Source organism: Cydia fagiglandana, chromosome 12 (genome assembly GCF_963556715.1).
Source record: "Cydia fagiglandana chromosome 12, ilCydFagi1.1, whole genome shotgun sequence".
In the NCBI taxonomy this organism is placed as follows: domain Eukaryota; kingdom Metazoa; phylum Arthropoda; class Insecta; order Lepidoptera; family Tortricidae; genus Cydia; species Cydia fagiglandana.
Window position 1 is genome coordinate 2,089,768 of NC_085943.1, and position 62,346 is coordinate 2,152,113.

Here is a 62,346-nt window from a genome sequence, read left to right on the forward strand (position 1 = left end):
TAAGGAATACAATCTCCGTGTAATTAATAATGAAAAAGTGTCCGTCAAAAACTTTAAGAGGGAAGTATACTACGTAATCGTCCATACATAATTTTTAAGAAAAAAAAACCGACTTCCATGGGGGCCGATGAAAGATTACTGTAGATGGTACACTATGTAGAAAAGGAGGTAAAACCACCCACTTTTCTACTAGCATTTCGCTTCTGTATAATGGCTCCTCTACAGGATGGGCCAACGCCGGCCACTCCAAGGGACGCAGCCATGCGGTAGAATGAGATAGCAATATCACTTGCTCCCTCTAACGCATAAATGCGTCCCTTGGAGTGGCCGGCGTTGGCCCATCGTGAAGAGGAGCCATGAGGGTCGTAGTTCTAGCCTAACCTAACCTACTCCTCAGATAGCAGTTCGGTTCTGTGCGGATCGCAGTTCGAACCTAATCAAACCCACTTTTCAAGTAGCATTTCGTTTCTGTAAGGCTCGCAGTTCTAACCTAACCTAATCCTTGTTCGATTCTGTGAGGATCGCAGTTCAAACCTAACCTAACCCACTTAATGGCGCATGCCGTGCGGTGTACAGGGGTTTAAGCGGGAGGGGCCAGTAAGATTGGCATCATCGTACTTTATACCTACATTAATTTTATGGTAGGTAATCATAGTTGTTTATTTAGTTAAGGTATCATAGTGGTTTTCTGGATCAAGGTCCGGGTCCGAGTCTGGGTCCGAGTCCGGGTCCGAGTCCGGGTCCGGGTCCGAGTCCGGGTCCGAGTCCGGGTCCGTGTCCGGGTCCGAGACCGGGTCCGAGTCCGGGTCCGAGTCCGGTTCCGAGTCCGAGTCCGAATCCGGGTCCGAGTCCAGGTCCGGGTCCAAACCGGATCCGGGTCCGAACCGGATCCGGGTATGAGTCCGAGTCCGGGTCCCAGTCCAAGTCAAAATCGAAATTCGTAATCACCAAACGTGTACCATGCGTCATTGAAGAGTTCTGTTCTGGTCATCATCAGCAGTTCCACTTCATCAAATGCGACAGTTTTTAATGTAAATGCTTGATTTTATGATGAAAATACAAAAAAATCTATACGTATGCCTTTAATATTTGAGGAGTTCCCTCGATTCCTTATGGATCCCATCATCAGAACTCGAGCTTGACAAAAATGTGGCTTAAAAACTTAACTTGCTTAACAAACATAACGAAGAGGACAAATCGCCAACCGTGAACTATGCGTCGTTAAAGAGTTCCGTTCTGATCATCATCAGCAGTTCCACTTCATCAAATGTCTCTTTTTTGGGTGTATATGCTTGATTTGTTGATAAAAACCCAAAAATCACTATATGTATGCCTTTAAGATTTGAGGAGTTCCCTCGATTCCTCATGGATCCCATCATCAGAACTGGGTTTTGACAAAAACGGGACCAATCTGTATGCATATACATTCAATCAAAAAAAAAATTTCAAAATCGATCTAGTAATGACGGAGATATGGAGTAACAAACATAAAAAATAATAAAAAAAAAAAAAAAAAACATACAACCGAATTGATAACCTCCTTCTTTGAGATTTGGAAGTCGGTTAAAAAAGAGAAAACGTTTTTCCACTTGTATATAAATACGAGTATCTTCCATTCTCCATGATTTTTAGTACGGTATTGATACAATGAAAAACTAGGTTTATGGGTTTTCTTTTTTTCGCTACTCTGGAGAGATTTAGAAAAATTATAATAGCTGACAGCGTGCCCAGTTTTTGCAAATATTCTCCCTTAAAGGAGTTTTCTCATAAAGTCATAAAGGATTCTCCTTACCTCTAACCTCTATATTCACGGCTACCATCAGTATATGTAACATTACTTTCTGTGCATCTCACTTGCACTAATATGCGAGAGCGAGATGCATAGATAGTAAATTACGTAGACGTGAGAAAATGTGTCAATTTTGTTAGTTAGTTCTTTAGGTGAATCCTAGAGGCGCTGTATAAAACTCCGATAACTCTTGCTCTGTTTTTTAGTATACTTAGAAAGGGACAGCATCGTTTGGAGTGGAGTGAAGTTAGGTACATAAGACCGTAAAGAAACGTAAAACGTGACTCACGGCACGTTTATTCACTGAAAGTAAGTGAAAAATACTCTGCCAACTGATAGTAGAGCTACAGATATGGCCGGTAGGTGGCGACAGCGCCACGCGCGGCTTATGGCAAACCCCAAAATTGGGGCCGAACGAATGCACTTTTAGCTTCCTGTAGCAAAGCGACGAAACCGCGGAGTGAGACACGCCTGCCTCTGCCGAAAAACTAGCTGGAAACTGGACTGACATGGCTATTTGTACGTTACGTATAAATCATATAGAAATGCAATACATTTGACGTCACCTCCCCCTCAAATATCGGCAGACGAGAAAATAAAGAAAATGACAGCGATGACATCTCCAGTTACTAAATGCTTTTAGTAGGTATTTGTTGTTATAGCGGCAACAGAAATACATAATCTGGGAAAATTTCAACTGTCCAATGATTGACTGTATCTCATGGAGTCTGGAGTCTTAGTAATAGGGTCCCGTTTTTACCCTTTGGGTACGCTAAAAACTTAGCAATAAAGAACGAAGGACTTTGGAACAGGATATCTGGAACAAAAGGAATACATAACGCTACCCATGAGCTGAGATGGTCTAAAAAGCTTTTATATTTATGAAAACGATATCACAAACTCATTTAGCTAAGTTCAATGTTGACTTGGTTGTTTCGACTTAACAGACTTAATTTTCAACTCGCCACGGGTAAGTAGGCAATTTAAATTATATTTGAATTACTTATACTTCAACTTTTAAATCGTTTGGCAGGGAGCATGGTATAATAAGGGTGCTTCCTGTAACAGGAGCAATAAATTAAACTAAAGGCTGTACTCCTCAAACTGACCAACATTTATTCAGCAACTTTTAAAAAATATGAATCCTTTAGACTTCCTCTTTTTCATACAGAATAAATATTGCCTTCAATGTACGCTGACATCAGTGTGTTTGACGTTACTTGTCACGCTTTTAACATAACAAAATGTGCAATACATTGCGTCTTAGAATAAACTTTAAAGTGTAATAAAAATCAAACCATGAGTTATTTTCCAAAGTTTCTGAACAAAAGTTGGTCAGTTTTAGGAGTACAGCCTACAGTTTAATTTATTGCTCCTGTGACATAAAACACACTGTATACTCCGCCTCGTACTCTCTTCCCGTCTTTTCTAGGTCACCTGACTGACACAAGCCTACGTCATCATGCGACAGCGCTATATGATAATATGCGATAGCGCTATATATAGCGGCCATGTTATTGTGACGTAGGCTTGTGTCTGGGAAGAGAAGACCACGTTTTGATTAGACTATGGCAGGGAGTAAATTGCTTCTTGTAAATTCTGTCTTAAAACGAAAACCTAAGCGCCACTTTCCATCCCACTTACCCGGGGTCAACCGGTTAAACCGTCAACCCAGTGTAAAATTATACTGGTTACCATGGTAACCCCAAGTTTCACCGTTTAACCCCGCGTTACTTTAGGTTTGGTGGGATGGCATTATTACAATCCTTTTGAAGTTTTCTGTGCTTTTCGGCGTGAAAAACATTATATACATCTGTATCTTAATTCCGCCTGCCAACATTTGAAGAGGCATTAACCGGCTTTAACCTTTTAACCGCTACACATAAGTCCTTTACATCTACATGTATAGTAACACGTGTATAGGTGTAGCGTGTGTGAATCATCAGAGAGAAGTTTAAGTCATGAGTTGAAAGATACTTACCTACCTATATCTAACTAGATAAAGGAACAGTTCGAGTAAATAATAAACAATGCTAAGTTTGTAACCGTTTTAAAATTATTAAAGTTACCCCATTTTACTTATTATACGGTAAATCATCTTTAGAACAGTCGCATATATTTATGCGTAGGTATATATATCAAACTGGGCACCTGTATATACAGGGCGTCCCACGGCGATGCCACATGGAGGGAAAGTACCTTAAATATCATAGATAGCATATTTTGCTGAAAGAAGACTTCATTTTATTTTTAAAACTTAGTAAAGTTGCATTCATACTTTTTTAATTTTTTTTTAAATAAATGTATGGAAAAAAATTATCGCGTCATTGGAGGTCATACTGATCGAAAGGCTTCAATGTGAGAATTATGACAAAGCTACAAGGTATTTTTTTTTCTCGTGTAGCGGGTTCGATTCCCGGTTTAACCATGAAATTATTTAAAATGCAATTCAACTTGTTTTTTTAAATAGAAATAATGTCTTCTTTCAGTAAGATGTTCATTTACAATAATTAAGGTACTTTTCCTCCAATGACGCGATAATTTTTTTCCATACATTTATTTTCAAAAAAAATTAAATAGTATGAATGCAACGTTACTAAGTTTTAAAAATAAAATGAAGTCTTCTTTCAGTAAAATATACTATCTATGATATTTAAGGTACTTTCCCTCCATGTGGCATCGCCGTGGGACGCCCTGTATATATACAGGTGCCCAGTTTGATACTGACAATACGCTAGCGTGTGCGTAACTTACTGTCTATGCGTATCACTCATAATGGCATATTAGTGTCAAAGTCGTGGTCAAGCTAGACTAGCTAGAGGTACGTCTACGTACCTACCTACTACTACTAGCCAAGCAACGCCCTTACAAATCCCCCATGGATTTAAACACTTTGCGTAATGAGACATTTGCCAATAAAACGTACCTAATCTCTCTGTAATAGCTCCGCGGTAAAATGGAGATAAAGAATTACGGTAGTATCAATAAACGCTCAAACAGAGGCTTCATTCGGAAACGAAAAGTAAATGGTTTGTCAAAAAAAAAACATATTTTAAAGTAATTTTCTTTCTACAGCCAACGATGAGTATTAGTTACTAATACCACAGAATAAATAATAGGGTATCGTCTTGGGTCGTCCCATTCGTTTACCGTCAAGTTCTTAAATTATTCCTATTCTGCTTTCGTCACTCATTCTACATTCGTTCCAATCGTCGGTGGCTTTCAATGTAGAATGAGTGACGAACGCAGAATAGGACTAATTTAAGAACTTGACGAAAAACGAATGGGACGACCCAAGACGATACCAATAATAGTACTAGGTACAGAAGACTCACTCTCTAACAAAACGCGTCTGTTACGATCAGGACAGATATGGCCGCTAGGTGGCGACAGCGCCACGCGCGGCTTATGGCAAACCCCAAAATTGGGGTGGAACGGATTACTTTTAGCTACCTGTAGCAAAGCGACGAAATCGCGGAGTGAGCCAAGCCTGCTAATACTCATCGAGACAATTTTAACATTACCCAAACATACATATATAATTAGGTTCCGTTGTTTTATGATATGACCACCTCCTGTCTCCATCATCAGCGCGGGGTTTGCTTTGTGTGTATGTATGTTTTTTATGATGGGTAAATACGCATATAAAATAGAACGATTTATAAGATCTAATTTTTTTTTAAGTAATATTGTTGTTTTTTCTTGGTCTAACTCTACCAACTTCGTATAAAATTTAGAATTTCAGATCCCTCGTCTACGTCACTATCTATTAAAAAAACCGGCCAAGTGCGAGTCGGACTCGCGTTTCTAGGGTTCCGTACATAAGTCCGACTCACGGTTGACTGCACATTTCTAATAGGTTTTCCTGTCATATAGATGACCTATAGAGGTAAAAAACTATTTTGTCTATTTATTTCAAAATTTTAGACTCAGTAGTTTCGGAGATAAAGGGAGGGGAATGGTCATTTTTCGGCTATTTTCTTAAATAACTTCGAACCTATGTATTTTAAAATTATAAAAAAAATATGTCTATCTTTGGGTCACTAATTTACATAATGTGTACCAAATTTCAACTTAATTGGTCCAGTATTTTTCGTGAAAATAGGCTGTGACAGACGGACAGACAGACAGTCAAGCGAATGATCCTATAAGGGTTCCGTTTTTTCCTTTTGAGGTACGGAACCCTAAAAATGCTAAACGTATGCTATGGCATATGAGTTAAAAGTAAAGGAAAATTAGTCGAAAGTCACACGCTCTTTCGCACACCCGATATGTGTAGCATGTATTGAAACAATTTGTTACTGGAAGACCCGATATGTACCTACCTAATACGTACGTACAATACTATTATAATGTAGGTATATGATAAATGAATAAATAGTCTACCAGCGAGCGCCCTTTTTAATCATTAAAAATGTAGGATATTTAACAAAATTAAAATAATTGTTTCCAATTTCTCTCTTTCTCTCGGCGCTTTGCCCGCATCCAATACGATTTCGATATAATTTTACTACCTACATGTAATGCACATTTGCAAAGCCTTTATAAGTAATAACTGTACAGGGGAGAAATTCCATTTGTCATTACGACTTATTTACGACAAATAGGTAATCAATTAAAAGCGGTGTAAATTTTCGGCGGCCATTTTGTAAATCATTATATACAGGGTGTGTCTGACCATGGTGCTTTAAATCCAGGGTTCAATTCTACTCGCTAAACTGAGCTACTTTTATTATGGCACCAACCCCAAAATTCCGGAAAAATTTTCACTTTTTCATACATTTTGGCTGATCAGATGTCGACGTTTTCAATGGAAAAGCCAAAAAAATTTCCCCGATTTTAGGGTTGGTCCCATAGTAAAAGTAGCTCAGTTTACCGAGTAAAATCAAGCGCTGGATTTAACACATTCAATACCACTAAGTGCTACGGGTTACGCTCGTAGCGCGTAGCCACGGTTTCGTCGTATGTAGCGCGTAGTCGCTACGAACAGTGTACCCGACAGTCGGGTTCTTGGTGTTGAATGTGTTAAAGCCAGACACAGAGACCATGGTCAGACACAGACTGTATATGCCGTAACAACTTTAACTTAACGTTGCTATTAATTGAGGTGCCAAGGCTAAATTATATTATTATTTATTATTAATAATCAATCTGACAAGTAGGTACAATGCTATAATAAATAAAAAATCGTATGCGATATTCAACACGTTTGTAGAGCCCAGTAAACTGAAGGCCTACCGTGAACCACGTACCACGTTCGACGTTTTGCCTCACTGTCACACTTACGTATTTACAAGTGCGATAGAGAAGCAACACGTCGAACGTGGTTCGCGGTAGGGCCTCTAGGCTTGAGGGTCTGGGTTGCTGGCTAGGCATCGGCCGGCGCGTACGCCAGCCCGAGGTTCCGCAGCTCGCAGTCCTCGCGGATGAAGTCTTGCAGCAGCAACTTCTTCAGAGCCATGCGGCGGACCTGAGAGTTCGTTTGTTATACAACTTATAATATATAGCCGTAACACACTATCGCACCGCGACCTTGGTGCGCCGCACCCATAAGTGAGAGCGAGAAAGAGATATCTCTATCTTTCTCCCTCTCATTTATGCGTGCGACGCACCGTGACTTTCGTGCGATGCGTTAGTGTGTTACGGCTTTTACCGACTGAAGAAAAAAGGACGGGTGGAGAGTGTTTTTATCCAGATAATTCTCCTAAAAATTCATGCGTTGCGAATGGATTCATGAATGCATTTTGACAGTAAAGTGTATTTCTCTGCGAACTTGACTCCACACTCACGTTCGCGGCTTCGCGCCGCGATTCACGCACGAGTGTGAAGCGGGCTTATGAGCTTCATTTCAAGGCGTAGATCTCTGTGCGTCAGCAACTCGTTACGCTGTATTAATACTTAGTAGGACAGAGGCCTAAAACTTGGCCTGTATTTACGTCAAGAGTTTGAAACTTGGCCTGTACTTACGGCAAGGGCCTGAAACTTGGCCTGGCGCAGCTCATCTCGTATGAACATCATTTCGGGGCGGAAGTCTCTGTGTGCCAGCGGGTCCATGTCGATCTGTAGCCGTGGGTCGATGTTACTAAGTTGGTAGTCGCTGAAAAAGAAAATAGTGTATTTTACAAGGGGGCAAAGTTGTTGTTTGAACCCTTCTGCTAATATTAATTGGTACCCAAGCAAAGCGAAACATTCCAAAATTGAACCAGGAACCATGAGCGTAGTGGATTCTAAAATTTGAATCTTGAGCGTTTCGAGGCATATACCTAAGGCACGAGGGTTAAAACAAACTTTGCTACCTTCCTTCCGCGTAAAACATAAAAAGGACTGATGGAAATGGCTTTCCATATTACAAATAACGTGTATAAAGTGTTTAAGAATTATCGCTTTGTTCAGTGATAAATTAATGGACAATTAATGGACAAATTTGAAATAGCAACAAATTTTTTATTTCGCTTTACTAACAATCGAGCCCCGACGTCGGCCTCCAGAGCTCCCGTCTCCTCCAACACATCAGGGGTTTCGTCCTGTTCTTCTACTGCTGACATTATAGCTGATATATAGATTTATGTAAGCTATAAACTCTTCAATTAAAATAATAAATCAACTTCAGACTTGGCTGTTTGAATGAAAATAAAATTGAAAGTTCCCGAAAACCCAAAAAAAATGGTAAGTATGTCATTCAAGTTTTTTTTTTTTTTAATTTATGTGAAACCAGTTAAAGTTTTAATAAATAGTTTTTTTTGTTGGTTCAGTAAAAAAGTCTCTATTTCCACATTATAAATAGTTGTACTTAGTGCTAATTCGAGGTACATTATTATACCGTGGAATTAGCTAGTAATTGTGAACACAGACATCTTACACACCAACCGAGCACACCAAGCCAGAAAAAAATATAAAATCAGAAAATATTCCGGAATTTCCGGAGCAAAACATTTACATACACAGCGCCATCTATGATTTTCTTGACAAGTGATTTATGATTCATCCATGATTCATGTCATCGACGTTCAGAATCTTCAAATCGCTCCATAGAAAATAAATAAAAGCCATAATCAGGAATTCTCACTGATTTACGTTACTTGGTGATAATAATAGAATAATATAAACATATATGGAAGAAAATACATATGCATGTGTAATAATAAGAAAGCACGATATACACAAATTTTACATAACAACAGTTACGTAATATAGTTTCGGAACGCTCCGATCTTGCATTGGGCGTTTTTCAGTGTAATCTCGACCTTGTATCAAATTTGCCCAATAACGTTGTAGGGAACGCCTGAAACAAAGCTCCTATTGGCTAATATTGGGGTCAACACGAATATGTTTGAGAGACGGAAAAGTTCCCAGGGGTGAGTGAACCGCCTCATTGTCTTGTCATTTTATTGCATTCGACTCTAATAATAATACATTAATTAGTCGTCTTCGCGCTTGTGGTACTGGGCGAGCATTAAGTGATCATAGGTCGAGCAGCCATGCCGATGTGAGTAATACCAGAGGTGTGGCAGCTGACCGACGTTCCGCGTCGTATTCTCCTTCAAGTGACAGTAGTGAAAAAGTGAAAAATACACTTCCTACACCGTTTCAAGATGACCGAGTACAAATTGGTGGTGGTCGGCGCTGGTGGCGTCGGCAAATCCGCATTGACTATACAGCTTATACAGAATCATTTCGTGGACGAGTACGATCCTACGATAGAGGATTCGTATAGAAAACAGGTGGTGATAGATGGTGAAACGTGTTTGTTGGATATCTTGGATACGGCAGGGCAGGAGGAGTACTCAGCGATGCGGGATCAGTACATGCGTACAGGAGAGGGGTTCCTGCTAGTGTTTGCAGTTAATAGTGCGAAAAGTTTCGAGGATATAGGCTCTTATCGTGAGCAGATAAAGAGAGTCAAGGACGCTGAGGAGGTGCCCATGGTTCTGGTGGGGAACAAGTGTGACCTGCAGGCTTGGGCGGTGGACATGACGCAAGCTAGGGAGGTGAGTGATTTGTTTGTTGCTAAGTAAAAATCTTTGTTATCTTTGTACAATGTAAACAAAGACTTGTTGATGAACTTAAATTGTAATAGTCGGTAGTTGTCAAATAAATTGAAGAGGACAATTGACCATACCCCGGTATAATGGGGGCAAAAATTTACCAATGCTAGTGATTAATTAAACATGGAGTCTGTAATTAATATTGATACGGAGCAATTTCTAAATCAAAATAACTAATGTGACTCCTCTTCAAACTAAATGCTATTAATTAAAGCATGCTCATTCATTACCTATTTGCAAACCGTGTATAATTTATTCTTATTGAAATTTTAAATAAGTATCTAACATCTGACCAGGGTTGTGAAACTCCTTCCTTCGGGCAAAATTGGCTCTGTTCGGCTCAGCATTGCTCCAATTAGGGTTGACAGAACTTGATGTCCCTTTGCGTGTATGACCACAGATAAGATAATGACTTAAATTTTGACAACCCTAAATTGTTGAAAAGGATAGTGTCATATATTAGAAAGGGACAGCATGATTCGACCCTAAACCGCTGTCAAACTTCAGTTTTGTAGGAAGTTTCCTTTATGTACGGTACAACAGTAGTCTAATAAAACATGGTCTTCTCTTCCCAGAGTGACACAAGCCTACGTCACAATAACATTGCCACTTTATATTATATGGCACTATTGCATATTATTATATAGCGCTGTCGCATGATGACATAGGCTTACTGTCAGTCACATGGTCAGAAGAGAGTACCAGGCGGAGTATATTATTACACCATGGTACGGTAGTACTCTTATTTATTCTGTGATCTGACATTGATTTGAGTTGCTGTAAAAAAAGTATGAAATTACACTAAGTATTAATTCAGTTCATATTCTTCATATTATTGGAATAATCATTTATTTTAGAATTTATGGTGGTATGATAACCAAAGTTTATTGATGTCAAGTATGTCAACTTATAGAGCAACATTTATTTGCCTTATCACTATTTAACATCAAACCAAAACTACCCCTAATCAGACTGAGCTATGAGTATGACAATAATATTGACACAGTTGCCATGATATGGGGCATTATCTATGAAAAGGGACCTTATTGTCGATGCCGCTTACGCTGCACAGCGTCGCGCGACCTTTTATTTATATCCGAGCATCGTTAATAATGGCGTAAGCGTCATCGACAATAAGGTCCCTTTTCATAGATTACGTCACATGTGTGTTCATGCCTAAAAACATAAACAAGTTGTCAAAGTGTTTAAAACTTTTGAGCCTTTCTTTTCATCTGTTTGTATTTTTATTTGTATTTATTCATAGTTAGGAAAGATGAAGAGTAAAGTGTAATCCCACCAAAAACATTCTGTAAAAAACTAGCCAAGTCTCGATGGAGCTGCTTGTTTATCTCTAAAAAGTAATGAAATCTAGACAAAGTCGTGCCAAGTCTAAGGTTCCTTACTGCGATTTCTTTATTATTATAGTTAATGTTGTGTGACTTGGCCGTTGAAGGGTACACAAGGGTACAAAACCAGGTGCTCCATGACACCATTGCACCAATCTGTCGCCAGAACCGCTACCCATTGACGATGGAAAATTGCCACTTGGAAAACGTTGATTCAATAACCAGTCAATTGTAGGCTTGATAAAGCTGCGTATTTCAATAATACTTATGTATGGGCGAGCCTGAAACAAACACTTCTTTTTGGTGCAATGGCAGATTGGTGCAATGGTGTCATGGAGCACCTGGTTTTGTACCCTTGTGTACCCTTCAACGGCCAAGTCACACAACATTAACTATAATAATAAAGAAATCGCAGTAAGGAACCTTAGACTTGGCACGACTTTGTCTAGATTTCATTACTTTTTAGAGATAAACAAGCAGCTCCATCGAGACTTGGCTAGTTTTTTACAGAATGTTTTTGGTGGGATTTCACTTCTTTTTGTAGAAACGTGGGCATATTGATTTATTTTATTAGATTTTCTTATTTAACACATTTTTTTTCTTTTTAGGAGTAGTTTTTTTATTATTACAAATCTTTCTTTTCTTTTTTTCCGGTTCTGATTCTTGTACAGTAGCAACAGTTTTTCGTATTGCCCATTCATTAAATCTAATAATTAAATAATAATCAGTAATCCGTCACTAATCATCATATAATGACTTGGCAATCGCACATAATGCTTTACTCGTACCGTACTCGTAAATATGTGTAATGCTCAAACTGCAATTAGCGCTAGCGTTATGTTCAATTAGAATTATTTTTAATAGGTGACGATGATCCTTTTGTCATTATGCAGCCGTGCGATGGCCAAGTCATTATACGTATTACAAATTAAAGATATCTTATTGATACGGTTTTAACACCCCCTGGCACTGATTAAAATAACCGACTTGGTTTCACATTACATCTCAAAACTTTTTTGTAGTAAAAGCGTTGCGAGACTTGCACCTTTTTACATGTAATGTTTTTGATGGGATCTCATCTCTTTTTGTAGGCAGGGTACTTCTTTTCGGGTACTCATACCCATACTATGTATACACATATCATAACTAAACATATCTTCATTCATACTCACATCGTACATCGTAGTGTACCTTTACCTACTATTTGTAGGAACTGCAACAGTAACTTTGTAATATCATATATTTATATGGGATTACAAACTTACTTATGCAGTTCTTAGATCTTTAAAACGTGACTGATATTGCAATATTTTTAGGTTTTCCCTTTATGTGGCCATTAAACCCTAACGATGTAGCAAATTTCAGCTCTCTGAGTTTATGGGAAGTACTAGTTCTATTCTGATGATCATGAGTGAGTTTCATAAATGCGAAACTTTGCTTTCGCTTAACTTCGGAACTAAATGACCTACAGACTTGAAATTTTGGATTTTAAGTATGTGATTATAGCTTATTGGATGACCAAAATTTCTGCGTTCTGGTCTTATCCAGAGGTTCTCAAATAGGGGCCTGAAAATGCGGCGAAATGGTTCCAGTAAAGGATGGTACGGCAGTGTTTGCTTCGCGCTCGACTTGGCGGGGGCACTGCCGTGCCCCCCGATGGTGATGTTCAAAAATCGTGAATTATAACTCAGTACTGTATAAAGCAGAAAAATCACAGAAAAACACCCGTCAGTCCCGTCACACATGGTGGTCAAACTTATACTTATAACACCCCTCTTTGCATCAGGAGTTAAAGATCACACCAGATCTCTTTCAAAACTTTTTCCAAAGAAATATTTACACTTTGCGAAGTAATATTTCCCTGATATAACATTAGTAATGCATTTTATAAATAAAGTGGTGACACATCGCGTGGGCGGTAAACAGGGAAGTGGTAGTATTGCGAGGGACTTTGACCAACTTTGGTGATAAATGGACCAGTTTCTTCAATTTTGTGTCAAGGTTATTCATTTATTATAAATAAAATAACTGTGGCCCTAGTGAAAAAGGGTACAAGTCTCGCGCAGCTTAGGTGTAAAAGGGCATAAGTGTTACTTGGAACTTACGTCCTTTTACAACTGCGTTGTCCGATACTTGTACCCTTATTCACTAGGGTCACAGTATTAAATATTTTATTTATTTATTATGTAATTAATATGTATTTAATTACATAATATTAAGATTAAAAGTTGAAAGTCACAAAAAAAATCACTACTTAAACCTAATCAAGCTACAACTACATAAAACTAAAACAAACAGCACGGTACAGGCCTAGCCTAGTGCGGGGACCCCCTGAAAATTCGGTACTATTTAATAACAAATTATTATATTAACTAGGTTATTCATTTAAATTATTTGATAAATATGAATAATAAATATTACGGGAGAATCTTACACAAATCAACCTAAATAATCCCACAGTAAGCTAAATAAGCCTTGTGTTGTGGGTAAGGAAAAGACCCTTTCCAGAAGGATTTTCGTAGTCGACGTCAAAGATATGTTTACACTTTTGCACCTTACTCCCTTGTAATAAGGCGAATAATGTAAACATATCTTTCACGTCGACTGTACATTGAACTGCCTGTTGCTGTACCGCCCATCATGCCGGCTGACAATGTCACTGTACGAGTGTGACAGCAATACATATAATGCGCGTGGAATAGAGATAGCAACAGGCAGGTCAATGTACGATTATCCTTGTGGAAAGCGTCTTTTCTTTACTAGACGACGATATATGCGTCCATAACTCGTCAGGAGCATATATCTATATTAAATATACAGATAAATACCCGTACCAGGATTTGATATCACGATATGCCTAATTTTATTAAAATCGGTTTAGTAGTTTAGTTTCGTCGTCTAGGGTCTCCCCACACCTATAGACGCGGAATCGGCAATTAGGCAATAGCCGCCACCGATAAAAAAAGTTTTATGTTTACGAACAAACGCCGTCGCGTCGTAAAGGTAGACGTCCACAGGGCGGCATAGCACGCATCGGACGCATCGGATTTTAGTATTCTTTGCATAGAAAGTCACACAAGTGCGTCCACTGATCCGTTGCGTGCAAACCGTGCGATGCGGCCCTGTGGACAAACGTCCGACGTCTTAAGGTACACCTTAAGGTTCCGTCACACAGGTTTTCCGGTCGGGCGTTTTATATGTAAAAGCGGCGCGCCCCGCTCACGTCCTGCCCGGAAAACCCGCCTGTGTGACGAAGCCTGCCAAGCCAATCGACCTCTTTTTCGCTCTTGTTGCGTTAGATATAAAGCTTTTTTCTTTCGGCTATTGCACATTCCGCGTCGAAAGGTGTGGGGAGACTCTTACACAGCAAGTATTTCCACTTTTCCTTTATCCCTAAGCGTTGTCTTTGATATCACTGACTTACCCCTCAAACATTCCAGGTCGCGCGGAGTTACGGCGTCCCCTTCGTCGAGACGTCAGCCAAGACCCGCATGGGCGTGGACGACGCTTTCTACACGCTCGTCCGAGAGATCCGCAAGGACAAGGAGGCGCGGGGAAAGAAGAGCCGGGGCAAGATCGGCGGCAGGCGCACCATCAAGTGCGCGCTCATATAACTTGGTACTGTTCTTAAAGGCCTGTGCACACCGGCTGCGTGTGCGTGACGTGCACGTGCGCGTGCGCCGTTGTAGTATACAGATCCTTATTAGAGACGGCACACCGCTTGCGTGACGTGTGCGTGTGCGGCTCCAACATTTTAGCGCACGCACACGCGGACGTTACACACACGCAAGCCGGTGTGGCTCGGCCTTAACTGTCCAACGGTGTTACATTATTCGTAAAAACTTAGCGAACCTTTTGTTAAATTTTGTCTCTTTCCAGCCAGCACAAAATGACGAGGGACGAACGATTAAAGTTAGACCAAGAAAAGAGTGCAACGATTTTGATAGCACACGCAGTGCAAGTGTTATTTCCGTACACGGCGGGAAGAAGTTGATAACTCGCGGGAAAAAAATTAAGAAATTTCAACCTTATGTAGTATTATTTTAAGTTCAAATTTCTTCACTAGAATATCTCGAGTTATCAACTTCTTCCCGCCGTGAACGGATTTAATACGTCATAATTTCATAAAATGTTGACGTTTAAAATAACACTTGCACTGCGTGTGCTATTAAAATCGTTGCAGACTTCTTGGTCTAACTATCAACGGCTTGTTAGAGTTGAATAACATCGTATGCATAGTTGAAATACCTACTAATATAATAAATACGATAGTTATTGTCTGTCTGTCTCTTCACTCTAAAACGAAGTCACAGAATAAATAATGGTACTAGGTACAGAAGACTCGCTCTCTAACAAAACGCGTGTTACGATCAGGCCGCTATGTGGCGACAGCGCCACGCGCGGCTTATGGCAAACCCCAAAATTGGGGTCGAACGGATGTACTTTTAGCTACCTGTAGCAAAGCGACGAAATCGCGGAGTGAGACACGCCTGACGAAGTTGGTATGGCGATCGTTCGAGTCCCGGGAAAGGACATTATGGTACAGATGAGATGTAGTGCATAATTGTTCCATCATATTTTCTCGAAAACGTTCATATTTGTCATGCTACTTCAGTCAACCTCAGTATTTTTTTGTACCGACTGACTGAAATAGCAAGAGAGGTTCGTACGTTTTTATTTTTATTTGAAAAAGGTAAACATTTGACTACAATCTCACCTGATGAAAAATACCAATATTTTATAATATTTATAATAAATATTTTTTTAATGAAATACGGTGGAAAATAATTATGAACTATATCTGTATAATTTTTATAACGGAAATCTAATTCATCGTTGGTTCGCCTTGCCCATGGACTATACGTTAAGTACTTTTATAGTAAATTGTCCCATACGCCCTTAGCGCTATGGGATGTCGGCTTCGGTATGGTGGTTCTTTAAGCCTGTCATTTCGTGTGTTTTAATCTTTATCTGGGCCACAGAATAAATAATAGTACTACGTACAGAAGGTTCACTTTCCAACAAAACGCGTCTACAACAGATATGACAAGGTGTCGCGAGCAGGGGTCCGTTCCGTAGCAGTGCGCGGCAACTACTACTGCTAGACACCAAAATTGGTGTTGGCTGCATGTACTTGTAGCGACGTGACGAATTCGTGGAAGATCTGTTGTGTAATCGACCCCTCAAGATGTACCTTGTGGCTACTGAAGAGCCCTCTGCTCCAAAAGTTTAATTATCTGTCTGGCGAGGGCGTGACATTCACACATTATCTTCCTCTTTGCCACACATTCGACAATCGGTGTCGTCTTGTACAGTCGCCATCAGATATATCGGAGCGGCCAAGGTGTTCACAATATCTGAACACGCACTCTAACGCCTTTACAATAGAGACGTGTGACAGATATTTGTGAGAACCTTGGCCGCTCCGATATATCTGATGGCGACTGTACCTATTCACACAACAGACAAGGCTTACAGAACTAGAGCTTTTTTATGTAAATCGGTATCCAATAAAAGACTTAACATAATTAAACATTAAAAAAAACCCCTGCGCTGCATTATATGCCGTAAAAATAAATTTTATGCCAAATATTCCTTACATCATTATGGAAAAGAGCTGACATTCTTCTGTAACGCTTGCACCTAAAAAAACGGCATCGAAATCGGTGCATCCGTTGGCTACGATGTTAATTACACACAGACATTTGGCGTCAAACATTTATAACACCTCTCTTTTTGCGTCGGGGGTTAAAAAATGTATACAGTTAACTAATTTTACACTAAAATGCTTTTTTTTACTTAAGAAAGAACGAGAAGTAACAACCAAGTGTAATGATTGTCTTTACAAGCATTAGATCTTTGAAAACTTTTATTGAACGCCATTTTACTATAAAAAGTATATGGACCCACAGGCAGCAGCGCCGAAGCCTTTTGCCATAATCTTTTCAACCGAGCCGAAGGCGCGGTGTGTTAGGCGTCATACTAACGAGCGCTTTTTCAACGCGCGTTAAAAAGGCGCTTGACGCTAATTTCGATTTGACGCTCAAAGTCGAAAATCCAACAACGCTTGATAAAAAGCGCCACCGCCATCGTGTGAATAAATACACATGTATTTTTAACGCGCGTTATAAAAGCGCTTGTGCGAATGAGGCCTTAGGGCGTCTTGGGATACTCTATGTCTTGTCTATGAGACCATTTTGGCAACTGTCTATGTCGATCTATTTTTCATAGTACCTCAAGACGCCCGTCTAGAGTTAAGCTTGCAAGTTGCAACACTCAAGACTATTTACTCTAAACTTGAATTATATCTTAGGTAGATAGTGTCTATCTAATAAATGGCTAAGCCGATATTGATCATTTTATTTGCAAGTTGAATTGCTTGTTTGAATGCCACATATTATCATTAAGATAATGTTGAATTTAATAAAAGGTTAACCCTTTCATCGCCACGCCTATCGTGTGAGGCGCGTCATCATCATCATGAACCATGTCACAATGCACGAAGATTCATATTGGGCTGTAGCTACGCGCTACGCGCGTCAGTTGACGTCCTTGGCCATCAAGGGGTTAACATTTCAATTGTGTATATATTTTTGCACATTAGGCGTTTGGCGCTTTCATACTTGCTTACCCACACAGTGTGTGGCCAGTGTATCGTCGTTACGAATTTTATACATTTTTTCTAATCTACTTATACGATTTATAAAGGTTTATTTCATTACTAAAGTTAAACTATAATAATTTTAATGTTTAATTTGACCGATGGGATGAAAAAAATATTAGATATGGATGGTCACGAAAATCTTGTCAGTAGAAAACGGCGCGTAATTCAAATTTTCTGAGACGATATCCCTTCGCGCCTACATTTTTCAAATTTGCCGCTTTTTTCTACTGACAAGATCTGCTTGATCAACTATACGAGTATAATCTTCGAGCAACACCGGCTTCCGACACGTCGGAAGGGAGGAGCCGAAGCGATATTAAGGTATCGCGTATAAATCATTCAGATCATTCTGCTATTTTTTGCGGGGGGAAACGTGCACACAGTCGCACTTCTCACTCTCTACATACAAAATCCAATCTGTAATGACGACACAAATACATATAGAAATTGACACACGTCAATCGACTGTGAATCGAATTGTGAGTGTGTGAATGTGAATCGAATTGTGTACGGATGAGCGGGATGAGTCATAACACGCTGTGCGTTAGTTGTGTGCATGTCCAGTTGTAGTGAGGATGTTAAGTGCAAACACCTTTTTTTTCTTGATTAAAGCATGAAACTTGGCACAGTTGTTCCTTATATCAAATAAAGCCGATTTCGATCGGTAGCCCGAAGGAGCCCCCCCTCTGGGGCCCGAGAGGGGGGGTCAAAGTACCGCTCCGCCCGGCTTCATTCTTAAAATTCTAACAGGCCCCGTTAAGCTAATAGGTCATATTTGGTATCAATTTCGGATAAATCAATAATGTAGAATTCATTTCTGATATAAAAAAATTGCATTTTGTAGAAAAAAAATTAAAAAAAATTAAAAAATCTAATTTTTCAAGTGTAATATTTATTTTTTATTTAGTATCAAAATTAAACTGCCTGGTTTTTCTACATATAAAAAATATGACAATAAAGCCTATTTAATGCAGATTTTAAAAACGTAACTTTTCCTTACCTTTATTAAAAGAAAATTGCATAAAAAAAATCTTATATCGTCTCGCGCGGTGAATATCTTTTTACCGACATCGGCATCGTTATGGACAACATCCGAAGTACACACTCTGGAGACCGATTAAATGTATTGTTTGTTGTTGTAGATCCTTTATAGATCCTATTATAAAGATAGAAAAGTGTACAAATACTATTTTTTATGTGTCGTTCAGTAAAAAAAGGGACCTAGGAATAAATTATCATAGAGCCTCGCGTTTGTATAGAAGCATACTCGTATTTAATTAGTGTAAACCACTCCACGGACTCCATGGTCGCTATTCTCAATGAATAAGAAGTAAACTGTAAGTATTATTAAATATTTTTATTACATTATGATCATCATCATCATCTCAGCCATAAGACGTCCACTGCTGAACATAGGCCTCCCCCTTGGACCTCCATACGTGCCGGTTGGAAGCGACCCGCATCCAGCGTCTTCCGGCGACCTTAACAAGATCGTCTGTCCATCTTGTGGGTGGACGTCCTACGCTGCGCTTGCTAGTCCGTGGTCTCCACTCGAGCACTTTTCGACCCCATCGGCCATCTTCTCTGCGTGCAATGTGGCCTGCCCATTGCCACTTCAGCTTGCTAATCCGGTGGGCTATGTCGGTGACTTTAGTTCGTCTACGGATCTCCTCATTTCTGATTCGATCACGTAGAGAAACTCCGAGCATAGCCCTCTCCATAGCTCGTTGAGCGACTTTGAGTTTTGAGATGAGGCCGATAGTGAAAGACCACGTTTCGGAGCCGTAAGTCATCACTGGTAACACACATTGATTAAAGACTTTCGTCTTGAGGCACTGAGGTATGTCGGACGAAAAGACATTACGTAGTTTCCCGAACGCTGCCCAACCGAGTTGGATACGGCGGTTGACCTCTTTCTCGAAGTTGGACCTACCTAATTGGACTACTTGTCCTAGGTAGATGTACGAGTCAACAACTTCGAGTACCGATTTCCCAACAGAGACTGGGATGGGCACAACATTGGCATTTGACATAAGTTTCGTCTTGTCCATGTTCATTTTCAAGCCCATCCGTTGTGAAACTCGGTTGAGGTCATCGAGCATCATGCTGAGTTCCTCCATCGACTTTGCCATGACTACGATATCGTCGGCAAACCGAAGGTGAGTGATGTATTCGCCGTTGATGTTGATGCCAAGTCCTTCCCATTCCAGTAGCTTGAAGGCGTCTTCCATTACGGCAGTAAACAGTTTCGGAGAGATAACGGCGTTGGGCAAAGCCAGCTGACAAAGTTGAAACGGGAAGATGGCAGCATAGCGTCGAGCAAAGCGGAGGTTTTAGGTGAGATCGAGAGGTTCTATGGACAGTTATACACTTCGATCGCAAAGCCCGTTGACAGAGAAGCAGCCTTATCAGGATAGAATTATATGTTTGGGGCTTGGGGGTCAGACGTTAGTTCCTCTTTAAAGTTGCTCAGTCCGTCTTCTTGGGAATGGAAGCAAGGAGCAGATGACTGCTTCCAAACTGTTCTGACAACCCTGCTGTGGCCAGAATATGGTTGAAACTGACATATATACGTGAATTATGAAATGTATCCATTCATGTGTCGGGGGAAGGAATTGCATTAATACACAAGACGCAACATTAAAGTGTGGTATAATGTAATAAGTAAGCAGATTAAATAATACTTATAGTTTACTTCTTATTAATAGGGAATATTACGCAAAACTCTGCGTAGGTAGCGCCACTACCACTATCTGTCAATCACTAACAATCTGGGGGTCTGCCGCGAAACAAGAAAATCGAAGTTTCGTTGTCTAATCCCTCTATCACTCTTGCATATTCGATAAAGAGGCAGATAACTTAATTTCGATTTTCGCTTTTACCGATAGGCCCTGGTTAACAAACCGCCTTGATGCATCAATGTCATATTTTATTGTCTGTGAAAACTTATCAAAAAACAGTTTAAGGTACAGTATGTATAAGTTAGTTTATGAATTTACTAGAGTCGGTAGTGCTGCACTTTGGCGGCAGAACATTGCAGTAATATCCCCTATTGAGAACAGCGACCATGGAGTCCATGGAGTGGTTGGCACTAACTAAATACCTACGAGTATGCTTCTATACAAACGCGAGGCTCTGTGATAATTTTTTCCAAGGTCCCTTTTTTCACTGAACGACACATAAGAAAATATTTGTACGCTTTTCTATATTTATGTATCTACAACAATAAACAATACTTTTAATCGGTCTCCAGAGTGTGTACTTCGGATGTTGTCTATATCGATTCCGATGTCGGTAAAAAGATATTCACCGGCGCGAGACGATATAAGTTTTTTTTTATGCAATTTCCTCTTAATGAAGATATGTAAAAGTTATGTTTTTAAAATCTGCATTAAATAGGCTTTATCATCATATTTTTTCAATGTAGAAAAACCAGGCAGTTTAATTCTGACAATAAATAAGAAACAAAAATTAAACTTAAAAAATTAGATATTTTGAGTTTTTTTTATTTTTTTCTACAAATTGCTAATTTTTTATACCAGAAATGAATTCTACGTTATTGATTTATCCGAAATTGATACCAAATATGACCTATTAGCTAAACGGGGCCTGTTAGAATTTTAAGAATGAAGCCGGGCGAGCGGTACTTTGACCCCCCCCTCTCCGGCCCCAGAGGGGGGGCTCCTTCGGGCTACCGATCGAAATCGGCTTGGTTTGATATAAGGAACAACTGTGCCAAGTTTCATGCTTTAATCAAGAAAAAAAAGGTTCGACCTTTTTTTGTCACTTAGAACCCTAGCTATTGGGCACGTGCTTCGGCAGAGGGGAAATAGTGCAAATGCAGACTACCTTCCCGGTGTTACTCGAAGAATATAACTTATCTTGGGAAAAATATTCTAGTTAAATTAGCACTAAATTCTGTCAAACGAAAATGAACTTCTTAGTTTTTGTTATAAGGTTTAAAATACAATTTTGTATTACATTCATAGATTAACATTTATTCTGTTAAAGTAATATGTGACGTTCCACGGCAAAAGGTACCTTATGGCGGCTGCCGCTTACGTCGCATAGCTCCTCAATCATATTGGAGCGGCGTTAATAATAGCGTAAGCGCCAACCGCCATAAGGTACCTTTACCCGTGGGACGTCACATATACTCCTTAATTACATTGAAAAACAGTTTAATATTGTGATCCAATGATTCTAAACATCCTTTAGTGATCTTCAAGTTATAAAAATAATCCCTTTATTTTTAAAAGGGTATTTGGTAATTTAGGATTACCTAGCTCTACACTATCTCTACTGAATTTACATATACAATTATGTAGATAAATACAATTATACTTAAATGTTTGCATACATTGTTGTAAATCAATTGTGAGAAGGGACTCCCGTGGATTTATGGATTATTTGTGTCGCTTTGTATTTAAAAAAACCTTGTTTTATTTAGTGTTCTGAACAGTTCTGATGAGCGAGTTCTTGTACTTATACAAAGGATTGTACGCTCAGAATTGTTCAGAATTGTATATAAAGGGTCGAATTCAAAATGGCCGCTTTTACAAAATGGCGGCAAACTTTAGCTGTCTATATCATTGTTGAATGTTTTCTATGGTAGCTTCTTTCTATCTGTAGAAGCGATGTTTTATCCTTGAATTCCATTCGTCAAGTTAATTTTCGATAGACAAGTTTTCTGTAAGAAATGCTTTCTATTTTCTGCAGTTGATTGTACCTTTAGAATAGTTTAATAAACATGTCCGATAAGTCTTCTAGAATAGTTTATGTAACAATAACAATAGATTTTGAAATCTAAAAAAAACTAACTAGGTCCTATGCAAAAATACTGAGTTGTGAGGATATACGAACATAATGATTTCCAGAAAAATTGTATTTGTTGGTCGGCCAAACTGTATGACTATCATTTTCATACACGCAATTTTATAATAACTTGAATACAATGAATTTTAAACGAACTTTCGCATACAAAAATAGTGTTCTATAGTTTTAAGTTCAACAGTAGTTTCAAAAAACTATAGTTTTAAGAAATCACTGTTTTTTTACGCCGATGCCGATGGAAATAAATAACGTTGGACTGTGACTACATAGCGTAATGACTTTGATGACATGAAGGTTTTTATTTCTTATCGGCGTTACCATTAGTTTTTACGTAAAGCGATTTATTTACGAATATTATGCTGCCATTAATTATTTTTCCCTTTTTTATCAATTTTCGTATGTAGTGTCACAGACAAATTGAACTAATAGAGGTGTAATGTGAACCATAATTCTTGGTATAAAGATAGATGCACTAGATGGCGCTATTGTTTGATTGATTGGTCACTAGAGTTAGACCAAGATAACTCTGCAACGATTTTTACAGCGCATACTGTGCAAGGGTTATTTTTACGTCATAATTTCATAGAGGTTTGACGTTTAAAATAACACTAGGCTATCAAAATCACAGAAGACTTGGTCTAACTCTAGATTGTAGGTCAACTTTTGTCTATTAGTTCAAATGTCTCGTGTTACCTATAGTCGTTGAGTTGGCAACCCTAGATACAATTGAATGAAACTACACAGTAAACATAAGCTTTTTAATGCCCTCGGATGCCTGTGATATTTTAGGGGTTCACCTATTTTCAGAGGGAGTATCTATCGATAAGAACTAGCAATAAAAAAATGTATGACAAAAAATGCTGTTATACACAAGTCGCTAGGGTTGCACATCCAATGTTTAGACAAATCTAAATTTATTTCAACTGGCCTCTTAGCTTCTATGTACAGTGATAAGTCTTGTAAATAAATTAATCAAAGCATTATGACATTGTATCAAATGAATTTCGATGCTAGTGCACAATTATGTTGGAAATAGTATTTATAATTAACTCTGTAACAATATAGCACAACACTGTGCTAATTTGAAATAAATAAAATCAAATCTACTACATGTGTTTTTACTTTTTTTAAAGTTTTTAGTTATTCAGCCTTTGTCATAGTCAATAGTGTAAGTAAAGGTGGATTAGAGTTTCTTCGAGCGAAACCGGTTATTCAATTCAACCGAAACCGAAGGTTTGGGATACTCTAGTTTCGGCCAAAACCCAAACCTTTGCCTGAAGTATGATTTTTATACCGAAATTGAACTTCGGCCAGACACTACAGTTTCGGCGCTGCCGAAAGGTTCGATAGTTATTTGGCCGAAACCGAAACTTCGGTCAGACACTTGATGGATATTAGATATAAATGCGAAAGTAACCCTGTCACTCTGTTAGGTTACGGAAGGATGTAAGGAACGTTAAAATTTTGTACGCACTGGAAATACCCACCTTGCTGCTTTAATCACAAGAACAAATTTTGTTCAAAATTAAAACCGGACAAGTGCGAGTCGGACTCGCCCACTGAGGGTTCCGTACTTTTTAGTATTTGTTGTTATAGCGGCAACAGATCATCTGTGAAAATTTCAACTGTAGCTATCACGGTTCGTGAGATTCAGCCTGGTGACAGATGGACAGCGGAGTCTTAGTAATAGGGTCCCGTTTTACCCTTTGGGTACGGAACCCTAAAAATGGAAGTAATACATAGTATGAACCCTAATGCAATTACAAAACGCACCATAAAACTGAAGTGCGTTCAATTAGCTGATATTTTATTTGAAGTAGACTATTTTTAACACATTAGTTTCAAGCTCACCATTAGGTGGTTACAAAATTCATGAAAAATTATAAATATTGTTGATGATGATTATGTTTTGAAAATAATATTACTATGCAAAGATTATGAGCTCAGAAATAAAGTATTTACTTCGAACACGTTCAGATACTTTCGGTTATTATTCTGCATGGGTGATGTTGTCATGTTGTCAGAAAACTGTCAAAACAAAATTTCATGGATTGTGCGTTAATTCTTCAATTTCTACATTAATTTAATAAACAATGGATGCTAAAGACGTGTGTGTGGAAATAGAAAACGATGAGTTCTACAGTAAGTTCCTTGTCGACACTGTAAAGCCGCTGGTTGGCGAAAACATATCGGTCTCCGATCAAGTCGCAAGGCTAACACAGGGCATAGAAAAACTCGGTAAAAGCTTAGAAAAGCAAGTTCTAGCTAAACACAACGATTTGCTAACGCAGGCGAGCCATATATCCGATCTAGAGACGACGTTGGCATCGGTGCAGTCGCAAGTGCAGGGGTTGTTACGCAGCGCCGAAAAACTGAAAGATAGGGTCCATACACCGCACCGAGCGCTTGAAGAGCAAACGCTCATGCTTGAGCGGGTCCAAACAACGTGTAATTTACTCAGACATACAGCAAAAATCCTGTTTTTATGGAACAAACTGGCCAGTATTAAAGATAACCCGCCCAAAGAGGCTATAATCTTGTTTGAACTGAACGAGCTAATCGGCGACTATGATTTTGAAGGCATTGTGATCCTCGAGGAAGTACTAAAAGAAGTGGAGCACAGAAAAAAGGAGTTGCTAAACAATTCTACTGCTCTTTTACAGTCAAGTTTGCTAAATGGAGAGAAGGAGAAATTGTTGCAATGCTTCAAAGTATTCCATAATTTACAATGTACAAACGAGCAGATCAGAAATACTGTTGATAGTATCCTTAGTGACCTTAAGAAGGAGATTAGAGCTGGCCTAAATGTGCAAATGGTTTCTATTGAAGTGAAAAAGTCCAGTTCAGGCTGGGTTGCTCCGGGGAAAGCAAATATAATGAATGCACAAGACTTCAAAATTAAACTTTGGGACAATATCGAAAAGCTGTTCAAAGTAGACATCTATAACAGCTGCACAAAAGTAATTATGCTGCAGAATGTTGTTAATGAACTACATGCAATTGGTAACTTTAGGAACATTGCCAAGACATTTTGGTCTGATTTGTGTATTGTGTTCAGTAGTGAGCTGGAAAAGAGTCCTCTCAATGTCAACCAGTCTGTAGAGATTGACTTCCCAAGGCTATTGAAGTGTTTTAATGATTTGCTATCTAAGCTTAAATGCAAAGACTTGGAGATTAACAGGTCTTCATTGGTAAAATGGGAGAACTCATTCTTGTCCAAGTCTCTTGGGAAGCTATTGGAGCCGGTAAGAAGCATGTGGCACCTGAACCCAGTGCCGAACATGGATCAGCTTGATGGTGCAGTCAGAACCATTGCCGAAGCTCTCAGCATTTCTCTTGGAGATAAACAACTAAGTATAAGCCTAGCGAACAGTGTGGCAAAATGCATTAAACAAATGAATGTCGAGGCAGAACAGCGAATAAATCTTGACAGTGATGTAGCACAGATTGTTGAACCACCAACTAGCGCTCAGCAGAAAAACGCAGAACTCTGCAACGCTTTATATTACTTCTCATCACAGATAAAACGGGTATTAGTCAACATGAACTCAATGCTGCCTCAAGAGAGTGCCCAAATCGTCCAAAACAGTCTTAAAGACATCACTAGCATGCCAGTTCTACAATTATTTACAGAATCAATTAAGAACTCCCTTTTCATAATCCTAATGACAATGCACGACGAGCCAGACCTGACGCGCTCCGATGACCCTACTGGGAAATCTTTATCATGCTCACCATATATGAAAGAGTTGCAACAATTTGTATCTAGATGCAAAGACATTTACCTGTCAATGTTCCATGAGAAAGCAGCACTGAACGCCTGCTGCGTGACCATCGCAAGGATGACAGTGGAACGATTTATCCAGCATGTCTGCAATGTAAAGTCTCTAAGCAAGTTCGGAAGATTGAAGCTGCAAATAGATTGCAAGCATTTAGAGACTGCATTATCACCTTTAGTGGATATGTCAGAGTTAGATAACTACAGACAGCTGAAAGCGCTAAGCCTGCTGCTTGAGAAAACTCCTCAAGATATAGCGAAGAGTCAGACTGAAGGAGCATCACTACCACATTCCTTAGTTATGATGTATCTCTTTTCATTCGCTGGTCCGCAGTTATTAGCTCCGCATGCTTGTGCGGGCTGGAACATACAGAAACTCATGCAATGGCTGGATTCTCACCGGAAAGAGAAAGAGAGGTTAGACTTTGTTGCTGGCGCGCTGCAGCGGTACCAGAACCATGTGCGACAGAACCAGATCGCGACTTATGATGAGGTTTATCCGATCCTGCTGCAGTTGCTGGAAGATGGGAGGGAGTCTGTTAAGAAACAAGAGAAATGAGCTACAAGCTGAGATTAGTTTTAAGAGTACTACTTTTAAAGAAAATGATGTGAGAGTGCACAAGTGAAAATGACTTCTTTCAGAAATTTAATAATAAATAGGTGACCTAAAAAATGCTGATAGGTAGCATTGATACACCAAAAGGTCTTCATTTTCAGGTTTGTGATGCCATACCTGAAAATGAAGACCTTTTGGTGTAAGAATGCTACCTATCACCATTTTTTAGGTCACCTATTTATTATTAAATTTCTGAAAGAAGTCATGTTACAAATACATACTATACTATTATTTTATGAAGTATGACAGACATGTACAGTCAGCTTCTAATTGTTAGTGACGTCTAAAGTGGCCAATTATATCTAGACATCCTTATTTCTATAGTAACAAAGATGTGTTACGATATAATGTTCACTTTGGCCGTCACTATCTTTTTGATGCTGCACGCATGTGCAATAGGTAATTAATAATACTGATATATTAAATATTATTCCATTAAAGCGCTTTCCATTTGATTTCTAAATCCTCCCGTCTCCCATAGCCATTTTTAGGGTTCTGTACCCAAAGGGTAAAACGGGACCCTATTACTAAGACTTCGCTGTCCGTCCGTCCGTCCGTCCGTCCGTCTGTCACCAGGCTGTATCTCACGAACCGTGCCGCTATCTATTGCCGCTATAACAACAAATACTAAAAACAGAATAAAATAAAGATTTAAATGGGGCTCCCATACAACAAACGTGATTTTTGACCAAAGTTAAGCAACGTCGGGAGTGGTCAGTACTTGGATGGGTGACCGTTTTTTTTTTTGCTTTTTTTTGTTTTTTTTTTTGCATTATGGTACGGAACCCTTCGTGCGCGAGTCCGACTCGCACTTGCCCGGTTTTAGGGTTCCGTACCCAAAGGGTAAAACGGGACCCTATTACTAAGACTTCGCTGTCCGTCCGTCTGTCTGTCACCAGGCTGTATCTCACGAACCGTGATAGCTAAACAGTTGAAATTTTCACAGATGATGTATTTCTGTTGCCGCTATAACAACAAATACTAAAAACAGAATAAAATAAAGATTTAAATGGGGCTCCCATACAACAAACGTGATTTTGACCAAAGTTAAGCAACGTCGGGAGTGGTCAGTACTTGGATGGGTGACCGTTTTTTTTTGCATTATGGTACGGAACCCTTCGTGCGCGAGTCCGACTCGCACTTGCCCGGTTTTTCATGGTTTAGTCTTCGTGCGTGCGTGGGATAAAGGACCTTCCGCTTGAACTTGACCACCTACCGACCTACCTCACAACCTGTGGCCTATTTTATAAAGCTACAATTTACAAGCGGAAGTCTCTTTATAATATAACCCTTAGGCCCACTTGCACCATTCCACTAACCCGAGGTAAACCGGTTAAACCTGGCGTTACCAGTACAATTTGACACTAGGTTAACGGTTTAACCGCTTAATCCCAGGTTGGTGAAATGGTGGTGCAAGTGGGCCTAAATGTTTTAGAACGAGATTTCCGCTTGTAAATTGTAACTTGTAGCTTTATAAAATAGGCCACTGATAATGGCCATTTAGAGTAAAGGCCCTTTATAACATGGACACCCTACAGGCCTACACCAAAAGGGTTGTAAGTGCGTTGCCGGCCTTTAAAATGGGAGTACACTCTTTTATTGAAGGTCGTATCGGTCCGGAAATACCGCAATTTGTTTGTTTTCTTCAGGTGCGGCCACACATATCGGGATTCGGCGAATATTCCTGATGGCGTCTCGTTATCCAAGGGATATGTTAACTGGCCCGGATGGGACAAAAAGAAAAACTTTTTTTTTTATTAACCTTTTCGACGCCGTGTCAAACACAAAAGCTGTCTCTCGGACGCCACGTCACCGAAGTGTCTAAACTGAAATTGAACTTTATGCACATGCACGTAGGTCTATGTTACTCTGTGGTCTGTGACCGATTAATCCGTCTTTGGCGTTGGACCTGCAGTGCGGATATATCAGTCATTGGCGTCCAAAAGGTTAAAACAGTAAAGTAAGTAGTGTTTGGCCCTATGGTTGACTGGTAGACAATGCCATTTGGCATTAAGTCCGCCATTTGTACATTGTTGTATATATTTTGTGCAATAAAGTTGAAATAAATAAATAAAGTACAAACAGCAGCAGTATATTTAATCATTATACCAATCGAGGAACAGCAAAGTAAAGGACAGTACTAGTAAGAAGAACAGTATGTAGACCCGCAGACCCGCGTTGCGCTGGATGGCGGCCCTTATCTGGGCGTTGGCGTCCTTGACGTTCTCTGTGGCGCCGACAACGGTGTTGGAGATGCGGTCTATGTCTTGTTCTTGTTGTAATACCTGGAAGAAAAATATAGCTATATTTACGCCTACTATATCTTTGTTATTCTTATTTGAAGATACTACCATAGTCTAATAAAACATGGTCTTCTCTTCCCAGAGTGACACAAGCCTACGTCACAATAACATGGCCGCTATATATAGCGCTATCGCATATTATCATATTGCGCTGTCGCACGATGACGTAGGCTTGTGTCAGTCAGGTGACCTAGAAAAGACGGGAAGAGAGTACCATGCGGAGTATATTATTATACCATGGATACTACAATATTTATTGAAAGCGAATAGGTATTCAGATATACGGATTGCGGATTGCTACACCGAGTAAGGCGCTGTACGTATCGCGCTTGCATTACACCGCCACGGCTGCTGAAGTGGTGGAGTATGTACACCAGAAGACCGGCTACACGCTGAGGGTGTTCCAGCTTCGATCGCGCCACTACGTGCACTTCAACTCTTTTGTGGTGCGCGTTCCGCGACCGATGCAGGGGACCATCGAGTGCGCCGACTTCTGGCCGAAAGGTGTCGTGTTTCGGAGGTTCCGGGGCAAACTGCCGAATCCGACACAAGAGCAGCCGCTGCAACGGAGCCACGCCGTTTTGTCGACTAAATAGTGTTTAGTTTTAAGTTTATAAAATACATTATGTATGTTAGTCTGTAAGGTATTTGTAATATGGGCCTTGTTGCCTGAATTAAATTTCTAAATAAAAAAATAAAAATATACTTCACTATGTACCTATAAGGGTAGGGAAACATTTAAGAAAATAAATAAGGTACGTACCGTCAGGCACGAATTACGCCCGGCAAACCAGAGAATACGACGCGCGAGTAGGGTTACCAGACCTCAGGAATTTTCCTGACATGTCAGGAATTTTGGCCGTTTGTCAGAAATGCGGCCGGAATACGAAAATGTCAGGAATTTTAGTGAAATAGCAGACTTTTTATTATGTACTCAAAAAGGGACATTATTCAAATTTACTTAATGTGTTACACGTAATAAATATTCTTTCATTCATAAATCCAAAACAAATCATATTTATTAAACAATGCTTCAAGCATACATAGATATCGCTTATGGCTATACAGGTCGTTATCCATCATTGTATCAGTCATAGGCCTCCTCTAAACCTTTCCATTTTATCCTGTCTTTTGCAGCTCGTCTCCATGTAGGGCCAGCTATCTTTATTATGTCGTCTTCCCAACGTTTAAATTGTCCTCCTTCTTTTCTTGTCCCGTCCCTCGGGTACCATTCCGTTATTATTTTTGTCCACTTTTCTGTTCTTTCCCTTAACATATGCCCTGTCCATCTCCACTTTAATCGTTTGTAAACATATTGGATGTTTTTGAATTTAGTTTTATTCTTTATAATTTGTAGACTAATCTTATCTCTGCGTTTTACTCCTAGAACACTTCTCTCCATTCCGTTTTGACACACTTTTATTTTGTTTAGTTGTTGTTCGGTCAGTGCCCATGTTTGACATCCATACGATAAGCATGGGAGGATACACGTATCACATACCTTCCTTTTCTCTTTGATGGGCATGTCTTTGTCCTTCATAATTTCGCTCAAAGACCAGAATCGTTTCCAGCTATTTGTAATCCTTCTGTTTATTTCTTTTTGCATTGTATCTTCTGGGGCTATTAGTTGACCTAGATATATGTATTCATTCACATACTGTATTTGTCCATTATTTACTTTAATATCTACTCTAGTTGAGTTTGTCATCACCTTTGTTTTGGAGGTGTTCATTGAGAGACCTACCTTGGCACTTTCATCAGATAGCTGTTGTAACATTTCTTCTAAGTTACTTGGATCTTCAGAAAACAGGACGATATCGTCTGCGAAACGTAGGTGGTTAAGTTTTTCGCCGTATATGTTGATTCCATTTCGATCCCATTCCAAGTTTCTAAAGACCATCTCTAATACCGCGGAGAATAATTTCGGTGAGATTGCGTCGCCCTGTCTGACTCCTCTTTCGAGTGGAAATTCTTCCCCTGTTCTTTCCAGCTTAACTTGGGCCGTACTATTCGAGTAAATGTTTTTGAGTATTCTAATGTATTTGGGCTCTACTCCCTGTATTGTTAGCGCTTTCCAGATGCTATCATGATATATGGTATCGAATGCTTTATTAAAATCCACGAATCCTAAGTAATAGACTTTATTATATTCCCTGTATTTTTGGATCACTTGTCTTAGGACGTGGATGTGGTCTATCGTGGAAAATTTGCTTCGAAAGCCCGCCTGTTCTTTGGGTTGATTTTCTTCGAGTTTGACCGTGATACGTGATAGTATTATCTTTGAAAATATCTTATAAATGTTTGCCATTAGACTTATTGGTCTATAGTTACTCATGTCTCCCTTGTCTCCTTTTTTATGTATTAGTATTATAGTTGATTTCATCCAATCTTTGGGTATGCTTTCGGTTGTTAGGATGTCGTTGAATATTTCTGTTAGTCTTGGTCCAATCACTGGTAACGTGTGTTTTAGTAACTCGTTTGTTATTTGGTCTGAGCCTGGTGCTTTATCTTGTTTTTGTGTGTTGATTGCTCTTATTGTTTCTTCCTGTAGTATATTTGGTACTGGTTCGGTGTCTGCGAATATTTCCATTTGGGATTCTTCCGGTAGTGTTGTTTGTTTTTGGTATAGTATTCTGTAATAGTCTGTGGCAATTTCTAGTATATCTTCTCTTTTGCTTGTACACTTTCCTTGTCTGCTTTTGATGTTTGGCATCCACGTTTTCTTTTTATCAAGTCGTTTTAATGCTTTCCTTAGTCCTCCAGTTTTTTCAATGGATGTTTTGATAAGGTTCAGTCGTTTATTTTTTCTATCTTGTCTTATATGCACGAGTATCTGTTTGCTTATTTCTGATATCTTTTCGCGAGTTTGCTTGTTTTTACCTTCTTTTAAGAGTTCTTTCCTCTTTATAATTAATTGTTTAGAGGAGGCCTATGTCGAAAGACAAGCTGTAAAAAGGAAGAAGCGAAAACCGGTTGCCGATTCACTTAGTTGAGGAATTAGATATAAAATATATAGTGTAGTATAAAAGAAACATAGTGCAACTTAATACTTATATTATTATTATGTTACACAGCAATAAAGGCTTATTTTATTTTATTTATTTATTGTATCAGTCATATTATATATATACCAGACCGTCTAGAACAGGCTTAATAAATCTTCACTTGTGAATAAGAAACTAAAGTGAACCCTAAAAATAAAAATTATACTGAAACAGACATTCAGAAGTAATTTTTAACCGCCACAAAATTGGGCTCATTTCGCCGCGGTCTAATAAACAAGACAAAACTTCGTGTAACTTAATAATTTTATGGCGGTTAAAAGGTTAATTAAAATCTTATAAATTACCTTTTCAGTGAATATTTCCTGCAGCTCAGCAATGTGTAGCACCTTGCTCTCAATCTGCCGCACCTCCTCCGTCATGCTGTTCAGCTCGTTCAAGAGCTGGACATTCTCCTCCTCCAGTAGCTGAAGCTCCTCCGGGTCCAGCTGACCTTCGTCTTGCATTACAGCCACCTGCGGAACAATGTTTGTCACTCCAAAATTACGATAACAGTCGGCAAGTATGAGTTGGAGTGGAAAAGCAAAGTACTAAAGTTAATTCAATTTTGGCAATAAAGCAAAGATAAAGAGACACCAATAAGGGGTTGTGCACGAATCACGCAAGGTGTTTTCGGCTACTTTTTGACCTCCCCTCCCCCTTGGTGATATTTGGTGACGTTTTTGGCTACCCCCTCTCCCCACACAACCTCACGTGTATTTTTTGAAATTTTTTCCTTCGACCTATTTTTAAGATAAATAGTATTGTATATAGAAAATCTTGTTTATTTTTTCTATTTTCGTCAAATAGACTCGCTAATTTGAAGTGCAGAGTGAAGATTTATGTTTAACGAAACCGAGAAAAAGTATCTACTCATGTGGTAGGTTTTTTTTTCTTAGTTTCATTCACTGTAGAAAAATACATGTGAGGTTTTCTGATACCCCCCTTCCCCAACATGATCGTGATTTTTTCGTGACTCCCCCTCCCCCTATCGAACCTCGCGTGATTTGTGCACAAGCCAGCCCTAATAATTTGTTGATCTTAATAGTTTTTTTAAACAATTATTATCAGTAATCCTCCTCCCCTCGTAAGTAACCATTTTACTATTACTATGACTACTATACTACCAAAGAAAACAAGCGGAATTAGTTAACACTTTGACTACCGAGAACCCGCCTGGTAGGACACGTAATGTTTGCTCAGATGCCGGACAACCCGCCCAGCGGGTTGTTTTGTACGCAGTTATAGACGACTGGTTTCTGGGGTAGTGCGCCGTTTTTTGCCCGGTTGCGAAAGTGTTAATTAGCACAATTTTGATTTTATTTACTTCTATAAAAAAAAAATAACATACCTCACTATCAGTCAAATCCACTGGCCTTTTCAAGCTATCTGTCTCTTCAGGCTCAATCTCTACATCCTCTTTAACAAGTTTTTCTGTTTTAAATAAATTATGATTACTTGGCTTCACTTGGGGCTGTTCGAGCCTTGAAAGCTTTCTCATATCAATTGCCCTTTTTACCCTCAGAGCTTTAAGCTCGCTGTGGATCTTACATACAGCCTTCAAGTACGAATCTATAAGGTCGATGACCGCGTCCATATACTCTCTAGTCTGTCCCGACACCGCTAGCTTGCGGTTATCATTCCTAAACTCTTTTAACAAGTGGGAACATGTGTTAATAATTCTTTGAGCTCCTGTGTCTATTTGATCCCTCTCCGCCTCCGTCATCTCGTCCCCAGTCACATTATTGAAAAAACTTAAATACCTTTCCCTGTGTTCAAACAAAAAGTCTCGTAATCTAGTGATTTGTGAGCAAATATCTTTCGCCGTTTGCATGAAACCATGTTTCGATTTAGGCCGCAGTATACGCTGTTTGTCTTCACTTACAGGGCTTTGGATGCCGAAAGCTTTATTACGAGCTTTTAAAGTTTTGATGCAGGCTTTGAAAAGTGGAGTTATATCCATGTTTAGGCTAAATTTTAATACAATAAGTACAATAATAACATTGCACAAAAATCACACGTCGATACGAATATTTGATGACATTATTGACATTTGAATTTGACAGCTTGTCTATGGGTGCTAGAGGTGCAAACGTATGATATTTTACCGGTTTCTTTATAATATACGATGCACACTTCCAGACGCATTTATCCGCTGCATAGATAGACGGACTAAAATGTGTCGTGACATATGGCTACTTCCGTTTAAAAATTACCATAGACATAATATTGATAATATATATATAGACGGTGTCTCAGCGAGCTGTCACTGTTGCCACTTTTGTTTAGTGTACGATTAACAATGAGGCCCACGTTGCTGTAGCCATGTCGATAAAGTCATATCGATAAACTATCGACATTTCTTGCAATTTTAATTTTACTTCAAAAGCCTCCTCCAGACTATGCGCGTGAATCGCGGGCGAAGCCGCGAACGCAAGTGTGGCGTCGATTTCGCAGATTGTTCACGTCTTCGCGCCTTGTTCTCCGTTTTTTGTCGGTATTTCGGCCCGCGTCAAAGGAGACGCGAAGCGCGAACTTGCAAGACTCCACATTACACACTATTATGGCTCTTCTGTGGCCAGATAAATATTAATTATATTATGATTATATTACATTAAGCAGCTATATTTTACGGTTTCACAAGAAATCAAAATAGAAAAACAGCTAAATCACGTATGATGCCATAGATAACTAACAGTTAAACTCGATCAGCTGATGCTTTTCCGCCATCTTGCCGCAAACCAAACTGCGAAATCGCCGTGAAGTGTGCGAGTGTGGAGTCATACATCAACTTCGCGATATGTTCGTTCCGCGACGTCGCGCCGCGATTCACGCACATAGTCTGGAGGCGGCTAAAGGCTTAACGATACCTAAAATGACCAAAAACAATTTTATTCTTTATTGTGGTTATCAGATCACAATTTTATAGTCACGCCCCAGCAGGGAACCAAGGGAAAGTTCAGATATTTAATTAAAATACATAAATACCTCCTAAAATAGGTGTTCCGCAATAATTGAATTATATTATAATATATTCATTATCCATTAGCATTTCAATTATGTTTATGTTAAACGAAGATATTGAAGCTTCAATTAATCGCTATTTCGTTCCGCTATGTAGCGTTTATCGATATATAACATGATTAAAATCGACTTTTCACATCCCTAAAAGAGCACACATATACGCTTTTACGCACACATACACAGCCTGGGCGCATCAAGAAAGGCAACACTTGATTTGAAGTCCACCTTGTCAACAGTATGGTTGTCCTTTTTTGACAAACGGCATTTTAAAAGAGCGAGGAGAGAGAAATGAAACTAGTTGCTGCGTCGTGAAAGAGAACAGAAAAGGTTGGACCCTTGAAAATTACATACCACCTGGCAACACGCAATTAAAACTGTCAAAATAAATACCTCGAAAAGTAATTTTTGTACATTTCGGATTTCGGTACAAAACCAAAACAAATGTGTTTATTTGTTTAAATACATCTATTTTATAAAATTACTCTTTATAAAAACAGTAAAGTGCCACCATGGCTACAGCTGGTAGCTCTATCCGTGTTAAACATTCAATTCCCATCGATATTCTCGATGACTTATGCAGGTTAGTATTAATCGTATTGCACACAAACAAGCAATTATTTGCCATCTCGAATTCTTTCAATATTTATTTCCTTTGTAAAATGTTATAAGTACTCATATTTACAGCCAATAATAGTAACATATTTTTCTTGTAATAAAGGGTAGTCTCACAACAACAGCCTATGAATACAACATTCTATAATTCTACTTCTTTATCAGAATTATCAATGTTTTTATTGAATATCAAGCCAATTTACAGTTTTCCGACTTTGAGACTTTAATGTTTCGCGTAAACAACACATTTTTAACCTTGATGCAACTGTAACCAACCCTTAATATTACAATGTTGACTGTAACCAACCCTTAATATTACAATGTTAAGTGTAACCAACCTTTAATATTACAATGTTAACTGTAACCAACCCTTAATATTACAATGTTAACTGTAACCAATCCTTAATATTACAATGTTACCTGCAGTCGTTTCATCATCAACTTGCCGGAATCGGAGCGGGGAGACCTGGTGCGCATCTGCTTCCAGATGGAGCTGGCACACTGGTTCTACCTCGACTATTACTGCACTGATGAAGCGCATAATCTGCACCCGTGCGGTATAAGGGACTTTGCTCAGCATATATTCCAGGTATGATTTGATGTACTATACGAGGAATACCTTATGTCAGCGGTCGGCAACCTTTTAGCAGCTAAGGGCCAAATAGTAGTTACCGAAGTTGATGCGAGTCGCACTTTGTTAATATTTATGACTTTATCAGACATGTCATTTTTCAATATTACATACAAAATAGCCAGGGAGGCTCGCGGGCCGCAAGTGAGAGGTATGCGGGCCGCAGCCGCTTGTTGCCGACCGCTGCCTTATGTAATGAGACCTATGCAGGACCTATGATGTTGCAGCATTCAGATTTGGTAACTAGTAAAAACCTATTACTTAATAGTATCAGCAATATTAACAAATTAATTGACGTCTCTGTAGTTTAGTTTTAATTAGTTTAAGATGTGTCTGTGTTTTTATTTTAGTATCTTATTGACATGTACTTTTACATCATATTAAACGAATTGAATTGAAAAAAATATCAACATTTGCCTAATCTTTTTTTTTTGTTATGAAAATGGTTTTATTTATTTATTTACTTGTTAGCCTGTTGTGTTCCACTGCTGGGCAAAGGCCTCCCTCTCTTTCTTCCCAGTGTCTCGTCCCATGGCAATATTAGACCAATACTTCTCCTTCTAGGTCTGCCGTGACGTCGCACTTAATGATAATTATACTAAAACTTATTCATGTTCCTTCCAGCATGTCCCAACACTCAGAGAACACCTTACCAACCTTGACTCGGTACTAGAGAACTGGCGCGAGTACAAGCAAACAGTACCAACATACGGCGCCATATTACTAGACCAGGAGCTGACCCATGTGCTGCTGGTGCAGTCCTACTGGACCAAGGCCTCGTGGGGCTTCCCTAAAGGCAAGGTTAACGAGGGTGAGGAGCCGTGGAAGTGCGCCGCTAGAGAGGTATTAAATACTCAATACAAAACTCAATACTCAATATATAGAAAGGTATTTACTCAATAGGTATGTTTCTCTCTCTGCACCAATTGTAGATATCTCTGTTTGGCCCTATGGTTGACTGGTAGAGAATGCCATTTGGCATTAAGTCCGCCATTTGTACATTGTTGTATATATTTTGTGCAATAAAGTTTAAATAAATAAATTTATTTGGTTTACTGTGGACTAACATAAACTACTTTTATATTAAATATTATGTAGGTTGACTTTTCATCCATTTTTTTTAAATTACACTTTTTGAGGTCTGGCACGAGGAACCAAACCCTCATAGTTTTAATTTTAAAAGCGAATCTTATAATTTTCCCATGACTTCTGTTCTCTATGGGGCTATTCATAAATACGTCATTTCAAATTAGGGGGGGATCTGGACATCGGATGATGGTAGCATGACTTAGGAGGAAGTGGGTTCATTCGAAGCATGATTTTTGGATGATTTTAGGGGGGGGGGCGGGTTCAATAATCGATGACGTAATTTATGGACAGCCCCTATGCCTAAAAAAATAAAGATACCTTCTCTATCATCAATTGGGGATATTTATTGTTGTTCGATAAAAATAAAATGACAGGTCTTTTTTAAAAATAAGCTTTCGATTATGCCTTATTTGTTAGTGAGGTATCTAATCTACCTCCAAAATTTTACACATCTTAAAATTGTTTGCAAAAATCATATCAACACATCCACAATTATGGTAACATTCCATTTCTAACTACAGCTGCATTACTGTCAATTTTACTATGGAAATTGACAATGACAGCAACGCGTTCAGTACCGGTAGTGCAGCTGCGGTTAGAAATGGAATGTTACCATTAATTTAACTTACAGGTTCTCGAAGAAACTGGCTTCGACATCAGCAAGCATATAAGCAAGAACGACTATATAGAAGCGATCATCCACGATCAGATCGTCCGTCTGTACATCATCGGTTACATACCGCGGGACACCAAGTTCCAGCCGCGGACCAGGAATGAGATTAAAGCGTGCGAGTGGTTCCCGCTTGCAGATCTACCATCCAATAAGAAAGATATGACGCCCAAGGTACAAACTCAAACTCAAAATATACTTTATTCATGTAGGCCTAGCAACACGCTCTTATGAATCGTAATTAATCTTAATCTAATTATCAGAGCAATTTATTGATGTTAATATTATCCATAATAACATTGGATTATTATACAGATCAAATTTAACATTAAGAATCTCACAAAAGGATCGTCAAACGTCAAACATTAAAAAAATTGTATAAAAAATACTAGTCTAGAATTTCTAGAATAAAATCTAAATGTCAAAAAAAAGCATAACAAAAGAAGTAAGTAGATAGTATTACATCGGAATATCCATTACCTCGTCAATAATCAAATATACTTAATAAATAAATAATCATTTCAAATAACAATTAATCCAACGTTGTATTATCATTCATGTAGTCTTGTGTGGTGTAATAAGCTTTAGAAATAGCATATCCATTAATATGTTTTAACCCAATATAATTTTAATTTTAATGTAATTTAGTTATAAGTTTTTGTGATACCTATGGATTTTTACAATACAATACAATACAAATACTCTTTATTGCACACCTTACTAAAAACCGGGCAAGCGCGAGTCGGACTCGCGCCCGAAGGGTTCCGTACCATAATGCAAAAAAAGGCCAAAAATAAAACGGTCACCCATCCAAGTACTGACCCCGCCCGACGTTGCTTAACTTCGATCAAAAATCAGGTTAGTTGTATGGGAGCCCCACTTAAATCTTTATTTTATTCTGTTTTTAGTATTTGTTGTTATAGCGGCAACAGAAATACATAATCTGTGAAAATTTCAACTGTCTAGCTATCACGGTTCGTGAGATACAGCCTGCTGACAGACGGACGGACGGACAGCAGAGTCTTAGTAATAGGGTCCCGTTTTACCCTTTGGGTACGGAACACTAAAAAGACAATACAGAAAGAGAACAGTACGAGAACAACAAATAACAACAGAGCAGGAACAGATTTTTACTGTCCGTAATAATCGTTTTTTTATTGTGCTTAGAATCTTAGAAAGATTTATTTTAGAAAAAACAAAAACTCATAATTTTTTTGTTTGCTGCGTTAATTCATGGAATCATTTTAGTTTTATATAACTTAGAAAATTTTAGAATTCATTAATTCTTATACAAACAAGAAATATGTAATGATTTAGAATAGAGTACTAAACAAAAAAATATGAGACAAACACATGTACAGTAACTTTTAAAATATAAAGCGAGGTGAAGGAAAATTAAATATAATATGCCAAGTATAATATGATATAAGAACAAAATGTCAACTTCAATTTATGCATGGTATCCTTATATTCACCAGAACTATTTTTTTATTTTCAGGTGAAAATGGGCGTAAGTCCGAACGCGTTCTTCATGGTGCTACCGTTCGTGAAGCGCATGCGGCGTTGGGTCGCCGAGCGGAACCCCAAGGGTCGTCGCACACGGCACAAGTCACTAGGAGATCTAGACCTCAACAAGAATAAGGGGAAGATATCTCAGGTGCGTGGACTATTCTTTCTTTATTTATCTACATCAGCGGTTCTCAACCTTTTTTGGTGACGGAACCCTTTTGGAAAGCGAAATTTTTGACGGAACCCCAAACTAAAAATTTTCGTTCGTCACTGTGGACCAGATATACCTATAGAAGTGCTGGTTTTTTTCTTATTATTACAAGTATTTTCGCGGAACCCCAACAGAGGCTTTGCGGAACCCTAGGGGTCCGAGGAACACACTTTGAGAATGGCTGATCTACATATTAAGATGCAGTAGGTTCAGCCTGGTGGCTGAACTCTGGTGAGTTGTAGAATAAAAACCGGACAAGTGCGTGCCCGACTCGCCCACCGAGGGTTCCGTACTTTTTTGGTATTTGAGTCGCTTAACTTCAAACTCGGGTAAATCCATATGTCAGATTATGCGATTTTAGTATTATGAAAAGGTAACAGGGTAGATATTTGCTGAGAGGGTCGAATGGATTTACCCGAGTTTGATGTTAAGCGACACATTTGTTGTTGTAGCGGCAACAGAAATACATCATCTGTGAAAATTTCAACTGTCTATCACGGTTTATGATACAACCTGGTGACAGACAGACGGACAGTGGAGTCTTAGTAATACGGTCCCGTTTTTACCCTTTGGGTACGGAATCATAAAAATCGTAGCGCTTTTTTAGATCACAATACGGATTCCAAACTTGTAATTATCAGTCTTGGGGCCTTTCTCTAGTAGCTCGATAGACAATAAATCACGAAAACTCATACGCAAAAAATTTTGAAATTACTTCTAAAAATGCGCAATTTTATTTTACTCTGTTTGATTGATCCTCATTCCCTTGATCCTCGCGTATGATCATAGTGACCTTATGCTAGAGCTATTTCTTTAGATGCCCTATATTTTTTAGATACCCTACTTATAAAGGCGCGAAATTCAAATTTTCTACGGGACGATAACCCTTCGCTCCTACATTTTTTTAATTTGCCGCTCTTTTCTACTGACGGAAATGGCTTGACAGACTATAAATACAAAGCCTTTGTCTAAAACTACTTATCAACCCAAGAAATTTCCGCAAAATCATAACTTATAATCCTTTTCAGGGTCTACAAAACGAGATAACAGACTACCAACAGCAAAACCCGGCTAACCCCACTCCGAAATACAACGGCAACCCCAAACACCAACCCCACCCGAGCACCTCCAAAAACGGCAACGGCAGCGCTAGGAAAGAGCGAAGGAACCCCAAAAGGCAGCTCTTTACACCCCAGAACACGCAAAGTACCAATTTCTCACCTGTTCAAAAAGAGCAGACACCGACTCAAGAGCCGGAGGAACTATTTGTGGCGCCCTCTTGGGCCAATTTTAAGTTTGATATGCAAGCGATTTTGAATTGTCTTAACTGAGATTTTATATGTTAAAACACTGAAGACTAATTAGTTATTAAAGTTATGTGACTGTGTAATGTTTCGTTTCTTCTATTTCCTTATAACAAGCAAAATATTTTCGGTCATTGGCGTCCAAAAGGTTAAAATATCAGCTTACCAAAACCACCATCCAAGTGCTTTAAAAAAAGGGTACTAGGACAGAAAAGTGGCACTTGGATCCCTTCTAGCAGGCAAGAAAAGTGCCACTTTGATCCCTCCGAGCAGGGAAGAAAAAGCCCTTTTTGAAAAAGGTGATGTCAAAAATATAATAATTACTATAACATAGAATGGTTCCCAAAATTGAGTGAGCTCCGACTCAACTAACCCAATTTTGGGACCCAAATCATGGCCTTCTTAAAAGGCAGCATAAAAGAAATCTGAGCGTAACCTTATTTCTTAGTACCTAATTTCAGGGCCCACTTCGCTCGCGACCCATAGTTTGGGAAATGCTGAAATGTTTACTGGCAATCGTGGTGTTATCACTGACGTCAGGTCACATCAATTTAACCTTTGACTCGCCTATCGCTGCGATTAAATGGTACGACACATAGGCATGGCTCTTCAAACAAATTACTTTTTACCCACAGAAAACTGCTACCATGAATCTTCCATAACATGGTATGATTAACTATGATAAGAATCCTATAGTTGCAAAACAATGCGTTTCGACTAGTGACTGTAATATGAGCTTGACTTTCGTAAGAATTATGCGAGATTGAAGATCAGCTAACACTGGTCATTATAATAAAGATGTCCGCCGCGCTGAGCTGCGGTATATGCAATTGGGATGTTTCCTGTGGTTAAAATAAGTTATTTCACACCATGCACGAAATTATGAGATCTCGCTAAAACCAGATTAGCATTTCATAAATGCAAAGAGAGAAGCAAACAGAATACATGTTCAAAACACTTCAGTTTTCACGCAACATATAATAACTTATAGAAGCATCCCTCAACTATCAAACACCCTGCCCTGTACCTACACGTAGGTACTTATGTACTTAATCCGATCCAGTACCTATTACGCATTCGCGATAAACTGGTCAAAGGGTAAGGAAAGATAAGCATAAGCCACCATAAAAACTATGGTGGATCAAAGTGACTATCATTCGGTCACCGCTGGTCCGACGGTCGTCTTCAAAGAGGTATTTATACCTACATCCCCTTTTTGCACACATTTTTTATGGGACCTGTGTTTCGAGAAGTTGCGAGTCCGAATCTTAACCAAGTCGCTGATATTTTTCATTTATCCTTAACTAACTCTTTTTAAATTGAATTAGCTAATAATAATACATACCTACTTAAATTATTTAAGAGTGCTACAATTAAATAAGTAGAAAAAAGAAGAGCACACGATCAGTTTTGGTTTGACTGTTCGTCCGTATGTACGTGATAACTGATAAAGGTGATGAAGTCATAGTTATATCGAAAGTGTTTTTTGTTTATAAAAAAAAATATCCATTTCATATCCGGATTTTAGCACCGATTATTTTCAAAACTTACTTAATCAAACAACTTGATTTATTTTAAAAACCTATCGAATGTGTGCTTAACGTGCAGTGCTATAGGAGAAATTATTTTTGTAATTTACTAAGGGATACGTCAATTGCAAAATCATTGTAAGAAAAGGGAGAGGACCTCTGACGCTCGCGCGGGTTCGTACCTGGTGCAAAGGCTGGCCATCGCTATCCAACGTGGTAACGCGGCAAGTATAATGGGCACCTTTGCACCCGGTACAGCCCGCGGAGGCCTTTTAGATTAAAATATTTTAATATTTAGATATATTTAAGTTACTTTTGTATGATTATTTATGTACCATTAACCTTTTGTATAATAAATTTTAATTTTGTAAGAAAATAATAGTGACATGCCTATAATAAGAGGACGAAGTCGTGGTGAAATAAGGCACTAATCAATTACCGTCTTAGAACCAATTAACTTGGACCTAGGTTAAAGGATGACTCACGCTAAAGCGGACCGGGCCCGGGCCGAGGCGTTCGACATGTCATTTTTTATGACGGTTGATCGGTGATCACGTGGTGCTTTCCATAGAAAACGAAGCGCCGGAAGCTCCGGTGCGGCCCCGGCCCGGTCTAGCGTGAGTCATCCTTAAGACCGTTAGGAGCTTTCGTATACCTAATCATATTATAATCACGGATCACGGACTATTATATTTTCAACTGCATTACTGAGTGGAGACCATTTCAGCCTCACATCTTTATCTTTAATATGTCTCTTTGTGTTTTGTATACTTCTTGTTTCACATTTTATGTTATTATTTTCTTTTATGCATTTTGTAATGGAATGATGTGTTGCCTGAATAAATATTTTTCTATTCTATTCTATTCTAAATTTACACCCCTCAATTGCAGCAAAATGGTGAAGCTTACTCCCGAGCAAATCCAGTTCTGGAATGACAATGGCTACATCAAGCTGTCCGGGATCTTCACGGATGAGGAGCTGGAAACCCTTTCCAAGGAGTACGACCGGCTGTTCTTCTTGAAGAACAACCCTGGCATGGAGGCGGCGCCGCTCGGAGCTGCTATGGCGAAGGCAAATAGCGGCGATAATTATTCCGTAAGTAAAGCTGAGATATGATTATTACTACTTTACTACTGCTGCTGTAGCGTGCAAGCAGAAAGGGTATGTGTGTCGTGAGAGCAGATATGAGCGTGAACGGGCTCACACGAGACGACGCTCAGGATCGCGCAAAGTGGAGGAAAGCAAGTAGGAAAGCAGACCCTGGCACAGGCCGGGATAACGCTAGGTAGAAGAAGACTACTGCTGCTGTGGCGCAGCGACCCGAAGTGGATCTTGGTCCCCGCCCAAGTAGCACAGATTAGCTGTATAGCAGCCGCATAATGAAATACGAATACGCTTGAAGCTGGATAAAAAAGCTGCATATGAGCTGTATAAGCGTCTTTTCAGCTTTTATTACTCTTAAATGGGCACAAATTAAGCAGCCTTAAGTTCACATAGCTACTTAAGAGCGTTGTAGCAGCAATTTAACGGAATTATAAGGGGTAACAGGAGTTATAAGAGGTGTATATTGACTGGGTAAGAGACCACCAGTTACCCTTTATTCAGCTAATATGTCACATGTGCGCCCTAATACCGGGAAAGATTGACGTTGGGCTGAATAAAAGATAATGAATAACATACTTTTACACCTCTGCCTTAAAAAAACAGCTATTATTTAGTATAGTGACATTGACGACGAACGCAGAGGTGAACATATTTATACTGAAGCGAAAACGTCAAGCGCAACGACACCATAAGTCATTTTGTTAAAGTGTTTAGTTATACATGATCTTTTATATATTAATGCGAGAAAGATGTTTGGGAATGCAAGTTTATTGACATTATATATATACATTATCTAAGAAAATTTCAGTGCGCCACGAAAATAATCAGTATTTATTTAAATTAATCATATAAATAAGCTATGTATAAAAACTATCTCAGTGGTTTGGACAGAATTATGAGATAAAAAGTTAATAATAAGTTATAGAAAGTACTAAACTAATGATTTAGGTTAAGAACTCATGCACAAAAAAATATTATTACCCTTAAAAGTTGAAAAAGTAATACCAATTTTGTAGGTTATCTACGATAAAATGGCGGTCAATGTTAAAAAGCAACGTGAACCATTAAAATTCTAATATGCAGCATACGACTGATAAAGATACTTAAGTGAACCACTATAAAGCCCAAGTCGTTATTTCAATACACTAGTGAACCTCTAAACAGTTATAAGGCATCTTGTGAACGTTTAAACAGCCGCTATGCAGACAGTCTCAATGGTAGTATATAGGCTGCTTAACGGTAAACATGTTCAGCGCTAAGCCGTATTATGCGCCACATGTGTTCGATTATACGTCTATTGGTTTCATAATAGTTCACTCGTTCTCCCTTATAATAAGTCAGCGAAATAAAAGCTGCTTTAGCGGTAAACATGTTCAGTGGTAAGCTGTATTATGCGCCCCATATGTTCCATTATACGTCTATTAGCTTCATAATAGTTCATTTGTGCTTCCTTAAAAAGTCACAATAATAAAAGCTGCTTAGCGGTAAACATGTTCAGCTATAAGCTGTATTATGCGCCACATGTGTTCCATTTATACGTCTATTGGCTTCATATTAGTTCACTCGTGCTTCCTTACAAGTCAGCGTAATAAAAGCTGCTTAGCGGTAAACATGTTCAGCGATAAGCTGTATTATGCGCCCCACGTGTTCCATTATACGTCTATTGGCTTTATAATAGTTCATTCGTGCTTCCTTAAAAAGTCAGAATAATAACAGCTGCTTAGCGGTAAACATATTCAGCTATAAGCTGTATTATGCGCCACGTGTGTTCCACTATACGTCTATTGGCTTCATAATAGTTCACTCGTGCTCCCTTAAAAGTCAGCGTAATAAAAGCTGCTTAGCGGTAAACATGTTCAGCGACAAGCTGTATTATGTGCCACATATGTTCCATTATACGTCTATTAGCTTCATAATAGTTCACTTGTGCTCCCTTAATAAGTCAACGTAATAAAAGTCCACAATTACCTCCTTATACAGCACATAGCGTAATTTTATCCACTAAACAGACCTTATAACGGTTAAAGCATTTGATAACCCTTAAAGCTGTATAGGGTCGTAGCAAATACACCTTTATATCACTCTTTGCGTATTAATGGTAGTTTTCAGAGCGGTAATGCAGCTTTTAATCAGCCCTAAGCTATATAAATATCACTGAGATCTATTATACAGCTGTAGGACCACGATAGTGCTGTTATAAGTGTCTTAATACGCGCAGAGCGTTAGATAGAACTAAAAGTGATTAGTTATAGAGCTATCTGTGATCCCATAGACCGCCATGCTTCTCTGTCCAAAGCTATTTCTGTCCAGTCGACGGCGCCGTGTTCGTGCAGTCTAGAGAGCGTACACTGGCGTACCAAAGGGCTGCAGACCGTCTGGACGCTCTAGGTACCGCTGGAGAGACGAAGTGCTGAAAGACAAATATAATAAAGGAGACAAAAGGACATATAAGGCAGGGTTTCGCTGTAGGGTCAAGCTAGGTGGCGAATAAAAGTAGACTAGTGTATACCAAAGTCATCAGGATGACTCCATCCCAGGATGATCCCAGGGGATTAGGAACTAAATTATGGTCCTCGAACCATAACAGCCTGATCCGCGGAAAGTAGATAAGATAAGATGTTTATTTGTATATTAGTCATGTACATGGGATGTTATTACAGTTATACAGGAAACTTCCATGACACCCTGTAAGTTATGTGTGTAAGTAAGTAAGCCATACAATCCAGCCAGCGAAGAGGAAGTATGATAGAAGAAGGCAACAAGTTTGAAGACTGTTGATCCAAGAGATTGCGTGGGGCGAATGGCGTCTTGGGGGACTTAGCAAAACATAATAATCGTCGGGTGCTATCCCGCCATTGTAGGATGTACTATTATGTTATGATACTACGTCACGGATAAATGGGTACTGTACGGATATGATGGTCGTTCTTGTCTACGTGACAGCGTGATAAAACGGTGTCCGTCACTTTCTATCCCACGGTGTTAAAAAGTGACAGTTATTTTATGACGTGGATAAAGATGGATAAAGTCATCCATAATACGCCGGCTGGATTACTGGCCAACGCAGACGAATCTGAATTCAGAGCCCGTTTGTCTAATGTTCTGATGTAATAGTCAGATCTGATGCCTGCAAGCCAACCAATCATACAATGTACAATACCATAAAAATTACGATGAAATACACATCCAAATCCGAAAAAACATACAAACTAATAGCAAAATGTCCCTTGCAGGTCCACTCCATCCACAACCTGCAGTATCACAGCTCGATCTTCGCCAATGCGCTCCACAACGAGAATCTTCTGGACGCCTTGGAAAGCGTAATGGGCACCGAAGACATCCTGCTTCATCACACCAAGGCTCACTACAAGCCACCCAGAGTTGGAGCACCTTACCTTATGCACCAGGTCCACTTTCTTCAGTCTCTTAGGGCCACTTGCACCATTCACTAACCCGGGGTTAACAGGTTAAACCTGGAGTGTCACCATGGTTACCAGTACAATTTGACACTAGCTTAACGGTTTAACTGGTTAACCCCGGGTTAGTGGGATGGTGCAAGTGGGCCTTAAGGGCTAATTTATACGATGCGAGAACTCACATGAGAGTTTTATACCATTGCGGGTTTTGATCGGTCGGTTGATTTGGACGTAACCAACAGTCCGCAATGTAACTGAAATCGCATGCGAGTTCGCGCGCCGTCTAAAGGCCGAGCCACACCGGCTTGCGTGTGCGTGACGTGCGCGTGTGCGTGCGCTAAAATGTTGGAGCCGCACATGCATACGTCACGCACATGCAGCCGGTGTGCACAGGCCTTTAGTCAGCTCTTATTCTAGTGACCCGCCCCGGTGTAGTGTGCATCATATCAGAAGATTCCAGGTTTGCATCCTGGCAGGGTCGCCATGTGAGGTGAAACGTAAAGACAAACACTATTTCAGGAGTATAGGTGTAAGTGAGAGTGTGCATCATATGTGGTCCACACTACACCGGCTTCGCACGGGTTACACAATAACATTACCAATTATAAATAATAAATAAATAATTAAATATTATAGGACATTTTTACACAAGCCCCACGGTAAGCTCAAGAAGGCTTGTGTTGTGGGTACTCAAACAATGATATATACATATAATATATAAATACTTACATATGTACATATATAGAAAACAACCACGACTCGGGAACAAATATCTGTATCATCATACAAATAAATGCCCTTATCAGGATTCGGGACCATCGGCTTCATAGGCAGGGTCACTGTCCTTTAAGCCAGACTGGTCGTCAAATTATAGACAAACCTCAAAAATCACCAGACCATATATTAGAAAATCTTGTAAAATGTAAAGTAAATATCTTTCCATCGCATAACATCCGTGATAATAATATTGTAAACAGTGTGGAATAATTACATAAATTGTAAGGTCACGATAACAAGATCAGAGGGCCTACCGCGAATCACGTTTGATGAGTTGCCTCCCTGTCACACTTACGTACGAATTTACAAGTGCGATAAAGAGGCAACACGTTGAACGTGGTTCGCGCCTCGCGATAGGCCCTCAGACCCTCAAGCACTGTTTAATGGGCTCTAGAAACGTGACTAATATTTTTTTCATGCGATCTACTTAGAAAAATCGATTTTAAACAATATAATTAGCCGTAGTTCTGTAGAAAGCAACCAACTTATATTTGTCAAAGTGACTTACACCCTAATGTCCCATTACGCGCGTTAAAAAAGCGCTTGAATCTGTCCGCACTCTAAATTCGATTTAACGACCAAGGCTTAAAGTCGAAAATCCAACAACGCTTGATAAAAAGCGTCACCGCTGTCGTGTGAATACATACATGGTTATCCATTTGTGTCATTCAGACGCTTTTTTAACGCGCGTTGAAAAAGCTGCCGTGCGAATGGGGGCAAATTCAGTAGCTATGGTCGCTTTCTTTCTGCATTGATAAAAAAATTGAGTTGGTCGTTTTCTGCATAACTACGGTATAATTAATAATAGCGACCCGCCATTTCACATACTTAGGAAAGTCCCCTTAACCTCTAGCCGCCCAGAGACCTATAAAAAGTCTCCTGTTCCATTCTAATTAGAACTTTGTGTTGACAAAATAACATTTCATTTTGCTTGGCAAGGTTTGACGTATGGGCGGGTAGAGGTTAACCCCTTAAGGCCAAGTCGCAACGTTTAAATTTTGACTCTCCTCCCTACAGGACTACCACTACTTCCCGTTTAAGAAGCACTCCATGGTAGCCGCCTTCATCCACATAGACAAGGCCGACCCCGAGAACGGAGGTCTCTGCATCTACCCTGGCTCGCACAAGCTCGGACCTCTAGAAGATGTAGGCGTCCTTGAGAAGGGAGACCGCAACCATTACGTAGATAATGTAAGTTTATTTCGTAAACTGACCACTGATTGATTGATTGGTATGGTGTGTAGTTTTCAAATAGAGCTTGACGGCTAATCCTACTATTCCGTCTATTGTTAAGTAAAACTGCTCGTGCCACGTGCCACAACCACCTGCATAAAAAATACGTACTTCGGTTACTGAGTGCCGGCGAGTCGAACGCTACAGAACCAGTCTAAAATGTGTCATCGAGATGCGTAACAAAGGCGCGTTATCGGAGAGCGCACCTGCACTGGTTTTTTGAGCGTTGGACTAGCCCGCGCTCAGGTGCCAAATAGAATAATGAAGACCCTTTTTTGCAGGTAAGCAGCACGTGCGGTTTTACTTAACAATAGACAATAGGATTAGCCGTCGAGCTCTATTTGAAAGCTACACACTATAACTGGCCAGTAATTGGTCCTAAGTTTCATCGGAACGTCGGAGGTAAATTTTAAAACTACATACCTATGTACAGTCGACGTCAAAGACATGTATACATTATTCGCCTTATTACAAAGGAGTAAGGTGCAAAAGTGTAAACATATCTTTGACGTCGACTGTACGTATAACTGAATTGAATGGGTACTGTTTTCTGCGTTTTCTGGAGGTTCCAGTTTTCTGTATGCGGCCAGTATCCCGCAGAAAACTGGACGTTAGTGGGAAGGAGCTCTTAGTTCGGCCATTCTGATCAAACCCTCGTCCCCGATTACCATCTGTAGCCCAAATTCTAACACACAGGTCAATAGATAAGTTTTGCAATAGACAAATATGAAACAAAGAGGTAAAACATATACTTTTTAAAACGATATTTCCATAGACAATGATTGGCTGGATACCATTTAATTTCCTTTTTAATTTACTAATAAAAAAAATATTTTAACTTTAAAAACGTCGGCGTGGCCTAAAGACGATCTAGAGTCAGACCGAGAAAAGTCTGCAGCGTATTTGATAGCCCACGCAGTGTAAGTGTCATTCTAGGTCAAAATTCTATGAAATTTTGACGTATAATTAACACTTGCACTGCGTGGGCTATCAAAATCGTTACTTTTCTTAGTCTAACTCTACGAACATTTTATACAACTCTCATTTCAAACAAAGTTTAGATTCAATTCATCTCCACAGAAAAAATACCCCATGGAGAAGGCAACGCCCGTGATCGCCGAGCGCGGTGACGTGGTAATCTTCTCGTACCTGACCGTGCACGGCAGCTACCGGAACGTGTCGGAGCGCCCGCGGCGCATGTACCTCATCCAGCTCATGTCGGCCCACGATGAGCCCGTGGCCAGCGTGCACAAGAGCTTGGGACAAGGCTGGGTGCTCCGAGGCAAGAACGACTACAAGAAAGCTGATTTGGCTGAACGATTCCTCCACTGATTGTTGTTTGTTATTGTTAGGTATGTTAGTTAAGACTGTAGGATTAAACTGAGTTTAAAATCAAATGTGTTTTTATTTTCGCCTGGTTTTGTCACACGTACTGTAAAAAATACCCCATGGAGAAGGCAACGCCCGTGATCGCCGAGCGCGGTGACGTGGTCATCTTCTCGTACCTGACCGTGCACGGCAGCTACCGGAACGTGTCGGAGCGCCCGCGCCGCATGTACCTCATCCAGCTCATGTCGGCCCACGATGAGCCCGTGGCCAGCGTGCACAAGAGCTTGGGACAAGGCTGGGTGCTCCGAGGCAAGAACGACTACAAGAAAGCTGATTTGGCTGAACGATTCCTCCACTGATTGTTGTTTGTTATTGTTAGGTATGTTAGTTAAGACTGTAGGATTAAACTGAGTTTAAAATCAAATGTGTTTTTATTTTCGCCTGGTTTTGTCACACGTACTGTAAAAAATACCCCATGGAGAAGGCAACGCCCGTGATCGCCGAGCGCGGTGACGTAGTAATCTTCTCGTACCTGACCGTGCACGGCAGCTACCGGAACGTTTCGGAGCGCCCGCGCCGCATGTACCTTATCCAGCTGATGTCGGCCCACGATGAGCCCGTGGCCAGCGTGCACAAGAGCTTGGGACAAGGCTGGGTGCTCCGAGGCAAGAACGACTACAAGAAAGCTGATTTGGCTGAACGGTTCCTCCACTGATTGCTGATAGCAATGTTTATGTTATTGTTAGTGTTAGGTACGTTAGTTAAGACTGTAAGATTAAACTGAGTTTAAAATCAAATGTGTTTTTATTTTCGCCTGGTTTTGCTACACGTAGTGCATAATAATAATTTTCCATCGTATTTTTACGGAAACTTACGAACGTGTTATCTGCGCTGCGCTCCGCCGGTTTGCGCAGGCCTGTATAGTGCCATCTATATGACATCTTACACAATCTTTGGTTAGAAATTAAAATTAAATAAGTCAGTTGTCCGATAAAACTGTAAAACCACAATGCGTAGGTTATATGGGCCCATATGTATTTAATTTGGGTGAGACTTGCCATTGTGTGTTTTAATAAGTATAGGTACATATTTATTAATTAGTAACTGGGTGGAGTACAATTATTTAATATTAAATTAAAGAGTATTAATATTAACCACTCAGACTACAAGAGCTTTTCCACAAACCCCCACACAAAGAGATCCGACTTAGGTATGTTTAAGCCCTAATTTCAGTAAAGGTAAATACATATCAAAAAATCTAAATATGTGAAATTTCTTTATGAAATTATTTAGTGCGCCTGCAGAACATGAACTACATATTGTTACTTTTAACATAAGGCTATTTAAAATGTAAGGAGCATTGCAAATAAAGCCAAGCCTCTTGTTATTTCGGTTTTTATACGGTAGTACAGCAGTCACCTGCAATTATATGATTTATATGTTACTCTTCGAAGGCTGCAAAAATATGTGACACGGTCTTATGGCTCTAGGAATAAGATCGTGTAAGATATTTTTGCGGCCTTCGTTGTAGTTAGCATTACTCATTACCATTAGCAAATGGTAGGTTAGAAAATAACTGCTTAGAGCTCTTTCCCACTGACGTTTAGTTTTTTGCGGGTACGGTTTTCTGCAAGATCCCGTTTTAGTAGTATACACGTGCTAAATTGCTAACATAGTAACATTCACACGAGCATTATGTTTTCGGGATCCTGCAGGCATACTACAGAATACGGGATCCTGCAGAAAACCGTACCCGCAAATAACTACGTTAGTGGGAAAGAGCTCTTAGGTACCTAAGTACATTCTGTGAGGGACCGATCTGAAAAAATCGATATTGCTAAGAAACATGTAAAGTTTTTCAAAAACACTGGCTAGCAATGTCATTAAATAACTCGAAAAGCACCTCCGAATAATGTTGTGAAACTTGTGAATCAAATGGATGGCTATCTTATCTAACTGACACCTCCCAAATTCGAGAATATGTACCTAACATGTTTTGATTTGAAGTTTATCGAAGTTACATCATCGGCGTTTATTTTTGTATAAGTATACCTACATTTTATTATTGAATGCCATGATAAAATAAAATAGTTTATAAAAATAATAACACCTACTTCCAACTACATTCATAGATATCGTAGGTACCTACATGATATCTCTTTAGGTATGTACCTACCTACGTACCTGAACGATGTAAAATAACCTGTACGGTGTACCTATACTACGTAATAAAATTTATTACCTGAGTAGTTGATACAGAAAAAAAATGAAAATAGTAGGTACTTACTTCAATATAAAATTAAATAAACGTTTAAAACGATTACCATCTATCTAGACACGCGGCAGCGTGTCAAGCCAAGTTCAAGCAAAGGAACTGGCTAGCCAGCGCCAAGTGTAATATTACACGAACCACTTGGTGCCACTTTTGACCCTTCTATAACTCAAAACATCTTTAACGTAAACACATAAAACTACGTGTGTTTAATTATATCCATAAGGACATCTAGAAGCCCAAATTTCATGAAGCTAGCTCAAACGGTTATAAAGATATGAAGGTCAAAAAGTCGTAAATTTTAAGACTGACTGACATACCTATAGTACCTAAACCTAACCTACTTCCAGATGACCAGAAGGATGAAATTTGGAATCCAGCTCAGTTATTGTGTGAAAGCGTAGGAAAAAATCTAAAAATTAAAAAAAGTTATAAAATAGGGGGGGTCCCCATACAAAAAAAACATTTTTTATTGTGACTGACATATAAGTACCTAAACCTAACCTACTTCCAGATGACCTAGAAGGATGAAATTTGGAATCCAGCTCAGTTATTGTGTGAAAGCGTAGGAAAAAATCTAAAAATTAAAAAAAGTTATAAAATAGGGGGGGTCCCCATACAAAAAAAACATTTTTTATTGTGACTGACATATAAGTACCTAAACCTAACCTACTTCCAGATGACCTAGAAGGATGAAATTTGGAATCCAGCTCGGTTATTGTGTGTAAGCGTAGGAAAAAATCTAAAAACAAAAAAAAAGTTAATAAATAGGGGGGGTTCCCATACAAATTTCTTTTTTATTGTGACTGACATATAGTACCTAAACCTAACCTACTTCCAGATGACCTAGAAGGATGAAATTTGGAATCCAGCTCGGTAATTGTGTGTAAGCGTAGGAAAAAATCTAAAAATAAAAAAGTTAAAAAATAGGGGGGGTCCCCATACAAAAAACCTGTAATACGCGCTAAACAACCGGCCAACGGTGTGTCGTTGGCGGCGCGCGGCACCACATAATTAATACAAAGAACAGAAGTAAAAAACATGCAGCGGAAACACAAGAAAAAACATTAAATCTCAATACCTGCCTAGTTTTCTTTACAAAAAGTATTGATATCCCATCAAAAACATAAATGTAAAAAAGGAGAGCCAAGTTCAATACAAAAATTATGCTTGGCTGTGGGGTTCGCCGCAAAAAGAATGGAGATTTAAATGAGTGCCAAGTTCTATGCAAAATCCAAATATGTATTTATAGGAACAAAATAACATTATAAACAAGTATTAAACTCTATTTCTTTGCTTTATTGGATACCTATAACAATTGCTGTTATTTAAAAAAAATGTGAGATCTTAAAGTAGGTTAGATTTGGCTTTGCCAGTTTTTATCAGAATTACAAAATATATATGTTGAATAACTTTATAAAATGACTGATGTAATGAAAACTGGGCAAGTCAAATCTAACCTGCTTTAAGATCTCGCATTTTTTTTAAATAACAGCAATTGTTATAGGTATCCAATAAAGCAAAGAAATAGAGTTTAATACTTGTTTATAATGTTATTTTGTTCCTATAAATACATATTTGGATTTTGCATAGAACTTGGCACTCATTTAAATCTCCATTCTTTTTGCGGCGAACCCCACAGCCAAGCATAATTTTTGTATTGAACTTGGCTCTCCTTTTTTACATTTATGTTTTTGATGGGATATTATATAATACCTAAAGGTAACTATTAAGTATTTGACAAAAAGACAAGTATTTAGTATCATGTATACGCATAGGTGGGCATGGTGTAAACATTATATATAGATGGTCAAGCAAATCTTGTCAGTAGAAAAAGGCGCGAAATTCAAATTTTCTATGAGACACTATCCCTTCGCGCCTACATTTTTCAAATTTGCCGCCTTTTTGACTGACAAGATCTGCTTGACCAAGTATAACTATTATATAAGAATCCTCAAATAACTGTTTCACTGATAGCGACCGGCACGGCAACCTTCACCCGCGCCGTGGCCAGTGCCGCGTCGTCAGCTGAGCGCGAACGACGCCATTGCTCTTTTTTTTTAATTTCGTTTTTTTTTAATTCGCGATGTCGCAGCACGGGCCCGCGTTCGACGTGAACGCGATGACGCTTACGCGGTGGGTGCTTGCTCAGCAGAGGACAGCGCCTGCGGCTACCGGGGATCTCACGCAGCTGCTCAACTCTATACAGACGGCGGTCAAGGCCATTCAGTCGGCCGTCAGGAAAGCCGGTATTGCTAAATTGTTAGTATCTTACAAGTTATACTCGTAGTACCAATATTTACCTAAGTAGGTACTTGAATTATTTAGAGCAAATTCGACTTGTTTTGATGACAAATCGTGACTAAGCAAATTTATAGGAAGAGTCAATGTCACTGGCTGAGGCAAATAATGACAAAATTTCCTAAGGTGGATTCGGGTAATACCGAATGTCGGATAATTCCGAAAATCAGATGAAAATCACCCTAAATTCCATCATAATAAAAGTCTCTTTTCGGAATTGTCCGACAGTTTTCGACATTCGGAATTACCCGAGTAAACCTTAATTTATTTTTGGCCAAGACATTTATATTTCAATATTTTCGTATTGTTGACAGACCACAAGCTAGCGTCCGCTTTGTTATCATTTTCAATAGTTATATAATTACCCTAATAATGAAGTAAGTAGGTACAAACAAGTGGAATGAACTGATAACTTAGAAGATAATAGTATATATACCTACCTATAAGTATAACTGTGTTTAAGAAAACTGCTCTGTACCTACCTACTTTATTTAATACTAAGCCTACTAAGGGATATGATTTTGTAACTTCCCGCAATAAGTAAACCCGCACGTAAAGTAGTTGTTTTTTTTCTTTAATAACATTATGAACTGAATATTATCCACTTTTACATTTTCTAAGGTTATCGCAAGGTAAGTATACGACAGCTCACAGAGCCGCTATAGTTTTTAGGGTTCCGTACCCAAAGGGTTCTGTTCAACGCCTATGGAGAGCACATTATGAGACGTACCTGCGAGAACTGGGAGGGAGGCATCGCAGTTGGTGGTGTAAAAATCACCAACTTGCGCTACGCCGATGACACTACTCTGCTAGCAGCAAATGAGTCGGAAATGGTTGCACTTCTAAACCGAATGGAGCGGATTAGCGAGGAGATGGGACTTTCCGTAAACAGGTCCAAAACCAAGGTCATGGTGGTGGATAGAACTGGGAAATTGGCACTCACTGGTGCGTTGGGCCTCCAGACAGTGGACAATTTTATCTACCTAGGCTCCAACATCAGCAACAATGGTTCGTGCGAGAAGGAAGTGCGCAGGAGAATTGGCATGGCCAAGAGCGCCATGTCTCAGCTTGGAAATATCTGGAAAGATCGCAGCATTTCCGTAAAAACTAAAACCAAATTGGTACGGACTCTAGTCTTCTCAATCTTTACGTATGGCGCTGAGACGTGGACGTTGAAAGCTGCTGACCGCAAACGCACTGACGCTTTCGAGATGTGGTGCTGGAGAAAGATGCTTCGTATCCCCTGGACAGCATTTCGGACTAACGTCTCCATACTGCGAGAACTCAAGATCTCGTCGCGGCTGTCATCTGAATGTCTACGCAGAGTCCTTGAGTACTTCGGACATATAGCAAGGAAAGACGGTGACAGCCTCGAAAAGCTTTTTGTGACAGGCAAAGTGGATGGGAAAAGGCCTGGGCGTGGACGCAGTCCAATACGTTGGTCCGACCAGATCCGCACCGCTCTTGACTCCACAGTCCACAGGGCTCTCCATACCGCCAAGGACAGAACCAGATGGAGAGGAATTGTGAAAGAGAAGGTGATTCTGAAGGGAGGTCACGACCCTCATTACTGAGGATAACGACGCAAGGAGGACCCAAAGGGTAAAACGGGACCCTATTACTAAGACTCTGCTGTTGCTCTGCTGTCCGTCCGTCCGTCTGTCACCAGGGTCCAAGCTGTATCCCACGAACCGTGATATTGAAATTTGCACAGATGATGTAGGTACTTATTTCTGTTGCCGCTATAACAACAAATACTAAAAACAGAATAAAATAAAGATTTAAGTGGGGCTCCCATACAACAAACGTGATTTTTGACCGAAGTTAAGCAACGTCGGGCGGGGTCAGTACTTGGATGGGTGACCGTTTTTTTTTTGCCTTTTTTGCATTATGGTCAAGGCCTGTTTACTTCCTAAGAAAGTTATGTCCCCAAATAATTGCGCATGTGTGCGCCTGAAGCTTCTATGTGTGCGTTGGCCATATAATAAAAACATTTTTCTACAGCAACATTGCTCCCAACTCTGATTTAAATTATCACGAATTTTATACAATATTAATCATAAAACGGGACTTAAAACGCTTAAAACTTAATTACATGCGATTAAGTTTTATAATGAATATTTGCTTCCAACTGTCTTTATCAATGTTCATAAAATATATGGAGGGTAGGTACGTCTACCCACCATAATAAAAAATATATTTGTCAATGACTCTGTCCAACTGCTGTGGTTAAAGTTCATAACGAAAATGTTATTTATTAAATCTTTAAATAATACATACAACGTGTACCGCTACGTACCACTTAATAATACCTACATGGATTACAGCAATGCACATAGAAAATGTGCTAAATGCGGATCAACGGCTGTTGAAGTGCTTCTTCTGGCTGCTCAGCCAGAGTGAAATTTACAACTTTAGTGGGTTCAGAAGGAACCGAGTCATAACGCATCTGGAAAGCGTATTAATTAACCGTGAAGAAATGTATGTATGAATACAAGTTGGAAATCTGTGTGTAAAGTGTAATAGGTTGGCATGCCTAATGTTATTTGTATAAAAGGTACTGAAAACTTTGTGAATGCGCTTTATTAATGTCTATTTTTTTATTTAGTTGCCAGTTGCCAGTTTTCAGTGTATATTTTGATATGTAAAACATTTTTTAATAAATAATATATATATATATATAATGTTATAAACATAAACATGCCTTTTATTTAAATCAATTGATAATCCCACAAACAAGGGTTTATTTGCATCTTTCATATATTTCGTGGTATGAATATAACAAATATGTTTATCAACAGAATTACTATGTACCTACCTATAATACCAATACCCGCCAGGCTAAACCGGTTGTCAACTTTAGTGTTTGGTACACAACGAAGGCGCTACTAGTATAAACGTGTAAACGTTTGGGGACATTTTTTTGTATGGAGTTATCGTTCTTCTCCTAGTGAGTATTATATTCTTTGATTATGGTACGGAACCCTTCGTGCGCGAGTCCGACTCACTCTTGCCCGGTTTTTTTTTATTAACCGTATTTATGCCTATGTGTGTGTCTCACTGCTGCGCAATGGCCTCCCTTCTCTCATTCCAATCCTCTCGTCCCGCCATCTCTTTCTCGGTCTGCCTCTGCCACGACTACACTGGGGATGCCAGCTAGTGGCTATTATGGCCCACCTGCCATCATGCGTCCAGCATTTAAAAAAAACTGGCGTTAAAAAAAACTGTATTTATGATGGTTGTTTCCAGGCATGGCATCTCCGGCGATACGAACGTGCAGGGTGAACAGGTTAAGAAGTTGGACGTGTTGTCCAATGACTTGTTCATCAACATGCTCAAGTCTTCCTTCACCACGTGTCTGCTGGTCTCTGAGGAGAATGACACCGTCATCCAGGTATAGTCTGTCGAGTCATATTATCACTTGATGTTAACTGCTTCATTGTCGCTTCGTTATTTATTGTCGTAATTATTAGTTACCTATAGTTTTATCTTAATAACTCTATTGTAGCTGGTAGCTGCGCGCAACTACGCTCCCTACAGGTGTTCACGGAAGACCAGCGTCAGGTACTACTCCAGTAGGACCCGGCATTATGCTGAGTGTTTTTTTTCTTTCTTTCTGTGTATGTATTGTATAACTGTGTACGTATACTGAAATAAATGGAAAATAAATGGAATTCTATTCTATTCTATTTGTAGCAGACCCCGACGGCTAATCCTTTATTGCCTATTATTAGGAACACAGAAAATTGTGCAGAATGGAGCCTTGGTGCACAAATAACGACTCATGTGATCGCGACCCTCAGTCATGAGGAATCGAGGAAGAAGAAGAATTATTGTCCTTCTGTCAGAATGTCTAGACGTTAGGTCCTGTCATTTAGTCATACTGTTATAATGCCCCACTGCCAAGAAGGCCAGATAGGTCTTGCCTTAATCCAATAATCTCTTTATTTTACACGTTAACTAAATAACTTGCATTGCAGGTGGAGACCGAGCGTCGCGGCAAGTACATAGTCTGCTTCGACCCGCTGGACGGGTCTTCCAACATCGATTGTCTGGTGTCCGTCGGTTCTATCTTCGCCATATACAAGTAAGTCACTAAATCCAATGTCACATTTCTTCTTTTGTACTTAAAATATAAGCAGTGGCGTTCGCTTTAGTTAGAGGTACTGGGTTGTGTGAGTAAAGATACCGTTGACTGGTGATCTAGACTCATTTATTCAATCATACCTAGGCGTTTTATACATCCTGTTATCTTTACATCATAAGTCTAATGGCTCCTCGACACGATGGGCCAACGCCGGCCACTCCAAGGGATGCATTTATGCGTTAGAGGGAGCAACCCTAATAGCATTTTCTTGTAGGGATTTTGTTGGGCCTTTGTTTACGTATTAGTTGGGCAACCGTTATATTTGGCCGTACGATTTGCTGGAGGGCCCTCGACAAAGGCCCTCCCGAAGATTCCCAACAGAGGGCCATAAAAGTAATTTTTTCGTTGGGCCTATTTAAATAAATCATACAATTATTCAACGGTGGTGGTTTTGGTTGGGCCATGGTTGGGCCTATACACATTTGTTTGATGGTTGGTTAATTGTTACATTTGGCCGTACGATTTGCTGGAGGGCCCTCGACAAAGGCCCTCCCGAAGATTCCCAACAGAGGGCCATTAGAGTATTTTTTTCGTTGGGCCTATTTAAATAAATCATACAATTATTCAACGGTGGTGGTTTTGGTTGGGCCGTGGTTGGGCCTATACACATTTGTTTGATGGTTGGTTGATTGTTACATTTGGCCGTATGGCTTGCTGTAGGGCCAACTGCAAAAAAATAAAAAAGGGCAATTTTTTCGTTGTGCTTCTGTTTGCAAATTCAACAATTACCCAACGGCAAGTCAGGAAGGTCGGGGTAGGTAGTCGTGCACCAGGTTGAAGGCCCAACACAGCTTGTCCCACAAAGGGCCAACATTGTAACTTTAACGTTGGGCCTTGTGTAGGATTCTTACAATACTACCGTAGGTAAATACATAGTTGTGTAATTTATAGTGTGCCTACAGTCTAATTATGTAATGGGCTTTTGTTTACGAGTCCTACAGTTACCCTACGTTAAGTAAGTGGTTGTGTAATACGACGTTGGGCCTTTGCTGATAAATATTACAATTACACTACGGTAGGCATTGGTTGTATCCACACAAAGGCCCTAGGCAGCAGTTGTTGTTAATCTTCTCTGTATCGTTCCAATTTTAGTATATGTACTGCCGAAGCAAGTACACTTACTATACACTCTAATTTGTATATATACTAACCGCACTTCGAAACTTCGTAAGCGAGATTTATGCTTTTTGAGATTTAAATTGAGAAAATGTTGGTAAAATACAATTTTTTAAATTTATGTATAAATTTTATAGTTATAGCTATTAGATTTATAAGTTACTTTAAAAAAATATTATGATTCTATCCGGAATAATCGAGAAAATAACTATAACTTCGATGTTTGGAGACAGTAACGCCATCTAGTGACGCCACAAGCAAACTCAACTGGTATTGTTGGGCATCAGTACCACAGCCAATGTTGGTAAATGCGATATTTGTGCTCACTGGGCCAACGAATGTTATCGTTGTTTAGCCACCGGTACCAAAATACACAAAGGCCCATTGTTAGGCGTCAGTGCCACAGCCAATGTTGGTAAATACGATATTTGTCATCATTGGGCCATCGGATGATATATTTGACTAGCCAACGTTACCAAAATACACAAAGGCCCATTGTTGGGCATCCGTGCCACAGCCAATGTTGGTAAATGCGGTATTCGTCACCATTGGGCCAACGAATGTTATCGTTGATTAGCCAACGTTACCAAAATAAACAAAGGCCCATTGTTGGGCATCAGTGCCACAGCCAATATTGGTAAATGCGATATTTGTCATCATTGGGCCATCGGATGATATCGTTGATTAGCCAACGTTACCAAAATACACAAAGGCCCATTGTTGGGCATCAATGCTACAGCCAATGTTGGTATATGCAATATTTGTCGTCATTGGGCCATCGGATGATATCGTTGATTAGCCAACGTTACCAAAATACACAAAGGCCCATTGTTGGCATCAGTGCCACAGCCAATGTTGGTAAATGCGATATTTGTCATCATTGGGCCATCGGATGATATCGTTGACTAGCCAACGTTACCAAAATACACAAAGGCCCATTGTTGGGCATCCGTGCCACAGCCAATGTTGGTAAATGCGGTATTCGTCACCATTGGGCCAACGAATGTTATCGTTGTTTAGCGAACGGTAGCAAAATACACAAAGGCCCATTGTTGGGCATCAGTGCCACAGCCAATGTTGGTAAATGCGATATTTGTCATCATTGGGCCATCGGATGATATCGTTGACTAGCCAACGTTACCAAAATACACAAAGGCCCATTGTTGGACATCCGTGCCACAGCCAATGTTGGTAAATGCGGTATTCGTCACCATTGGGCCAACGAATGTTATCGTTGTTTAGCGAACGGTAGCAAAATACACAAAGGCCCATTGTTGGGCATCACTGCCACTGCCTATGTTGGTAAATGCGATATATGTCATCATTGGGCCAACGAATATTATCGTTGTTTAGCCAACGGTACCAAAATACACAAAGGCGTTGTGTTGGGCATCTGTGCCACAGCGAATGTTGGTAAATGCGATGGTGGGCCAATACAAAATTAATGTTGGCTACGGAACGAACCTCATCCCAACGTTTTCCCTACCGTTGGCACCGTGGGCCCCAACGAAAATGCTACTAGGGAAGTGATATTGCTATCTCATTCTACCGCATAGCTGCGTCCCTTGGAGTGGCCGGCGTTGGCCCATCGTGTAGAGGAGCCATAATCTGCGGCGACACATACAATATCTCAACTGAATCAGCGCGTGCTCTAAT

At 39.5% G+C, this 62,346-nt stretch overlaps 7 protein-coding genes across 7 annotated transcripts in view; 5 read left to right on the plus strand and 2 right to left on the minus strand.

Moving 5' to 3' along the window:
• Nucleotides 1–7,131: 7,131 nt before the first annotated feature.
• LOC134669201 (uncharacterized) lies at nucleotides 7,132–8,421 on the minus strand. The gene is made up of 3 exons (XM_063526719.1): nucleotides 8,252–8,421; nucleotides 7,757–7,886; nucleotides 7,132–7,259 (listed from the first exon to the last, which is right to left on the minus strand). Exons 1-3 carry the CDS (start codon nucleotides 8,332–8,334, stop codon nucleotides 7,158–7,160), a joined length of 315 nt encoding a protein of 104 aa, XP_063382789.1. The 5' UTR covers nucleotides 8,335–8,421; the 3' UTR covers nucleotides 7,132–7,157.
• A 702-nt stretch (nucleotides 8,422–9,123) lies between these two features.
• Nucleotides 9,124–14,817, plus strand: LOC134669363 (GTPase HRas). Its single transcript, XM_063526880.1, has 2 exons — nucleotides 9,124–9,777; nucleotides 14,621–14,817. The coding sequence occupies exons 1-2, from the start codon at nucleotides 9,382–9,384 to the stop codon at nucleotides 14,792–14,794; spliced, it is 570 nt and encodes a 189-aa protein (XP_063382950.1). The 5' UTR covers nucleotides 9,124–9,381; the 3' UTR covers nucleotides 14,795–14,817.
• A 9,872-nt stretch (nucleotides 14,818–24,689) lies between these two features.
• LOC134669364 (conserved oligomeric Golgi complex subunit 5) lies at nucleotides 24,690–27,167 on the plus strand. Its single transcript, XM_063526881.1, has one exon. It carries the CDS (start codon nucleotides 24,771–24,773, stop codon nucleotides 27,012–27,014), a length of 2,244 nt encoding a protein of 747 aa, XP_063382951.1. The 5' UTR covers nucleotides 24,690–24,770; the 3' UTR covers nucleotides 27,015–27,167.
• Nucleotides 27,168–29,147: 1,980 nt separating this feature from the next.
• On the minus strand, nucleotides 29,148–34,469 carry LOC134669422 (syntaxin-18). The gene is made up of 3 exons (XM_063526998.1): nucleotides 33,767–34,469; nucleotides 32,724–32,891; nucleotides 29,148–29,356 (listed from the first exon to the last, which is right to left on the minus strand). Exons 1-3 carry the CDS (start codon nucleotides 34,376–34,378, stop codon nucleotides 29,168–29,170), a joined length of 969 nt encoding a protein of 322 aa, XP_063383068.1. The 5' UTR covers nucleotides 34,379–34,469; the 3' UTR covers nucleotides 29,148–29,167.
• A 1,365-nt stretch (nucleotides 34,470–35,834) lies between these two features.
• LOC134669365 (m7GpppN-mRNA hydrolase) lies at nucleotides 35,835–41,551 on the plus strand. The gene is made up of 6 exons (XM_063526882.1): nucleotides 35,835–36,019; nucleotides 36,478–36,640; nucleotides 37,307–37,525; nucleotides 38,403–38,615; nucleotides 39,940–40,098; nucleotides 41,190–41,551. The coding sequence occupies exons 1-6, from the start codon at nucleotides 35,949–35,951 to the stop codon at nucleotides 41,490–41,492; spliced, it is 1,128 nt and encodes a 375-aa protein (XP_063382952.1). The 5' UTR covers nucleotides 35,835–35,948; the 3' UTR covers nucleotides 41,493–41,551.
• A 1,053-nt stretch (nucleotides 41,552–42,604) lies between these two features.
• LOC134669202 (phytanoyl-CoA dioxygenase, peroxisomal-like) lies at nucleotides 42,605–50,857 on the plus strand. The gene is made up of 5 exons (XM_063526720.1): nucleotides 42,605–42,658; nucleotides 43,886–44,090; nucleotides 47,333–47,506; nucleotides 49,310–49,483; nucleotides 50,606–50,857. The coding sequence occupies exons 2-5, from the start codon at nucleotides 43,890–43,892 to the stop codon at nucleotides 50,855–50,857; spliced, it is 801 nt and encodes a 266-aa protein (XP_063382790.1). The 5' UTR covers nucleotides 42,605–42,658; nucleotides 43,886–43,889.
• A 4,292-nt stretch (nucleotides 50,858–55,149) lies between these two features.
• Nucleotides 55,150–62,346, plus strand: part of LOC134669441 (fructose-1,6-bisphosphatase 1) — a 10,174-nt gene continuing 2,977 nt past the window's right edge. The window contains exons 1-3 of the mRNA XM_063527018.1: nucleotides 55,150–55,388; nucleotides 58,677–58,821; nucleotides 59,408–59,514. Coding sequence (XP_063383088.1) covers nucleotides 55,213–55,388; nucleotides 58,677–58,821; nucleotides 59,408–59,514 — 428 coding nt within the window. The 5' untranslated portion in view covers nucleotides 55,150–55,212. The remainder of the gene's footprint in view (nucleotides 55,389–58,676; nucleotides 58,822–59,407; nucleotides 59,515–62,346) is intronic.

What these genes read in the sequence shown, in the direction of transcription:
- LOC134669201 (XM_063526719.1), bottom strand. Translation starts at nt 8,334, where the DNA reads ATGTCAGCAGTAGAAGAACAGGACGAAACCCCTGATGTGTTGGAGGAG. An exon ending in GCCGACGTCGGGGCTCGATT is followed by an intron (nt 7,887 to 8,251) that starts GTTAGTAAAGCG and finishes TTTCTTTTTCAG; the next exon opens with CGACTACCAACTTAGTAACA. An exon ending in CCAAGTTTCAGGCCCTTGCC is followed by an intron (nt 7,260 to 7,756) that starts GTAAGTACAGGC and finishes ACGAACTCTCAG; the next exon opens with GTCCGCCGCATGGCTCTGAA.
- LOC134669363 (XM_063526880.1), top strand. Translation starts at nt 9,382, where the DNA reads ATGACCGAGTACAAATTGGTGGTGGTCGGCGCTGGTGGCGTCGGCAAA. An exon ending in ACATGACGCAAGCTAGGGAG is followed by an intron (nt 9,778 to 14,620) that starts GTGAGTGATTTG and finishes CAAACATTCCAG; the next exon opens with GTCGCGCGGAGTTACGGCGT.
- LOC134669364 (XM_063526881.1), top strand. Translation starts at nt 24,771, where the DNA reads ATGGATGCTAAAGACGTGTGTGTGGAAATAGAAAACGATGAGTTCTAC.
- LOC134669422 (XM_063526998.1), bottom strand. Translation starts at nt 34,378, where the DNA reads ATGGATATAACTCCACTTTTCAAAGCCTGCATCAAAACTTTAAAAGCT. An exon ending in TGGATTTGACTGATAGTGAG is followed by an intron (nt 32,892 to 33,766) that starts GTATGTTATTTT and finishes ATTGTTCCGCAG; the next exon opens with GTGGCTGTAATGCAAGACGA. An exon ending in AGGAAATATTCACTGAAAAG is followed by an intron (nt 29,357 to 32,723) that starts GTAATTTATAAG and finishes TTTTTCTTCCAG; the next exon opens with GTATTACAACAAGAACAAGA.
- LOC134669365 (XM_063526882.1), top strand. Translation starts at nt 35,949, where the DNA reads ATGGCTACAGCTGGTAGCTCTATCCGTGTTAAACATTCAATTCCCATC. An exon ending in ATTCTCGATGACTTATGCAG is followed by an intron (nt 36,020 to 36,477) that starts GTTAGTATTAAT and finishes TGTTACCTGCAG; the next exon opens with TCGTTTCATCATCAACTTGC. An exon ending in TTGCTCAGCATATATTCCAG is followed by an intron (nt 36,641 to 37,306) that starts GTATGATTTGAT and finishes TGTTCCTTCCAG; the next exon opens with CATGTCCCAACACTCAGAGA.
- LOC134669202 (XM_063526720.1), top strand. Translation starts at nt 43,890, where the DNA reads ATGGTGAAGCTTACTCCCGAGCAAATCCAGTTCTGGAATGACAATGGC. An exon ending in ATAGCGGCGATAATTATTCC is followed by an intron (nt 44,091 to 47,332) that starts GTAAGTAAAGCT and finishes TGTCCCTTGCAG; the next exon opens with GTCCACTCCATCCACAACCT. An exon ending in GCAACCATTACGTAGATAAT is followed by an intron (nt 49,484 to 50,605) that starts GTAAGTTTATTT and finishes TCATCTCCACAG; the next exon opens with AAAAAATACCCCATGGAGAA.